The 72,089-nt window shown below is 49.9% G+C and overlaps 1 non-coding gene across 1 annotated transcript; it reads right to left on the bottom strand.

Annotated features, from left to right (window-relative positions):
- Window positions 1-25,487: 25,487 nt before the first annotated feature.
- On the bottom strand, window positions 25,488-25,638 carry LOC138448344 (5.8S ribosomal RNA). Its single transcript, XR_011260160.1, has one exon. It is a non-coding gene; the product is annotated as a 5.8S ribosomal RNA (ribosomal RNA).
- Between the last annotated feature and the right edge of the window lie 46,451 nt (window positions 25,639-72,089).

The following is a 72,089-nucleotide window of genomic DNA, read 5'->3' as shown; positions in this document are numbered from 1 at the left end:
TAATGGAAAATAGCTGCTTCAGTGTGAGTGGGCTAGTTCCCATTAAACGAGAGGACCTTTCTGCTTCGCCAGGTCAGAGGGCAGTTTCTCTAATGGGAAATAGCTGCTTCACTGTGAGTAGGCTCGTTCCCAATAGACAGAAGGACCTTTCTGCCGCTCCAGGTTGGAGTGCCGTTTCTCTAATGGGAAATATCTGCTTCAGAGGGAGTGGGCTAGTTCCCATTAGACGAGGGGACCTTTCTGCCTCTCCAGGTCCAAGGACTCTTTCTTTAATGGAAAATAGCTGCTTCAGTGTGAGTGGACTAGTTACTATTAGACGAGAGAACCTTTCTGCCTCTCCAGATCGGAGGGGCATTTCTCTAATGGGAAATAGCTGCTTCACTGTGAGTGGGCTAGTTCCCATTAGACAGGGGTACCTTTCTGCCTCTCTAGTTCAGAGTGCCGTTTCTCTAATGGGAAACAGCTGCTTCAGTGTGAGTGGGCTAGTTCCTATTAGACAAGGGCATCTTTTTGCCTCTCCAGGTCGGTGGGCCGTTTCTCTAATGGGAAACAGCTGCTTCAGTGTGAGTGTGCTAATTCCCATTAGACGATGGGACCTTTGTGCCTCTCCTGGTCGGAGGACAGTTTATCTAATGGGAAATAGCTGCTTCAGTGTGGGTGGGCTAGTTCCCATTAGATGAAAGGACCTTTCTGCCTTTCCACGTCGGAGGGTCGTTTCTCTAATGGGAAATAGCTGCTTCAGTGTGAGTGGGATAGTTCCCATTAGACGAGGGGGCCTTTATGACTCTCCAGGTCGGAGGGCCATTTCTCTAATGGGAAATAGCTGCTTCAGTGTGAGTGGGCTAGTTTCCATTAGACAAGGGGACCTTTCTGCCTCACCAGATCAGAGGGCCATTTCTCTAATGGGGAGTAGCTGGTTCAGTGTGAGTGGGCTAGTTCCCATTAGACGAAAAGACCCTACTGCCTCTCTAGGTCAGAGAGCTGTTTCTCTAATGGGAAATAGCTGCTTCAGTGTGAGTGGACTAGTTGCCATTAGATCAGAGGACCTTTCTGCCTCTCCATTCTGAAGGATGTTTCTCTAATGGGAAATAGCTGCTTCAGTGTGAGTGGGCTAGTTCCCATGAGACGAGAGGACCTTTCTGCCTCTCCAGGTCAGAAGTCCATTCCTTGAAAAGGAAATAGCTGCTTCAGTGTGAGTGGGCTTGTTTCCATTAGAGGAGGGGACCTATCTGCCTCTCCAGGTCGGAGATAGCTGTTTCAGTGTGAGTGGGCTACGTCCCATTAGACGAGAGGACCTTTCTGCCTCTCCAGGTCAAAGGGCCGATTCTCCAATGGGAAATAGATGCTTCAGTGTGAGTGGGCTAGTTCCCATTAGACAAAGGATCTTTCTGCCTCTCCGGTCGCAGGGCTGTTTCTCTAATGGGAAATAGCTACTTCCGTGTGAATGGGCTGGTTCCCATTAGACAAGGGGACATTTCTACCTCTCCATGTCGGAGGGACGTTTCTATAATGGGAAAAAGCTGATTCAGTGTGAGTGGGCTAGTTCCCATTAGATGAAAGGACCTTTCTGCCCTTCCAGGTCAGAGGGCTGTTTCTCTAATGGGAAATAGCTGCGTCAGTGTGAGTGGACTAGTTACCATTAGATCAGAGGACCTTTCTTCCTCTCCAGGTCGGAAGGCCGTTTCTCTCATGGGAAATAGCTGCGTCAGTGTGAATGGGCTAGTTCCCATGAGACGAGAGGACCTTTCTGCGTCTCCAGGTCGGAGGGCTGTTTCTCTAATGGGAAATAGCTGCTTCAGTGTGAGTGGGCTAGTTCCCATTAGCCAAAAGAACCTTTCTGCCTCTCCAGGTCGGAAGGCTGTTTCTCCAATGGGAAATAGGTGCTTCAGTGTGAGTGGGCTAGTTCCCATTAGATAAAAGGACCTTTCTGCCTCTCCGGTTGGAGGGCCATTTCTCTAATGGAAAAAAGCTGCTTCAGTGTGAATGGGCTAGTTCCCTTTAGATGAGGGCACCTATCATCCTCTCGAGGTCAGAGGGCAGTTTCTCTAATGGAAATAGCTGTTTCAGTGTGAGTGGGCTAGTACCCATTAGACGAGAGGACCTTTCTGCCTCTCCAGGTCGGATGGTCGTTTCTCTAATGGGAAATAGCTGCTTCAGTGTGAGTGGGCTTGTTCCCATTAGACGAAAGGACGTTTCTGCATTCTACAGGTCGGAGGGGCGTTTCTCTAATGGGAAATAGCTGCTTCAGTGTGAGTGGGCCACTTCCCATTAGACAAGAGGATCTTCCTGCCTCTCCAGGTCAGAGGGCCGTTTCTCTAATGGGAAGTAGCTGCTTCAGTGTGAGCGGGCCACTACCCATTAGACAAGAGGATCTTCCTACCTCTCCAGGTCGGAGGGCCGTTTCTCTAATGGGAAATAGCTACTTCAGTGTGAGTGGGCTAGTTCCCATAAAACGAGGGGACCTTTCTGCTTCTGTTGGTCGGAGGGCCATTTCTCTAATGGGAAAAAGCTTCTTCAGTGTGAGTAGGCTCGTTCCCAATAGACGGAAGGACCTTTCTGCCTCTCCAGGTCGGAGTGCCGTTTCTCTAATGGGAAAAAGCTTCTTCAGTGTGAGTGGGCTAGGTCCCATTAGACAAAAGAACCTTTCTGCCTCTCCAGGTCGGAAGGCTGTTTCTCCAATGGGAAATAGGTGCTTCAGTGTGAGTGGGCTAGTTCCCATTAGATAAAAGGACCTTTCTGCCTCTCCAATTGGAGGGCCATTTCTCTAATGGAAAAAAGCTGCTTCAGTCTGAATGGGCTAGTTCCCTTTAGACGAGGGCACCTATCAGCCTCTCGAGGTCAGAGGGCAGTTTCTCTAATGGAAATAGCTGTTTCAGTGTGAGTGGGCTAGTACCCATTAGACAAGGGGACCTTTCTGCCTCTCCAGGTCGGAGGGTCGTTTCTCTAATGGGAAATAGCTGCTTCAGTGTGAGTGGGCTTGTTCCCATTAGACGAAAGGACGTTTCTGCTTCTACAGGTCGGAGGGGCATTTCTCTAATTGGGAAATAGCTGCTTCAGTGTGAGTGGGCCACTTCCCATTAGACAAGAGGATCTTCCTGCCTCTCCAGGTCAGAGGGCCGTTTCTCTAATGGGAAGTAGCTGCTTCAGTGTGAGCGGGCCACTACCCATTAGACAAGAGGATCTTCCTACCTCTCCAGGTCAGAGGGCCGTTTCTCTAATGCAAAATAGCTGCTTCAGTCTGAGTGGGTTAGTTCCCATAAAACGAGGGACCTTTCAACCTCTCCTGGTCAAAGGGCCGATTCTCCAATGGGAAATAGATGCTTCAGTGTGAGTGGGCTAGTTCCCATTAGACAAAGGACCTTTCTGCCTCTCCGGTCGCAGGGCTGTTTCTCTAATGGGAAATAGCTACTTCCGTGTGAATGGGCTGGTTCCCATTAGACGAGGGGCCATTTCTGCCTCTCCATGTCGGAGGGACGTTTCTCTAATCGGAAAAAGCTTCTTCAGTGTGAGTAGGCTCGTTCCCAATAGACGGAAGGACCTTTCTGCCTCTCCAGGTCGGAGTGCCGTTTCTCTAATGGGAAAAAGATTCTTCAGTGTGAGTAGGCTCGTTCCCTATAGATGGAAGGACCTTTCTGCCTCTCCAGGTCGGAGTGCGGTTTCTCTAATGGGAAATAGCTGCTTCAGTGTGAGTGGGCTAGTTCCCATTAGACGAGAGCACCTTTCTGCCTCTCCAGGTCCAAGGGCTGTTTCTTTAATGGAAAATAGCTGCTTCAGTGTGAGTGGGCTAGTTCCCATTAAACGAGAGGACCTTTCTGCTTCCCCAGGTCAGAGGGCAGTTTCTCTGATGGGAAATAGCTGCTTCAGTGTGAGTGGGCTAGTTCCCATTAGACGAGGGGACATATCTGCCTCTCCAGGTCAGAGGGACGTTTCTATAATGAGAAATAGCTGCTTCAGTGGGGGTGGGCTAGTACCCATGAGACGAGAGAACCTTTCTGCCTCTCCAGGTCCAAGGACTCTTTCTTTAATGGAAAATAGCTGCTTCAGTGTGAGTGGACTAGTTACCATTAGACGAGAGAACCTTTCTGCCTCTCCAGATCGGAGGGCCATTTCTCTAATGGGAAATAGCTGCTTCACTGTGAGTGGGCTAGTTCCCATTAGACAGGGGTACCTTTCTGCCTCTCTAGTTCGGAGTGCCGTTTCTCTAATGGGAAACAGCTGCTTCAGTGTGAGTGGGCTAGTTCCTATTAGACGAGGGCATATTTTTGCCTCTCCAGGTCGGTGGGCCGTTTCTCTAATGGGAAACAGCTGCTTCAGTGTGAGTGTGCTAGTTCCCATTAGACGATGGGACCTTTTTGCCTCTCCTGGTCGGAGGACCGTTTCTCTAATGGGAAATAGCTGCTTCAGTGTGGGTGGGCTAGTTCCCATTAGATGAAAGGACCTTTCTGCCTTTCCACGTCGGAGGGTCGTTTCTCTAATGGGAAAAAGCTGCTTCAGTGTGAGTGGGATAGTTCCCATTAGACGAGGGGGCCTTTATGACTCTCCAGGTCGGAGGGCCATTTCTCTAATGGGAAATAGCTGCTTCAGTGTGAGTGGGCTAGTTCCCATTAGACAAGGGGACCTTTCTGCCTCACCAGGTCAGAGGGCCATTTCTCTAATGGGGAGTGGCTGGTTCAGTGTGAGTGGGCTAGTTCCCATTAGACGAAAAGACCTTACTGCCTCTCTAGGTCAGAGGGCTGTTTCTCTAATGGGAAATAGCTGCTTCAGTGTGAGTGGACTAGTTGCCATTAGATCAGAGGACCTTTCTGCCTCTCCATTCTGAAGGACGTTTCTCTAATGGGAAATAGCTGCTTCAGTGTGAGTGGGCTAGTTCCCATGAGACGAGAGGACCTTTCTGCCTCTCCAGGTCAGAAGTCCATTCCTTTAAACGGAAATAGCTGCTTCAGTGTGAGTGGGCTTGTTTCCATTAGAGGAGGGGACCTATCTGCCTCTCCAGGTCGGAGATAGCTGTTTCAGTGTGAGTGGGCTACGTCCCATTAGACAAGAGGACCTTTCTGCCTCTCCAGGTCAAAGGGCCGATTCTCCAATGGGAAATAGATGCTTCAGTGTGAGTGGGCTAGTTCCCATTAGACAAAGGACCTTTCTGCCTCTCCGGTCGCAGGGCTGTTTCTCTAATGGGAAATAGCTACTTCCGTGTGAATGGGCTGGTTCCCATTAGACGAGGGGACATTTCTGCCTCTCCATGTCGGAGGGACGTTTCTATAATGGGAAAAAGCTGATTCAGTGTGAGTGGGCTAGTTCCCATTAGATGAAAGGATCTTTCTTCCTCTCCAGGTCGGAAGGCCGTTACTCTCATGGGAAATAGCTGCGTCAGTGTGAATGGGCTAGTTCCCATGAGACGAGAGGACCTTTCTGCGTCTCCAGGTCGGAGGGCTGTTTCTCTAATGGGAAATAGCTGCTTCAGTGTGAGTGGGCTAGGTCCCATTAGACAAAAGAACCTTTCTGCCTCTCCAGGTCGGAAGGCTGTTTCTCCAATGGGAAATAGGTGCTTCAGTGTGAGTGGGCTAGTTCCCATTAGTTAAAAGGACCTTTCTGCCTCTCCGATTGGAGGGCCATTTCTCTAATGGAAAAAAGCTGCTTCAGTCTGAATGGGCTAGTTCCCTTTAGACGAGGGCACCTATCAGCCTCTCGAGGTCAGAGGGCAGTTTCTCTAATGGAAATAGCTGTTTCAGTGTGAGTGGGCTAGTACCCATTAGACAAGGGGACCTTTCTGCCTCTCCAGGTCGGAGGGTCGTTTCTCTAATGGGAAATAGCTGCTTCAGTGTGAGTGGGCTTGTTCCCATTAGACGAAAGGACGTTTCTGCTTCTACAGGCCGGAGGGGCATTTCTCTAATTGGGAAATAGCTGCTTCAGTGTGAGTGGGCCACTTCCCATTAGACAAGAGGATCTTCCTGCCTCTCCAGGTCAGAGGGCCGTTTCTCTAATGGGAAGTAGCTGCTTCAGTGTGAGCGGGCCACTACCCATTAGACAAGAGGATCTTCCTACGTCTCCAGGTCAGAGGGCCGTTTCTCTAATGCAAAATAGCTGCTTCAGTCTGAGTGGGTTAGTTCCCATAAGACGAGGGGACCTTTCAACCTCTCCTGGTCAAAGGGCCGATTCTCCAATGGGAAATAGATGCTTCAGTGTGAGTGGGCTAGTTCCCATTAGACAAAGGACCTTTCTGCCTCTCCGGTCGCAGGGCTGTTTCTCTAATGGGAAATAGCTACTTCCGTGTGAATGGGCTGGTTCCCATTAGACGAGGGGACATTTCTGCCTCTCCATGTCGGAGGGACGTTTCTCTAATGGGAAAAAGCTTCTTCAGTGTGAGTAGGCTCGTTCCCAATAGACGGAAGGACCTTTCTGCCTCTCCAGGTCGGAGTGCCGTTTCTCTAATGGGAAAAAGATTCTTCAGTGTGAGTAGGCTCGTTCCCTATAGATGGAAGGACCTTTCTGCCTCTCCAGGTCGGAGTGCGGTTTCTCTAATGGGAAATAGCTGCTTCAGTGTGAGTGGGCTAGTTCCCATTAGACGAGAGCACCTTTCTGCCTCTCCAGGTCCAAGGGCTGTTTCTTTAATGGAAAATAGCTGCTTCAGTGTGAGTGGGCTAGTTCCCATTAAACGAGAGGACCTTTCTGCTTCCCCAGGTCAGAGGGCAGTTTCTATGATGGGAAATAGCTGCTTCAGTGTGAGTGGGCTAGTTCCCATTAGATGAGGGGACATTTCTGCCTCTCCAGGTCAGAGGGGCGTTTCTATAATGGGAAATAGCTGCTTCAGTGGGGGTGGGCTAGTTCCCATGAGACGAGAGAACCTTTCTGCCTCTCCAGGTCCAAGGACTCTTTCTTTAATGGAAAATAGCTGCTTCAGTGTGAGTGGACTAGTTACCATTAGACGAGAGAACCTTTCTGCCTCTCCAGATCGGAGGGCCATTTCTCTAATGGGAAATAGCTGCTTCACTGTGAGTGGGCTAGTTCCCATTAGACAGGGGTACCTTTCTGCCTCTCTAGTTCGGAGTGCTGTTTCTCTAATGGGAAACAGCTGCTTCAGTGTGAGTGGGCTAGTTCCTATTAGACGAGGGCATCTTTTTGCCTCTCCAGGTCGGTGGGCCGTTTCTCTAATGGGAAACAGCTGCTTCAGTGTGAGTGTGCTAGTTCCCATTAGACGATGGGACCTTTTTGCCTCTCCTGGTCGGAGGACCGTTTCTCTAATGGGAAATAGCTGCTTCAGTGTGGGTGGGCTAGTTCCCATTAGATGAAAGGACCTTTCTGCCTTTCCACGTCGGAGTGTCGTTTCTCTAATGGGAAATAGCTGCTTCAGTGTGAGTGGGATAGTTTCCATTAGACGAGGGGGCCTTTATGACTCTCCAGGTCGGAGGGCCATTTCTCTAATGGGAAATAGCTGCTTCAGTGTGAGTGGGCTAGTTCCCATTAGACAAGGGGACCTTTCTGCCTCACCAGGTCAGAGGGCCATTTCTCTAATGGGGAGTAGCTGGTTCAGTGTGAGTGGGCTAGTTCCCATTAGATGAAAAGACCTTACTGCCTCTCTAGGTCAGAGGGCTGTTTCTCTAATGGGAAATAGCTGCTTCAGTGTGAGTGGACTAGTTGCCATTAGATCAGAGGACCTTTCTGCCTCTCCATTCTGAAGGACGTTTCTCTAATGGGAAATAGCTGCTTCAGTGTGAGTGGGCTAGTTCCCATGAGACGAGAGGACCTTTCTGCCTCTCCAGGTCAGAAGTCCATTCCTTTAAACGGAAATAGCTGCTTCAGTGTGAGTGGGCTTGTTTCCATTAGAGGAGGGGACCTATCTGCCTCTCCAGGTCGGAGATAGCTGTTTCAGTGTGAGTGGGCTACGTCCCATTAGACAAGAGGACCTTTCTGCCTCTCCAGGTCAAAGGGCCGATTCTCCAATGGGAAATAGATGCTTCAGTGTGATTGGGCTAGTTCCCATTAGACAAAGGACCTTTCTGCCTCTCCGGTCGCAGGGCTGTTTCTCTAATGGGAAATAGCTACTTCCGTGTGAATGGGCTGGTTCCCATTAGACGAGGGGACATTTCTGCCTCTCCATGTCGGAGGGACGTTTCTATAATGGGAAAAAGCTGATTCAGTGTGAGTGGGCTAGTTCCCATTAGATGAAAGGACCTTTCTTCCTCTCCAGGTCGGAGGGCTGTTTCTCTAATGGGAAATAGCTGCTTCAGTGTGAGTGGGCTAGGTCCCATTAGACAAAAGAACCTTTCTGCCTCTCCAGGTCGGAAGGCTGTTTCTCCAATGGGAAATAGGTGCTTCAGTGTGAGTGGGCTAGTTCCCATTAGATAAAAGGACCTTTCTGCCTCTCCGGTTGGAGGGCCATTTCTCTAATGGAAAAAAGCTGCTTCAGTGTGAATGGGCTAGTTCCCTTTAGACGAGGGCACCTATCAGCCTCTCGAGGTCAGAGGGCAGTTTCTCTAATGGAAATAGCTGTTTCAGTGTGAGTGGGCTTGTACCCATTAGACGAGGGGACCTTTCTGCCTCTCCAGGTCGGAGGGTCGTTTCTCTAATGGGAAATAGCTGCTTCAGTGTGAGTGGGCTTGTTCCCATTAGACGAAAGGACGTTTCTGCTTCTACAGGTCGGAGGGGCGTTTCTCTAATGGGAAATAGCTGCTTCAGTGTGAGTGGGCCACTTCCCATTAGACAAGAGGATCTTCCTGCCTCTCCAGGTCAGAGGGCCGTTTCTCTAATGGGAAGTAGCTGCTTCAGTGTGAGCGGGCCACTACCCATTAGACAAGAGGATCTTCCTACCTCTCCAGGTCAGAGGGCCGTTTCTCTAATGCAAAATAGCTGCTTCAGTCTGAGTGGGTTAGTTCCCATAAGACGAGGGGACCTTTCAACCTCTCCTGGTCGGAGGGCCGTTTCTCTAATGAGAAATAGCTGCTTCAGTGTGAGTAGGCTAGTTCCCATTAGACGAGAGGATGTTTCTGCCTCGCCAGGTCGGACGGCGGTTTCTCTAATGGGAAATAGCAACTTCAGTGTGAGTTTGCTAGTTCCCATTAGACGAAAAGGACATTTCTGCCTCTCCAGGTCAGAGAGTCATTTCTCTAATGGGAAATAGCTGCTTCAGTGTGAGTGGGCTAGTTCCCATTAGACGAGGGAACCTTTCTGCCTCTCTTGGTGGGGGGGGCATTTCTCTAATGGGAAAAAGCTTCTTCAGTGTGAGTAGGCTCGTTCCCAATAGACGAAGGACCTTTCTGCCTCTCCAGGTTGGAGTTTCTCTAATGGGAAATATCTGCTTCAGTGTGAGTGGGCTAGTTCACATTAGACGAGAGAACCTTTCTGCATCTCCAGTTCGGAGGGCCATTTCTCTAATGGGAAATAGCTGCTTCACTGTGAGTAGGCTCGTTCCCAATAGACAGAAGGACCTTTCTGCTTCTCCAGGTTGGAGTGCCGTTTCTCTAATGGGAAATATCTGCTTCAGTGTGAGTGGGCTAGTTCCCATAAAACGAGGGAAACTTTCTGTCTCTCCAGGTCCAAGGACTGTTTCTTTAATGGAAAATAGCTGCTTCAGTGTCAGTGGGCTAGTTCCCATTAGACAAGGGGACCTTTCTGCTTCCCCAGGTCAGAGGGCATTTTCTCTAATGGGGAATGGTTGCTTCAGTGTGAGTTGGCTAGTTCCCATTAGACGAGAGAACCTTTCTGCCTCTCCAGATCGAAGGGCCATTTCTCTAATGGGAAATAGCTGCTTCACTGTGAGTGGGCTAGTTCCCATTAGACGAGAGAACCTTTCTGCCTCTCCAGATCGGAGGGCCATTTCTCTAATGGGAAACAGCTGCTTCAGTGTGAGTGTGCTAGTTTCCATTAGACGATGGGACCTTTTTGCCTCTCCTGGTCGGAGGACCGTTTCTCTAATGGGAAATAGCTGCTTCAGTGTGGGTGGGCTAGTTCCCATTAGATGAAAGGACCTTTCTGCCTTTCCACATCGAAGGGTCGTTTCTCTAACGGGAAATAGCTGCACCAGTGTGAGTGGGATAGTTCCCATTAGATGATGGGGAACTTCCTGACTCTCCAGGTCAGAGGGCTATTTCTCTAATGGGAAAGAGCTGCTTCAGTGTGAGTGGGCTAGTTCCCATTAGACAAGGGGACCTTTCTGCCTCGCCAGGTCAGAGGGCCATTTTTCCAATGGGAAATAGCTGCTTCAGTGTGAGTAGGCTAGTTCCCATTAGACGAAGAGACCTTTCTTTCTCTCCAGGTCAGAGGGCTGTTTCTCTAATGGAAATAGCTGCTTCAGTGTGAGTTGACTAGTTACCATAAGATCAGAGGACCTTTCTGCCTCTCCGGGTCGGAAGGCCGTTTCTCTAATGGGAAATAGCTGCTTCAGTATGAGTGGGCTAGTTCCCATGAGACGGGAGGACCTTTCTGCCTCTCCAGGTCAGAGGGCCGTTCCTCTAAAGGGAAATAACTGCTTCAGTGTGAGTAGGCTTGTTCCCTTTAGATGAAGGAACCTTTCTACCTCTCCAGGTCGGAGATAGCTGCTTCAGTGTGAGTGGGCTACGTCCCATTAGACAAGAGGACCTTTCTTCCTCTCCAGGTCAGAGGGCCGTTTCTCCAATGGGAAATAGGTGCTTCAGTGTGAATGGGCTAGTTCCCATTAGACGAGGGGACATTTCTGCCTCTCCAAGTCGGAGGGACGTATCTATAATGGGAGATAGCTGATTCAGTGTGAGTGGGCTAGTTCCCATTAGATCAGAGGACCTTTCTTCCTCTCCAGGTCGGAAGGGCGTTTCTCTAAAGGGAATTAGCTGCTTTAGTGTGAGTGGGCTAGTTCCCATGAGACGAGAGGACCTTTCTGCCTTTCCAGGTCGGAGGGCTGTTTCTCTAATGAGAAATAGCTGCTTCAGTGTGAGTGGGCTAGGTCCCATTAGACAAAAGAACCTTTCTGCCTCTCCAGGTCGGAAGGCCGTTTCTCCAATGGGAAATAGGTGCTTCAGTGTGAGTGGGCTAGTTCCCATTAGACAAAAGGACCTTTCTGCCTCTCCGGTTGGAGGGCCATTTCTCTAATCGGAAATAGCTGCTTCAGTGTGAATGGGCTTGTTCCCATTAGACGAAGGGACCTATCTGCTTCTCGAAGTCAGAGGGCAGTTTCTCTAATGGGAAATAGCTGCTTCAGTGTGAGTGGGCTAGATCCCATTAGACGAGAGGGACCTTTCTGCCTCTCCAGGTCGGACGGTCGTCTCTCTAATGGGAAATAGCTGCTTCAGTGTGAGTGGGCTAGTTCCCATTAGACGAAAGGACCTTCTGCCTCTCCAGGTCGGAGGGCTGTTTCTCTAACGGAAATAGCTGCTTCAGTGTGAGTGGGTTAGGTCCCATTAGACGAGAGGACCTTTCTGCCTCCCCAGGTCAGAGGGCTGTTTCTCTAATGGGAAAAAGAAGGCTGCTTCAGTGTGAGTGGGCTAGGTCCCATTAGACAAAAGAACCTTTCTGCCTCTACAGGTCGGAAGGCCGTTTCTGCAATGGGAAATATGTGCTTCAGTGTGAGTGGGCTAGTTCCCATTAGACAAAAGGACTAGCACCACAGCCCCAGGGGACAACCAACCCAGGCTCTAAAGGGGAGCTAGAACCCTGCCGTGCACAGGACGGAGAGAGGAGTATCCCCTTCATACAGAACAACTGGCCAATACCCCGGGCTCAGGATGAACCTCAGAGGCCTGGGGAGAAGCCCCCCATAGTAAGGTGCAGGCAGGCACCCGGCAATGTCACGCAACAAGCCCAAGAAGGCCAAAGAGGCCCCCCCCCAGGGGCCAAGATCTCAAAAAACAGGAAAGGACCCTCCAAAAGCTATGGAGAAATGAGGCAGAAGCCCCGGAGGAAGAGGATCCAGCGGTGACCCAGAGGCAGGGGTCGGAGGAACCCACAACGCTGCCACAGGGGCAAGACGTCACGAGTGAGGTGCTGCAACAGTGCTTTAAGGCATGCAGTGACCAAATGACAGCTACCCTTCAGACACAATTAAGCCTAACACGCACAGAACTTGCACAATCCCTGCAGGAAATCAAAGGTGACATAGTTGAATTGGGTAACAGTGTTGATACAAATGAAAATGCCATTCAAGAACTCACTGAAGACACCCGGAAGATAGATGTCTTAGTGGAGCAGCTGGCGGTAGCGACACACACCCTGAAGCTCCAAGCAGAGGGCTTGGGGAACCGCTCTAGAAGGTCCAACATCAGGGTGAAGAGGCTGCCAGAAAGTGTGAGTGATGCCGACCTCAGGGAAACAATGCAGCATGTGTTCAAAGATTTTTCTGGACATAAAGGCTGGGGGAGAAATTCTCATAGATGGAATTCACTGTCGCTTACACCACCCCCAGGCAGCCTTTACCAATCAGTCAAAACTACTGGACAATATGCGGCAACCCAGATGCAACCGGAGCCACGCCAACTACGGAATACCTTACATTTGTACATCAGGAGTGAAGCCACACCCGCCCTAGGACTATCTTTTTTTTGGGTAATTACCCGCCGTAGGGCACCAAGGGACTTAGTCCCATGGAGCAGAAACGGGAATGTCAGAACGGGGGATACCCCGCTAGACGTGTTATGTTACGAGTTCAGTTCAAGGTTAGTGTTTATGAGAATGAAGAAGATCAAGACCAATGTATACACCGCAAACCACTAATAGATCCGACCAGACTCACTCGCCACACGGCTGACTACCGGATCAGGAGCCTGGCGCCGCTGTGCAGCCCACCTAGGAACTTTTACCCACACCACACTCATGGCTAATGTGATCAAGGTAATGACTTGGAATGTTAGAGGGTTGAAAAGTTATGTCAAGCAACACCGAGTCCACACCTTCCTTAAACGCCACAAGATCGGCATTGCCCTATTACAAGAGACCCATTTGAACGCACGAAAATTAGCAGCAATGGCTAGGGTGTGGAGAGGGACCTTGATAGGCACCACATACTCTAGCTATGCCAGAGGGGTGCTCATATGGATAGCCCCTACCATTCCCATTAAAGTGATACACACTGACGTTGATGACGAGGGTAGAATGGTCCAGATACGATGCACTATAGAGGGTAAGGAACTACGCCTGGTCAACACGTACGCCCCCAACCATGACGCTACAGTCTTTTTTCGATCATTGTACACCCGACTGAGCCCAAGCCGGAATGGTACTTTCATATGGGGAGGAGATCACAATTGTACTCTAGATCCATGCGTGGATAGATCAGACAGCAAAAACTCCCAGCCCTCCCCGCCCGCGAAAATATTAAAGGCCCTTACACAACAATATGCCCTATGCGACCTCTGGAGAGCACAACACCCTGAGAGTAGAGTATACTCCTTCTATTCACCACCACATGCAGTGCATACCAGAATAGATAGCATGCTAGTAAGCGACGACCACTTGAACTCGTTCGAAGACACTCAATACTTAGCTAGAGTGCTGTCGGACCACCACATGGTCCTTAACTGCACCCAGACCTCCTATACCCACATGGAGGCTCCGGAGTGAAGCCCTACTAGACAAGGCGTTTTGCGAACAAATAAGACAATGCACATCTGCCTACTGGCAGATAAATATTGACAGTGTCCAGCATATCAGCACTGCGTGGGAGGCGTCCAACTTAGTGGTCAGAGGGGATATGATAGCTGCTGCAGGGGGCGCCCAAAAATCCATCACTGCCCAGCTGACGAGGGCGGAAGACGAGCTACAACACTTGGAGGCTGCAGCCTCATCGGATCCCACCCATATAAGTAGAACTATCGAACTAAAGCGGGCCTGCATGGAGCACTGGGAGGCGCTTGGGAAGCTTAGTTATGCTAAACACATTGAAAGAAGCCATGCCCAAGGTGACAAACCCGGGAAGTTGCTGGCGTGGCTGTATAAACGTGAAGCCCCTAGACAACCCATCTGCCACATCCGAGATGCGGAAGGCCTAGATATATACTCACAGGTGGACATTAACCGCACTTTTGCAGAATACTACCAGGGTCTCTATACTGACTCCTCACCGCCCACCGACATGGCAATAGAGGACGTGTTAGATATCATAAGGCTACCATACCTCGAGGACCAAATGGCAGAGTCCCTGGAAGGCCCCGTCACCCCCGAGGAAGTGGCGACTGTCATCAGATCGCTGCACTCCGGGAAAGCACCGGGACCAGACGGACTCCCAGGAGAGTTTTATAAGACCTACGAAGATACACTTGCCCCGCTATTGTCCCAGGTGTTCAATGAGGCGTACGAGGTAGGCCACCTCCCAGACACCATGCGAGAAGCAACTATCATACCGTTGCTGAAGCCTAATAAGGACGCCACAGACTGTGGATCATACAGGCCCCTGTCCCTATTAAACACAGATAGCAAGATTCTGACGTCTATACTGGCCACGAGGTTGCGCAGGGCCATCCCGATCCTAATACACCAAGACCAAACAGGGTACGTACCAGGCAGAACTATCACCGAAAACTTACGCAAACTCCACCACGTCATCTACAGCACCGAAGGTAGACACGAGAAATGTGCAGTGGCGTCCCTAGACACCTCCAAAGTGTTCGACTCGGTCCGCTGGAGGTGGCTTCTGGCTACCTTATCCAAAATGGGAATAGGGCCTAGCTTTATCAAATGGGTTACACTCATTTACACCAACCCAACCGCCAGAGTGCGTACCAACAACATTTTTTTCGGATAAATGGAGGCTATCCCGAGGCATTAGGCAGGGCTGCCCCCTATCCCCCATGCTGTACATTATCGCCATTGAACCTGTCGCAGCATACCTGAGACAGGAATATGAAGACGTAGGCATCGAGATAGATGGGGTATCCCATTTGCTTTCTATGTATGCAGATGACATGCTCCTTTATCTGAAGAACCCTGAACATACACTGCCATACATCTTAGAGACTTTAGAGGGGTTCCATAGAGTCACTGGCATCCACATCAACCATAGCAAATCCTGCTTGTTCCCCCTGGCGACCCTGAGTGGGCTAGAAGCCAACAAGCTCCCCAAACTAGAATTGAAATGGGAACCCACCTCCTTCAAATACCTGGGCATCATGATCCATAGGGACCCCAAGACAGAGCACATCCTTAACACAGTCAGGGCAAAGGAAGGCCTAGCGAAATCTATGAACTTTTGGGGCAAGCTGCCACTTTCGGTGGCTGGCAGAGTGGGACTGCTCAAGATGGTAGCATTACCCAGGCTGCTTTATCATTTTACCAACGTGCCATACAACATTCCACATCAATTTTTCAATGACTTAAATAAGCTCTGCAGGAAATTCCTGTGGCAAGAAGGAGGGCACAGAGTAGCCCTGGACATGATGCAAAGACCCTATGATAGGGATGGCCTGAAGGTCCCGTACTTCGAACTTTACTATTTGGCTGGGCAGCTGAAACATGTGATACAGTGGATGGCGGATGGCGCTACCACAGACACCCGCCTGCTGCAACCAAGTATCGCCCAATCGCTGCTAAGGGACCTGCTGTGGACCGAATTACGCCATAAACAGCGATACCCATACTTAGTGCAACTCGGAACTCAGATTTGGAATAGAGCCAGCAAAGCCTTGGCCCTCAAAGACCCCTACTCCCCACAGATCCCGATAGCCGCAATCATGGCAAACAGACCGGGGAGTCGGAAAATAATAAGAGACACATGGGAGCTATGCGGCGTTGCCACCCTTGGGGATCTAGTGGATGTTCAAGGCATCTTGACCTTTGCTGAACTACAAGAAATCTCAGGAATACAAACAGGTCAATTCCTACCACATAATGCGATAGTAAAAAGAGTTGCTGCCCGCTGGCCATCTATGGAAAACTCGGATACCGGACACTAGCGGCGGCGGAAGGGGGCCATGAGACCTCCAGGGTTTACGAAACACTGCTAGACGGCACTACTCAGCACAGCCTCAAGTGCAGGGCAAAGTGGGAAACAGAACTTGGACAGCAATTTGAAGACGCTGAGTGGGAAACCATTGCTAGATACCATAAAAAAGTATCCAGAAACGCCAGGTTTCAGCTTATACAGTTCTACATTACGAACAGAGCATACCTCACCCCGGCAATTATTTCTAGATTCAACGGAGCCAACGTCACGGGATGCCCCAAGTGTGGCAAACCCAGCGCAGACATGACCCATATGTTCTGGGGGTGCCCTGCAATACAAACCTTCTGGACACAAATCGAAACCAAAGTAGCTGAGGCTGACGTCACCCTGGAGGTGCATACGCCCACAGCATACATTCTGGGAAGATACCCCAAGAATCGGAAAAATAAGCCACTGAACAGGCTGAAAGATCTAATGTACTTACTCGCAAAACGATGCATCGCCATGTGTTGGAAACGCCCTCAAGCCCGTGCTTAGCCACATGGTGGGAAGACCTCCGGAGAGGGACACAGGCTGAAACGGGGGCCTGGGAGAGCGCTCGAAACCAATAGAGACTGGACACCTCTGATGACCTACTCCAATGGGTGGAACTCACGGTGACGCTATTCACCCCCAAGATGATGGACTCCTCGAGTGACAACACGAAGACTTCAGAATGAAACAATATAAGGACCTTGCGGTGCAGCTTGTAACGGTCTTGATAGTTGGATGGGGGGGAGGGAGGTATTGACAGAAGGGGGGGCGTTCTAAAAGTTGTTGTATGAGACCAGTTCTCGGCTCTGCTGGTTGTAAACGTAAAAATTAATAAACAAATATTTTAAAAAAAAAAAAAAAAAGATGGAATTCACTGTGTGGGTCCGCAGCAAGAATAACCCAGGGCCAGGCCAAGAGAAGTTGTGATGGCTTTACAGCGATACGACCAAAAAGAATCGATCCTCTCGATCCTCCAAGCGGCGAGGAAAGCAACCCTGATTAAGGTGAAAGGCACAGTCATAGAAAGCCCAGATAAGATACAGCCGGACATTCCCCTTTGGAATGGTCTTCAAGTGGGAAGGGCGCCAACACTGCATCACCACATTGGATGAGGGACTCAAGATCCTGAACATTGAAGATGAAGGGGATGCAGGAGGATGACATAATAGGAGGCCAGAACATGAAGGCCACCAAGAGAAGCCATGTGAGTGGAGAAGAGTAGAGTGGTCAAAGACAAACGCAAACAATTGCGGGCCCAGCAACCAAAGCCCCCAGGCTGAATAAGCCGTCCACTTAACAGCAGCAGCGGGGATCACGAGACAAGCGTTAAGACCCGGTGGGGTTGTAAGGGGAATGTCAGCCTAAGGGTCGGCTCGGGCAGACAGGGGATGGGGGATGGAGATGGATCTTGGAAACAGGGGAGCAGAGGAATGGCTCTCCGCACACCGTTATTCTCGGGGATGGGAACGAGACCTGGCAACCTTGGATGACATTACGGCCTGGGAGAAGTTGAGCTGAGTCTAGCCGGAGGGGGCGAGAGGGAAGAGGGTGGGGGGAATCGAGGGTGAAGGGGAAAATCACTGCGACATGGTTACTCTCAGGGGATAACAGGGTATGGGAAGCAGAAAAGGGATCCAAATACTAACACTCAATGTTAGAGGACTTAACACCATGGCTAAGAGATGGAAACTGGAGAACCTCCTCCAGGATACCAAGCCCATCATTGGGACGCTCCAGGAGACCCATATTCGTAAGAAAGACATAAACAGAATGAAGTTGAGAGGGTACCCCCAGGTTCCGCAGGCCAACGACAAGAGCTAGGCAGGAGGGGTCCTCATAGCATTTAGACACCTACCTGATGTCCAAAAAATAGGCACAAAAGCCGACAAGGAAGGTAGATTCCTCTTCTTCCAACTAAAATGGGGGGAAAACCTCTCACAATCGCCACAGTGTATGCCCCCAACTCAGGGCAGGACGGATACTTGCGGGGGGGGTTTTGGAGAAGCTATGCCAGTTCACAGCGGGCCAGCTAATACTCACAGGGGATTTTAACTTGGCGTGTAGCCCATCCACGGACAGAAGCGCAGACAGGATGCCCACATCTAAAGGCCCATCTTGTAAACTACAGGCTAGCATAACCTTAATGTCATTAGCGGATACATGTCATGAACTAAAAGGGAACTCCAAGGAGTATACTTACTACTCACATGTGCACCGATCATTGTCAAGAATTGGTTACATATGGATTTCGGTGACACTGCTTGGCCAAGTATGGAACATAGAAAGGGGACCCATAGCCCTGTTCGACCACGCTCCCCTGCAGCAAGAGGGGCAGAAATGGGGGTGGGGGGGACTCTGGAAGTGGCAGTTCCCCTGCCATCTGCTGAGAGATGCAGTAATTTGGGACGAGATACGTGAGTCCACCCGCGACTTCTTTGGGGAAAATAAGACCCCAGAGGTGCAGGAACATGTAGTATGGGACGCCTTTAAGGCAACCGTGTGGGGGGTGCTCAAAGCAAAGCAGGCATCTCAAGCCAAACAGGAGTAGGCCCTACAGGTGAACTGCTTAAAAGGGGTAATGGAGACCGATAGGGGGAGTAAAGATCAGGAGGGAGTATAGGCATATCAAAGGGCAAATCAATATCCTTCTAGCTGAACAACAGTAAAATCGCTCCTGTTCTTGAGGCAGAAGTATTACCTCCAGGCAATCAAGACAGGCTGGCTCGTAGCCAGGCAGGCTAAGCAGAAGGAGGCGGCAGGTGCAATACGCTGCATTCAGATGGTGGGGGGACAGGAAACCACATGTACAGAGGAGATCCTGCAGGCGTTCACTGAGTTCAGTACGAGCCTCTACTCGAGGAATGCACCGGACAGTGACCTCCAAAAGGCCTTCTTAAAATCTTGCCGGCTAAAAAGATTAGAACAGAGCCAGCGTGATGCTTTAGAAGGTATGATTACTGAAGATGAGGTGCGTGTGGTGACCCAATCGCTACAACCAAATAAAGCCCTAGGCCTGAAATGGTACCCCGTCACATTCTAGAAAGCATTCCAGACCACATTAGTCCCATTAATGACATCCCTGTTCAACTCCTTCTCCGATACGGGCCGCAACTCCCAGTCCATGGAGGAGGCCAAGGTAATCTCTTCCCTAAACCAAACAAGAAACAAACCCTCTGTAGCTCCTACCGCCCTATTGCCCCCAATAAACCTAGACGGTAAAATCTTTACAAAAATTCTAACATCTCGAATGGATAAAGTAATCCCCGACCTGATCCACCCGTACCAAGCGGGCTTTGTCAAGGGGAGACAAACGTTTGACAACATTGGGCGAATGCCCACCTGATATAGAAGTCCAACTATATATGAGGGCGGGGGTGTTAGCGTTAGAATGGTCATTCTTGTTTGCTACCATGGAGGTTATGGGATTGGCCCAGGCTTAATCTGCCTGGTCAAAGCCAACTATTGATCACCACTTATAAGGCTAACTATCAATGGGCATGTCTCCCAGGCCATAAGGGTCACTAGGGGTACTAAGCAGGGCTGCCTCATGTTACCAGTCCTGTACGCGATCTTTCTTGAACCCTTTATAGCTAGAATTAGACAGGAGAGGATGTGCAAGAGCGGACAGGCACCCCAGCATGTACAGAAGCCGAATTGCAGCCCTGGTTGGGGATACATGGGATGCTATGGTTAAATAAGCAAAGATCATGCCCTACACATATCCGTTCACTCCCCTATTCCACAACCCACAGTTTACCCCAGGACTGGAGAAAGGAGCATATGCCACGTGGGAAGAGGCGGGCAGCATTCACGCAAGGGATATGATGGAGGTTAAGTCATTCCAGCTCTGCAAACAAACCATGGGTTTGCAGGAGGAAGATAGGTACTGCTATGCTCAACTATGGCACTGGCTCTCTTCTCAAGATATGAAACAATCCACCACCAGAGAATTCACTCTGCTAGAAAAGTACTTGCTAACAAATTCCGGTGATAGACAAATGATTAGTAAAATTTACGAATTATTCACCATGCCAGAGGCACAGGTCCGGTGGCCCTATATGAAACAATGGGCAGACACGCTGCCTCTCCCGATCTCTGAAGAACAGTGGTGGGAAGTGTTGCAGCGAATCCCCAAATTGATGAGAGGGATGCAGATCAGGGAAATGTGGACCAGGATACTGGTGCAGTGGCACCTAACACCGGAGAAGCTACATAAAATATACCCCTCCGTATCACAGATGTGTTGGCAGGGCTGCAAAGAAATAGCCACGTGACTCCATGTCTGGTGGTTCTGCCCCATCCTAAAAGCATTCTGGGAAGTGGTCAACAAAGAAATGAAAGCCATCTTTGGTCCCCAAATACGGAGAAGATATGGAGAAGCTATGCTGGGCCTGAGTGGCATGCTGGACACACTCCTGACTAAACCACAGAGGAAAGCATGTATGGGTTTAAGCGTGGGGGCATCCTCTCTCTGATTGTGCAAAAGTGGAAACAAACCACAATCCCCAGCGAACAGGAAAGGATAGCAAAAATATGGCATTGCACTTCACTGGAATGGGTAACATACACTATCCAGGGGGATTACACTAAATTCAAGAACGAGTGGGACGTCTTCCTGAACTTCCTGCACAAATACTACTGTGAACAAAGGTGTCCTCAGAGACAAAGACAATTGGATATACTATAGACTACGACCCGTTATATTCTGTACATTCGCCTCACAAGATATGCAGTGCAGTGATCCAGGGGGGAGGTCACTGGGGAAGGGGATTGTTAACGATCAAAACTTTAAAATGCCAATAAAAAAACGTTTAAAAAAAAAATTTCATAAGAAATTGAAGAAGCAAAATGGGATGATAATTAGCTAGGTCAGGAGGGTCTAAAGGTGTCGGCCCTAACCTGCTGGTGAAGGAGAGGCCAGGAGGAGGCAGCGCTGCATGTCCCGAACGCTGCAGCGAGACAGCCCAATGCCCCGTCTAGCTTCCCCACTTGCGAGTCGGCCGAGACTATCAGGTTTTAAATCAAAACAAAAAAGAAATCCAGGCAATCAGCCTGATAAGCCTGCCCGCCGCCTGCAGCAGACCGGCGGCAGGGCTTCCCACGGCAATGGAGGCAGGCCGCTCCGCTGCTGATGCCGCTCATCCTTCCCCGACCCTCTCCACGGCTCCCCTTTCGGGGGCCGTACAGAGAGGCGGGCCAGAGACAGCACTGGCAGGCGGGGGTCGGGTGGGATCGCTAGAGTCCTCAAACCCCAGCCAGGCCGCACAAGGAACCGAGCTCCAGGTACCTGGGCAAGAGGGAAGGTCGCCCGTTGCACCAGCAGGCCTGGCCTTCGCTTGCCCACGGATGTGGGCGGCCAGAACCTCGACGCCCGCCTGCACCATGGCTCAGGGCTCGCCTGGCGTGCCAGGCACCTGTCCGCCTGAAGAGGCGTCCCTCGAGAACGGCCAGGCTTCCCTCAGCTCCCGGCTCCTCCCACTCGGGACTTCCCTGCCGACCGAGGTGCGCTCACCAACGCCCGCCCGCTGGGTCAGGGTGGAGGAGCACACCACTGCCTGGCGGCTCAGGGGCCTGCTCGGTGAGGAGAGGATGGGGGCTGCTCAGGGCTCCCTCTCTCCGGTGGGGGGACGTCCCCGGCAGGTTAACCCAAACCGTATGACTTTTACTTCCTCTAGATAGTCAAGTTTGATCGTCTTCTCGCCGCTCCGCCAGGGCCATTGCCGACCCCGGCGGGGCCGATCCGAGGATCTCACTAAACCATCCAATCGGTAGTAGCGACGGGCAGTATGTACAAAGGGCAGGGACTTAATCAACGCAAGCTTATGACCCGCACTTACTGGGAATTCTTTGCTCATGGGAAATAATTGCAATCCCCAATCCCTATCACGAACAGGGTTCAGGGGGTTAGCCGCAGCTGTCGATGAATGGTAGACACACGCTGATCTGTTCAGTGTAGCGCGTGTGCAGCCCTGTACTTCTAAGGGCATCACAGACTTGTTATTGTTCGATCTCGTGTGACCACTTGTCCCTCTAAGAAGTTAAACGCTGACCCCTTGGGTTTTGGGAGGGATTGCATAACTAGTTAACATGGAGGAATCTTGTTCGTTATCGGACATTACCAGACAAATTGCTTCACCAACTAAGAACGGCCATGTACCACCACCAACAGAATCGAGAAAGAGCCATCAATCTGTCAATCCTTTCCGTGTCCTGGTGAGGTTTCCCGTGTGGAGTCAAATTAAGCCACAGGCTCCACTCCTGGTGGTGCCCTTCCGTCAATTCCTTTAAGTTTCAGCTTTGCAGCCATACTCCGCCGGAACCCAAAGAGTTTGGTTTCCTGGAAGCTGCTTGGCGGGTTATGGGAATAACGCTGCCAGATCTCTAGTCGGCATCCTTTATGGTTAGAACTATGACGGTATCGGATCATCTTCGAACCTCAGACTTTCGTTCTTGATTAATGAAGACATTCTTGGCTAATGCTTTCACCTATGGTTCGTCTTGCGCCGGTCCAAGAATTTCACCTCTAGCGGCCCAATACGAATGCCCCCGGTCGTCCCTCCTAATAATGGCCCAAGTTCCGAAAACCAACAAAATAGAAACAGAGTCCTATTCCATTATTCTTAGCTGAAGTATTCAGGCGACCGGCCTGCTTTGAACACTACTTTTTTCAAAGTAAACGCTTTGGACCCCCAGGACAATCAGTCAAGAGCATCAGGGGGAGCCGAGAGGCAGGGGCTGGGACAGGCGGTAGCTTGCATCACAACAAACCGCCAGCTCGATCTCAAGATCCAACTACAAGCTTTTTAACTGCAGCAACTTTAATATACGCTATTGGAGTTGGAATGACGGTGACTGCTGGCAAAAGTCTTGCCCTCCAATGGGTACTCGTTAAAGGATTTAAAGTGTACTCATTCCAGTGCCTCGAAAGAGTCCTGTATTGTTATTTTCCGTCACTACCTCCCGGAGTCCGGAGTGGGTAATTTGCGCGCCTGCTGCCTTCCTTGGATGTGGTAGGTGTTTCTCAGGCTCCCTTTCCGGAATCAAACCCTGATTCCCCATTACCCGTGGTCACCATGGTAGGCACAGAAAGTACCATTGAAAGTTGATAGGGCAGACATCCAAATGCATCGTTGCCGTCACGGGACGTGCGATCGGCCCGAGGTTATCTAGAGTCACCAAAGCGGCTGGGCGAGCCCAAATTTGTCTTGGTCTGATAAATGCACGCATTCCTGAGAGGTCCGCGCTCGTCGACATGTATTAGCTTTAGAATTACCACAGTTATCCAAGTAACAGATGGGGCAATCAAAGGAACCATAACTGATTTAATGAGCCATTTGCAGTTTCACTGTACCGGCCGTGTGTACTTACACGTGCATGGCTTAATCTTTGAGACAAGCATATGCTACTGGCAGGATCAACCAGGTAGCCGCACCTACTGGAGCCGTGCGGCCGCCTCAGAGCCGACCTTCACACCCTCTGGGGCTGTCTGCGGGACTGAGCATCAAAGAGCGTCCCCCTAACGGGGTGGGTGGGAGGTTTCGAGGCCAGGCCCAGGCACAACTTAAAGCAGTAGGGGGTTCGCCTGCATGCCACCACCAGTGTGGTGACAGAGGGAGTCAGCACCCCACGTAACGTGCATTCCAGGGTGCCCTGCTCTTCACAAAGAAAAGAAAACCCTCCCCGGGGCTCCTTAGCAGATTCCGACTTCCATGGCCACTGTCCTGCTGTCTATACCAACCAACACCTTTTCTGGGGTCTTATGAGCTTCAGCATAGGGCGCCTTAACACGGCATTTGGTTCCTCCCGCATTGCCAGTTCTGCTTAACAAAAGTTGCCCACCAGGCACTTGAAATTCAATGCCTGACTCCACACCAGTGAGCCAGGCTTCTTATCATTTAAAGGTTGAGAATAGGTTGAGATCATTTTGGCCCCAAGACATCTAATCATTCGCTTTACCAGACAAAACTGGTGTTTCAGTGCGCCAGCTATCCTGAGGAAAACTCCGGAGGGAACCAGCTACTAGATTGTTCGATTAGTCTTTTGCCCCTATATCCAGGTCGGATGAGCGATATACACATCAGGACTGCTACCGACCTCCACCAGGCCTAGTTCACCATCTTTCGGGTCCTATCACACACGCTAATGCTCCATCTCCCTGACAGAGCATGTGCGAGGGGTCGGTGGTGCGCCCACCGCAACAGAATCCCACCGCATTTGGCATGCACCGCCCGCCCCACCTTTGAAACGCAGGGTTTCATTCGGCCCTCTGACTCGTGCACGTCTCAAGACTCCTTGGCCCGTGTTTCAAGACAGGTCGGCTGGTTAACCGACATCCCCTCGACCCCTGGCGCCCAGCGGCACAAAGTGGTCGGGCGCACTGAGGGCAGTCCACCACAGTCACATCGGGAGCCCTGTCTCCTGTCGCCGCCCCGGCAACCCCCAAGAGGGCCAGGACCGTTGCCAGAGAAGGGCTAGGCAGCGGTCAATCTCCCTCAGCCCTGCATACACAGGAAAACTGCTGTCAGGGGGCTGTAACACTCTCTGCCGGAGCAGAGAGCCACCTGCCCCCTGGGGCCTTCCCAGCGATGCACCACCGAGGAAATGCACCCTTCGGGGGCCAGGTCTGCCCGGGCCGCACTCCCGCGAGGGCCTCCACCGTTCCAGGCGACTGACCTGCCGTCTGTGTTGAATGCTGCGGGCAGACTGCACGGGCCCCACCAGTTTACCTCTCAACGGTTTCATGCCCTCTTGAGCTCTCTCTCCCAAGTTCTTTTCAACTTTCCCTTACGGTACTTGTTAGCCATCCGTCTGCACCCGTATTTATCCTTAGATAGAGTATACCACATGGTTTGGGATGCATTCCCAAGCAACCTGACTCCAAGAAGACCTGATCCCGGCGTGCCAGAGGCTGCTACCGGCCTAACACCGTCCGCGGGGTGAGACTTGATCAGAAGGATTAGAGACCCCTGAGCGATGCCAGGGAGTCGGTCTTCTGTACGCCACATTTCCCACACCTGCAGCTGAACGGGGATTCGGCGCTGGGCTCTTCCCTCTTCACTGGCCGTTACTGAGGGAATCCTGGTTAGTTTATTTTCATCCGCTTAGTAATATGCTTAAATTCAGGGGGTCGCTGCATCTGATCTGAGGCTGTAGTCGGGGGAGCACAAAGCTTGGGCTGCTTGCCTCAGGCCCGTACGGGGGGTTGCCCCAGCCCTGTGCCTCTGGCGCAGCTGAGTGTGCGATGTCCCGATCTGCGGATGAAGCCCACATGGTTGTGCGGCCAGCACTCCATGGCCATCCTGCGCTGGCAGCCACGGGACACCGCAGATAGACACACACAGCATGGCCAGCTGCCTCGGGTTAGGGTGAAGGTGCGCCAGGCTTTTTTAAGGCCTGCTGCCGCCACCACATCTGGGGAGCGCCGGCCACCCAGCCCTCCCGAAACCCGCAGGAGGCGGGGAAACTGGGGAGGCCAGGTTGCGGCGGCCATGAGCCTCCGCGCCAGATCCAGGGATCCTGCGACGGTGCTGATCAGGGCCTGACCTTAGGGGGACGAAGGGAACAGGGTCCCTGCAACAGCCCCAGCGAGGGAACCCCAGGGCGATTGATGTACAAGCAACCCTCAGACAGGCATAGCCCCGGGTGAAACCCGGGGCAGCATGATGCGTTCGAAGTGTTGATCAATGTGTCCTGCAATTCACACTAATTCTCGCAGCTAGCTGCGTTCTTTATCGACGCACGAGCCGAGTGATCCACTGCCAAGAGTCACAGACAACTTTTTTTTGTTCCAGGTGTCAGCCTGACCCTGCTGGTGCAGGAGAGGCCAGAGGGAGGCAGCGCCACCTGTGGTGACACAGCCCAGCGCCCTGTCTAGCTCGGCCAAGACCACTGTGGTTTAAAAAAAGAAAATGCAGGCGCTCAGCCCGGGAAACCTGCCAGCCACTGCAGCAGCACAGCGCTTCCCAGAGGGATGGAGGCAGGCCACTTTGCCACCGGCCCACCTGGCCTGATCCCTTCATCCTTCCCTGACACCCTATGCTTTTACGGGGTGACGGATGGCGAGGCGGGTCAGAGACAGCACAGACAGAGGGTTGGGTGGGACCGCTAGAGTCTTCAAAGCCCAGCCTGGCCGCACAGGGCCGGGCTCCAGGTACCTGGGCAAGAGGGAAGGTGCCCCCCGGTGCCAGCGGACCGGGCCATTGCTCGCCCACAGATGTGGCCGGCTGGAACCTCAACACCCGCCCGTCCAGTAAGCCTGCTGCACCATGGCTCAGGGCTTGTGCCTGGCGTGCCGGGCCCCTGTCTGCCTGGAGAGGTGCCCCTCGAGAGCAGTCAGGTTTCCCTCGGCTCCCTCCTGCCCCTACTCAGGGCTCCCCTGCTGACCAGGGTGCACCCAGCAATGCCTACCCACTGCCGGATCAGAGAGAGGAGAGCATGCCCTTGGCCAGCGCAGCGGCCGGCTCGGTGAGGAGAGGGGGCCGCACAGGGCTCCCTTTCCAGTGCGTGGTTGGGGATATCCCCAGCAGGTCAACCCAACCCTACCAGGCACCCCATCCATCTGCTGGGCCGCGGATCTCTCTATGGTGGAAGAGAATCCACGGCTCCTGGTTGCCCACACACCCCGGACTGCTCTGCGAGAGGTGCCCCGAGATGTTTGTGTGCACATCTGTGATGCAACCGACGTCAGGGCTGCGACTCTTCCTCTGGCTGCTCCGCTGTTAATGATCAATGGTCCCTCCATACCTACACCAAGAATCTCCACCTCTCAGAGCCACACCCATATGCTTCACCTCTACCTCCAGACTCACACTGAGATAGCGCCATCCGCCCTCTCTCTGTACCCACACCTGATTACCTGATCCCTTCAACACACACAAGCTCCCACCCCTCCCATAAACCAACATCCTTCTCTCTAGACATACATACCCCATCCCTCCATTCACACCCAGATGCCCCCTTCCTTCCCAACAGAGTGCTCCAGCCCTCACTCAGACCCACATGCTCCATCATTCCCTGACATGCCCCCATCATATGCCCTTTCCATCCATTCCAGATCAACGATGCCGCCCTCCGATCCAGACGCCACCAAGATGCCCAAGCCCTTCCCCAAGACCCATACCATGATGCCTCATCCTCCCTCGACACAGCAAGATGCCTCTATCTTTCCCCCAACCAATGAGCACCCATCCCTCCCTCCAGACCCACAATGTGTCCTATGCCTCCCTTCACACCCACAACAATGTCCCCATCCCTCCCGACCCACACCCATGTGCCCCATCCCTCCCTCTCAGACCCACACCAATATGCCCCATCCCTCCCTCAAGAGCCACACCAAGATGCCTTATCCCACCCTCCAGGTGCACACAGATGTCCCCATCCCACCCACACCAGGATGCCCCAATCCACCCTACAGACCAACAGATGCCCCATACCTGTACCAGACCTACACCAATGTGCCACCATCCATTGCAGACCCCACCAAGATCCCACCATCCCTCTATCCACACAGCAAGATGCCCCCATCCCGCATTCCAGACCCACACCTATATGAACCATCCCTCCCCAGACACAGACCAATGCCGCATCCCTCCCATCAAACCTACACCATTGTGCCCCCATCCCCTCCCTCCAGACCCACACCAATATGCCCCATGCCACCCTCCAGACCAACAGATGCCCCATACCTGTTTCAGACCGACACCAATGTGCCCCCATCCATTGCAGACCCCACCAAGATGCCCCTCCAGACCCACACCAATATGCCCCCATCCCTCCCTCCAGGCACACACCAAAATGCCCCCATCCCTCCCAGACCAATGTGCCTGTCCCTCCCATCAAACCCACACCAATGTGCCACGATCCATTGCAGACCCCACCAAGATCCAACAATCCCTCCACTCACACAGAAAGATGCCCCCATCCCGCACTCCAAACCCACACCTAGATGAACCATCCCTCCCCAGACACAGACCAATGCCCCATCCCTCCTATCAAACCTACAGCATTTTGCCCCATCCCCTCCCTCCAGACCCACACCAATATGCACCATGCCACCCTCCAGACCAACAGATGCCCCATACCTGTTTCAGACCAACACCAATGTGCCCCCGTCCATTGCAGACCCCACCAAGATGCCCCTCCAGATCCACACCAATATGCCCCCATCCCTCCCTCCAGACACACACCAAAATGCCCCATCCCACCCCAGACCAATGTGCCTGTCCCTCCAATCAAACCCATACCAATGTGCCCCCATACCCTCACTCCAGACCCACACTGATGTCCCCATCCAACCCAAACCAGTATGCCCCATCCCTCCCTGCAGACCAACACCAATGTGACCCCATCCATTGCAGACCCCACCAAGATGCCACGATCACTCCATCAATAAAGCAAGATGCCCCCATCCTGCCCTCCCGAACCACATCAGGATGAACCATCCCTCCCCCAGACACAGACCAATGTCCCCCATCCCTCCCATCAAACCCGCACCAATGTGCCCCATCCCTCCCTCCAGACCCACACCAATATGCCCTCATCCCTCCCCAGACCAATGTCCACCATCCCTCCCATCAAACCCATACCAATGTGCCCCCATCCCTCCCATCAAACCCATACCAATGTGCCTACATCCACTCCCTCCAGAGCCATACCAAGATGTCCCCATCCCACCCTCCAGATGTACACAGAGGTCCCCATCCCACCCACACAGGATGCCCCATCCCAGCCCCAGAACAACAGATGCCCCATACCTGTTCCAGACTGACACCAATGTGCCCCCATCCATTCCAGACCCCACCATCCAAACAACAAGATGCCCTCTTCCTGCCCTCCAGACCCACACCTAGATGAACCACCTCTCCCCCAGACACAGACCAATGCCCCCATCTCTCCCATGAAACCCGCACCAATGTGCCCCCATCCCCTCCACTCCACACTCACACCAATGTGCCCCATCCCTGTGCCCAGACCTGCACCAATGTGCCCCAACCCTCCCTGTCCCCAGACCCGCACCAATGGGCCCCAACCCTCCCGCATGTGTCCCTATCTCTTCCTCCAGAAGGGAACCCTTCTCCCTCCCCCAGACACAGACCAATGTCCCCATCCCTCCCATGAAACCCACACCAATGTACCCCATCCCTGTCCCCAGACCCACACCAATGTGACCCACCCCTGTCCCCAGTCCTGCACTAATGTTCCCAAACCCTCTATGTCCCCAGACCCGCACCAATGTGCCCCAACCCTTCCGCCTGTGTCCCTATCCCTTCCTCCAGACCAACACCACTGTGCCCCAACCCTCCCTCCAGACCCACACCACTCTGTCCCTATCCCTCCCTCCAGATGCACACCACTGTGTCCCTATCCCTCCCTCCAGACGCACACCACTGTGTCCCTATACCTCTCTCCAGACCCACACCACTGTGTCCCTAGCCCTCCCTCCAGACCCACACCACTATGTCCCAATTCCTCCCACCAGACCCACACCACTATGTCCCTATCCCCCCTCCAGACGCACACCACTGTACCCCAACCCTCCCTCCAGACCCACACCACTGTGTCTCTATCCCTCCCTCCAGACCCACATCACAGTGTCCCTATCCCTCCCTCCAATCCCACACCACTGTGCCCCATCCCTGTGCCCAGACCTGCACCAATGTGCCCCAACCCTCCCTGTCCCCAGACCCGCACCAATGGGCCCCAACCCTCCTGCAAGTGTCCCTTTCCCTTCCTCCAGAAGGGAATCCTTCTCCCTCCCCCAGACACAGACCAATGTCCCCATCCATCCCATGAAACCCACACCAATGTGCCCCATCCCTGACCCCAGACCCACACCAATGTGCCCCACCCCTGTCCCCAGACCTGCACCAATGTACCCCAACCCTCCCACCTGTGGTCCTATCCCTTCCTCCAGACCCACACCACTGTGCACCAACCCTCCCTCCAGACCCACACCACTCTGTCCCTAACCCTCCCTCCAGAGGCACACCACTGTGTCCCTATCCCTCCCTCGAGACGCACACCACTGTGTCCCTACACCTCTCTCCAGACCCACACCACTGTGTCCCTATCCCTCCCTCCAGACCCACACCACTATGTCCCAATTCCTCCCTCCAGACCCACACCACTATGTCCCTATCCCCCCTCCTTACCCACACCACTATTTCCCTATTCCTCCCTCCAGACCACACCAATGTCCCTATCCCTCCCTCGCGGCCTACATCAATGTGCCCCAACCCTCCCTCCAGACCCACACCACTGTACTCCAACCCTCCCTCCAGACCCACACCAATGTGCCGTAACCTCCCTCCAAACCCACACCAATATGTCCCTATCCCTCCCTCCAGACCCACACTACTAGGTCCCTATACCTCCCTCCAGACCCACACCACTATGTCCCTATCCGTCCCTCCAGACCCACACCAATGTGCCCCAACCCTCCCTCTAGACCCACACCAATCTGCCCCATCCCTGTCCCCAGACCATGCCAATGTGCCCCAACCCTTCCTGTCCCCAGACCTGCACCAATGTGCCCCAACACTCCCTCCAGACCTTCACCACTGTGCTCCTATCTCTTCTTCCAGACCACATCACTGTGTTCCTACCACTCCCTCCAGACCCACACCACTGTGTCCCTATGCCTCCCTTCAGACCCACACCACTGTGTCCCTATCCTTCCCTCCAGACCCACACCACTGTGTCCCTATCCCTCCCTCCAGACCCACACCAATGTGCCCCAACCCTCCCTCCAGACACACACCACTGTGTCCCTATGGATCCCTCCAGACCCACACGACTTTGCCCCTATTCCTCCCTCCAGACCCACACCACTGTGTCCCCACCCCTACCTCCAGACCCAAACCACTGTGTCCCTATCCCTCCCTCCAGACCCACACCACTGTGTCCCTATTCCTCCTTCCAGACCCACCCCACTGTGTCCCCATCCCTCTCTCCAGACACACACCAAAATGCCCCATCCCCCCAGACCAAATGTGCCTGTCCCTCCCATCAACCCACACCAATGTGCCCCCATGCCCTAACTCCAGACCCACACCGATGTCCCCATCCAACCCAAACCAGGATGCCCCATCCCTCCCTGCAGACCAACACCAATGTGCCCCCATCCATTGCAGACCCCACCAAGATGCCATGATCCCTCCATCCATAAAGCAAGATGCCCCCATGCCCCCACTGTGACCCTATCCCTCCCTCCAGACCCACACCAATGTGCCCCAACCCCCGCTCCCGACCCACACCACTGTGTCCCAACCCTCCCTCCAGACCCACACCACTGTGTCTCTATCCCACCCTCCAGACACACACCACTGTGTCCCTATCCCACCCTCCAGACCCACACCATTATGTCCCTATCACTCCTGTCGTGTAGATCTCTGTTCCAGATCAGAAGCAGCACAAACTCCTACCTCCCCTTAATGGTTTTGGTGGCTGGAACCAAAAGTGAACAGACCTCCGAAACCACCACAGGGAAAGAGGGTTGGGGTCCACGGATTGGATGGGTAGAGGGTTGAAGGAACACCGGAAAGAGGGTTAGGACGAGGTTATGGGCAGGTAAGGGAAAATCAGGGAAACATGCTCCTTGGCTCTTGCTGCGTTGTCCTTGGAGCTTCTTAACACACCTTTGCTTTCAGACTGATCCCCTTGAGATAGGGGCTTAAAACCTTCTATTCAGTTACACTATCACTGAATGACACTGTATCACTAGTTACACTTATGCACTATAAATGCATCACCTGGAGGTCTCTCCACTCAGTTAACATGCATTGAGTTGCTTCCAGACAAGTTTGGATTGCTCAAGCCCACTGACACTGATTCAGAAGCTAGAGCTCTTATCAAGTAGGCATCTTACCAGGTGAATAGGAGGGGGCTGGATTACCAGCTAAGCACATCACATAATCATATATCTACACAAGAACCCAGCAGGGTGACACTCGGAATAACAAGCACATACAGAAGAATGGGGCTGGCTCTCCAGCTACTGTGCACACACTTTTGCCCTTCAACAGAGCCCCTTTTTGTGATTCCCACACCATGAAATGCACTTGCGTGCTAAATAAACAAGCAACACTTAGCTCTGGCTGTTACTTTGAAGTCCGGTGCCCAAATCCGGTTTCAGCAGTGTCCGAGGGAAAGAAGGCATACAGCGTCTGTCAGGAGAAAATACAATTAGTACGTGTACAAAGCGTAACGTGTTCTGAAGGGTTAATAAACTGGAATTAGTCTATCATGCATCCACCGCTGCCATGCGTTATTAGTCTCCCACACAAGGTTAATGTCAATGCGTTTCTGCGCGAGAGTTTACGTTCCAGAGCGCTTTCACAACAATGCCCCCCGTGGTATCTCACGGCTCAGCTGCGGGCATACTGTTTAGTTAAAACACGCCCCTGTGCATCAGATCAGCTTTCACACAAGAATCATTCACTTATCTCTTAGGTTGCGGGTCCTAAGAAGGTGGTTTTAGGCGAGGAGCAGCCCCGCGTAGGTTAATCAGCCCAACCGGAGCCTTGGGAAGTGCGTCTGCCCGGAGGAACATCTGAGTGCGAACAAACATCCTGTGTTCGCGCAAGCGCAGACGCTGGGGTGTTGGCTGGGGCGTTCCTAAGCAGGTTTACAGGCCCTGTGTGCCTGATCCTCTCGATTTGGGACTGCTGGAGACACTCAGGATGCTGGGCAATGTAGTTTCTGTCCTTCAGCTGTTTGAATGCAGGTTCTCTTCCAGCAGATGCCAACTTCCCCCACCTGGTGATCCTACAGGAGGGACAGAGGTGGCATCTGCTGGATAAATATGCCCCCATAACGGTACTGGCAACAGTTTGTCCCCTTTTGGGTCTAGTATGCTGGGCTTTACGACAGTACAACCCCTCCCCGCAGAAGGGCCAGGTTTGGCTGGATAATTACGATGGAATAAACGTAAGAGCCGAGGAGCATGTATATTGCTGGCGGGTTCCCAGGAGCGTTCTTCAGGGCCGTAACCTACCCAATCAACCAGATAATACAGCATCCCTGCTTCCTTTCGGGAATTGAGAATGGCCCGAACCTCATACTTGGGATACCCTTCTATGAGAACAGGAGAGGGTCTTTCCATGCGTGTGTGTGGGGCCGCCGGCTTCAACAAGCGAACATGAAACACCGGGTGCACTTTCATATGCATTGGTAGTTGCAAGCGCATGGCCACTGGATTGATTACGCGAGCTATACGAAATGGGCCAAGAAAGCGGGGTTTGAACTTAGGTGACCCCGGGAGTTTCAGATGCCGTGTCGATAGTCACACTTTGTCGCCCACCTTATATTGCAGGCTTTCCCGACGTTTGGTATCTGCATAACGCTGTCATGATTCCTGTCTTTCATGTCTCCAGCCCTCCAAGATGTCAGGCTGGAGCCAGGCCACAATCACCTACATGGCCCTCAAGGGCCTCTCCATCCCTCCAAAGACCCACTTGGAGTCAGACTTGGCGCTTGTGGCACCAGACTCACTCACTCCCATAGGATAACATTGGGGATTGGACTTGTAGTGCATTGATGGGGACAAGATGGATGCCCCCACATATTTCGGTTCCCAGAACTGCATGTGCAGTCTAGTCTTTTGGGTGTGGTTCAGCCCAGAGACACCTGGGATACCCAGAGACTATTTAAGCCACGCCCAGGCTGAGAAACATGCTTTGTGTTTTCTGCACCTGCAGCGTGACACTCACCGTGTTCGGATCGGTCTCCAGTAGGCCTGCATCTTTCTTCTGCGCTCAGCTCCTGCAAGAACAAAAACACTGTTAGGAACAGCCTTACCTTGCGGCGCTTCTGCCCATCATTCATCGCTTCTTCTGTTCTGCGGGCATCTTCGGCGGTGTCATTCCCATCCCGGCACGCCGCTTCCTAAGGAAAAGGGAAAAGAACAGAAAAAAGGCATTAGTAAGCATTCAGCAAATCTTCGCTTATTTTTTAAAGACTGTACGAGCTTCAAACGCTTACCTGAATCCCTGCCTCTCTGGGGGAACTCTGTCTCCGGAACTTCTCATCCATCTGCAAGAGGGAAAAGACACTCCAGGTTAGCGTGGAAACATCTAGAGGCGCTGCATACCGTGCTTACTCACCGCATTTCTTCTTCATAACCGGCATACACGCTGAAAACGTCGCAGCACCTAAAAGACACAGAAAAAGAACTCAGTTCAATACAAATATGAAAGGGTTGCATCGCGCATCGCCTTCTCACTCACCTTCAGCGCTACTCATCTCAGCAGCACGTCGCCATCCCCGGACGCCGGTCATCATCTAAGGAAGGAAAGGAACGAAGTTAGAGAACTGTTCAAAAGACTCATTATACTTACCTGTCAGACTCTTGCCAGTGAAGTAACTAGGCAGCAACGAGCCCACATCAATCAACGTGCCGTACGGAGAGCACACTTTCCAAGAAAACAAGGCCAGTCTCCAGTCGAGTAGACTCCAGGGAAGGGTTCGAGGTCGTAAGAGGACAGAACAGGCTGAGTGACGTCCCTGTGGATACCAGGTGAGCGTTACAGAACACAAAGCCTCATATCAAAATCCACCTGGGCATCATGGAAACATCAGAAACTGACCAGTTAGCCCACATGTTGGGGCAGCTACGTTCCGAAGTACATGCAGCCAGGCAGGAGACCAACACCCTGAGGAGAGAGCTGATAGTAGCCAAAGAACGCATTGATGATTTAAGCCGGCAACTTCTCCAGTCACAAGCAGGGCATGCACCATTGCCGGGAAGCGTGCCCTCGACGCCAGCACCATCAGCCAATCCCGTTCAGATAACCCGTCCTGGGGCAGTTCCCTTGGCTCCGCCCGAACGATTTACGGGGGATCCCAAGAGGTTTGCAACGTTCATGAACCAGTGCCACCTGCACTTCCTTTGTAGACCTGGCTCCTTTCCAAATGACCAATAACGGGTCGCTTTTGTGCTATCCTACCCGAGTGGTAGCGCCGCGGACTGGTCTGTACCCTTTGTGGCCCAAGACGATCCTTTGCTGCATGACTTCAGGGGCTTTCAGCAGGAGATGGAAAAGCTGTTTGCCCGTCGTACTCATGGGCAGGCATTAGACAACGAACTTCTGTCCCTAAGCCATGGGAAACAAGACCTATTAACATACATAGCCACGTTCAATAGACTCGTAGTTGAAGCAGAATGCCAGTGGAGAAGAGAACCACGTTATTTCATCGGGGGTTGCGGGGGGAGCTCAAGGATGTTCTTGCACAAGTAGTGAACCCTCTGAAAGATTGCTCAGAATTCATTGACCTTGTTGTTCAACTGGAACCAGACCGGACCCTCGACCTATGTATGTGCGTTCAAAGGACAATATTGCCCGCACAACGGAAGGTTCAGGAGAACCAATGCAAATCGGGGGGGGTCAGATCCCCCTTGACTAAAGCGGAAAGGGATAAAAGGAGACAGCAGCAGTAATGTCTGTACTGTGGAAGGTCAGGTCATTTCCTTAAAGAGTGCCCTGTGAAGCCACCGAGGAGGAGGGTAGGAGCCACGGACAAGGAAGATACCATCAAGGAATCGGAAAACACCCCAGCCCGGCACGTGTAGGGGTCCACTTGTCGAGCGAAGAAAGTGAATTACAGACCTCCCATTTTGCACTACAATAACCAACAACCATCTCGGATGCACGCAGTAAGATCGTACATTGACAGTGGAGCCATTGGGAATTACATCGACTGGGATCTTGCGGCAAAGATGGGGCTTCCGTTGCGCCCTAAATCAACCACCGACACTGTTACCACCGTCGACGGTACGGAAATAGCTTCTGGTCCAGTATCCCAATGCACTGCAGCTTTAACCCTTCTGTGCCAGGATGGACATCAAGAATCTATCGTTTTCGACCTCATTAAGGCACCACATTTCCGGGAAGGATTTTGGGAATGCCATGGATGGTAACTCACAATCCTCGAAACTGCGGGGGAAGTTGTTCCTGGCAGTGGTTGAAGTTCGTGGTTCCGACCAGGGGAAGAGAAGATCTCGTCGAGGAGGGGATGTGGAGTCCTTGCACTGCACAGGGATGAAACCAGCTGCGGAGTTCCCGATTAAAAGGTGCGGTCCTTTTATTCGCTGTCAAAAGTGGTGAGCTTGGCTATCCGGCCGCCGGGGTGCTTGGCACGGGCGATTCGACCAAGTGACGTCTTTGGAAGCGAAAAAGGGCAAACTGGTTGGTTCTACCAGCTCAAAGGGAGAAGACTCTCCAGCAGAAGATCTTCTCCTGTCGTTGGAAAAGTGGTGAGTTTGTTGCAGCAGGGCTTCACCAGTGGTGTCGTCAGTTGCAGGTGGCTCCGCTTCTTCCCTCTTCGGATTCTTAGGTCCTGTGGCAACGTCTGAAGTTCCAGTCCCAAAGGCCCTGCTTTTATGCAGAAAAACTCCCATTCATCAGCCTAGCTGTCAATCACACATGCTAAGTGGTGAGCCGGGCAGTTCACCACTGGGCCAATCAGAGTAGAGTGTGACTTGGGTTGCTAAGGCAACGCAGTCCAGGGTTCCAATTCCCCCCTCCACCCTTCCTGTGGAACCCAGACAGAGTGGCACCATTTGGAGGGCTTCTGTGGAGAAGCCTGCCAAAATAGTGGAACAAAGGGCTCGACCTTGGTCAGAGTTACAGAGACGGACACAAACGCCATTTTATAATCGAGTTCTGGAAAAAAAGACCCAACCGGTGATTTAATATTATATAAATAAACCGGCGCTATCTTTAACATTGCACCAAAAAGTGGTGCGTTTAAAATTAATGGGAAAAACCCATAGAGAATATTCCTGTGGAATATTTCGCATGGTAACCACTGCCACCAGCCAGAAACTCGACAATGGGGGACGGGACAGTGCCCCCTCAAAAACAGACCCAGGGGCAATCGAATTACCCCTTAGCAGTACTTCCACAACATGATGGTTTGTACTGGTTCTGTTCTCAATTTTGGACTAGTAAAGTCAATGGTGACTTTACATGCCCTGGGAGACAGTAGTCAGTCCCAGGGTATGGAGTCTATGTTTGGGGATCACTGTGACACCCCTGGGGTACTGCACTGAGGGTGCTGTGTACCACACATACAGAAAAACAGATGATACCCTATGGAGTAAAAAGAAACCCCATAGCCCATAAGCACATAACAAGTCAAAGACATACCTCAAATCATGTCTAAGAGTGGGAATAAAAGAGTCTCATTTAGTTGCCATGAGTCTCGTCAGCTGTGTGACGGTTGGTCAGCAGAGCTCAGAGCAGCTCTGCGCTTCAGTGAGACTGATGACATCAGCGCTGCTGGTGTGGGAGCTAGCAATCGTTTGGAACTTTCTGATTGTGTGGCTTTGCGGCATTCTGCGCGAGCTGGCCTTACCATGGAGTGTTGGGCGCTTACCCGGCGATCGCTTCCGAAACCATTTGAGCTGCCGTGTTTCGGCATTGATTATCAGAATAAAGCACCCATATGCGTCCCTACGTGACCAGGAAGCAAGCAGTGGACCAATCATAGCGTCCATGGGCGTGTTCAGGAAGCAATCCTGTTGTCGTCCATTCTTAGCTACAGACGGTGACGTGTCTGTGGTTAGCGGCGCAATTAATCTGCAATGGACAACAGCTGGAGTTGTATGTGCCTCGAGGCTGTGTTCCCAGGATACAACTGAATTCAGAGTGGTACAGTTGTTGAGCGGCTGTTAAAGTTGCCAACCGCTCCGTGATCAAGTGAGAGTGGCCATGTGAGATAGTTGAAATGCACATGGTTTTTCAGTCGCTATGCAGTTAGCTCGGATCGGAAGTGTTTGTTTACCTTTCAGGAATTCCAATGTAACGTTACTTATGGAATGCAAGGATGTTATTAGAGTTGCCTGGTGTGCATGACTGAAGTGGATGCCTTTTAAGTTTTACAGCTCTGTAGTCTAACGTGGAATGAGTTTAACAGTTTCTGAGGCTTTGCAGCTAGGATTCGTGGCAAAGGTGGCAACGTGAACTTTTAATATGTCACCAGGAATTTTTCAGAAAAGGTTGCATTAAAACTGTTTAGTTTTAGGCATGGAGAGTTAGTTTGACATATCTCACTAACATTCATAATAATGTTGAGAATTTTGCAGTATGCAGTATGTGAGTAATGAGTTATGTTGCAATTCATGTCTGTTAATCCTATGTTTCATGATCTCTCTAGTTTTTAACCATTTTGAGGATTTTGCAGCTTGTAGCGTTGTTTCCTGCAATGGACAACATGGACTTATAGATTTTGACACCATAGATATAACTTCTGAGTAATGTCATATTCATGTGTTTAGTTTTGCCAAAAATATTTTAAGGACATGTTCTTTGATGTGGAGTGTGGGTAGGGCCCTGCCCACACCCCACTATTTCCACCTGTTAGTATCAACATGTCTTTTCTTAAGTGTTGAGTGGTTATGTTGCAAAACTGTTTGAAGATGCATGGCATGCATGTAACCAGTGTGACGTGTGGACTGGTTGTGGCTAGTCAAGAGGCTCTGCGGAGTCAAGGTAGTGAATTTGTATGACTAGTGGTAGTCTGGTCAAGCGGCTCTGCGGAGTCATGGTAGTGAATTGTATGACTAGTGGTAGTCTGGTCAAGCGGCTCTGCGGAGTCAAGGTAGTGAATTGTGTGACCAGTGGCAGTCTGGTCAAGCGGCTCAGAGGAGTCATGGTAGTGAATTGTATGACTAGTGGTAGTCTGGTCAAGCGGCTCTGCGGAGTCAAGGTAGTGAATTGTGTGACCAGTGGTAGTCTGGTCAAGCGGCTCAGAGGAGTCATGGTAGTGAATTGTATGACTAGTGGTAGTCTGGTCAAGCGGCTCTGCGGAGTTGTCATGGTGAATTGTGTGACTAGTGGTAGTCTGGTCAAGCGGATCTGCGGCTCTGCGGAGTCATGGTAGTGAATTGTGTGACCAGTGGTAGTCTGGTCAAGCGGCTCAGAGGAGTCTTGATAGTGATTGGTGTGGCTTTGCGGAGTCATGATAGTAATTTGCGTGGCTCAGAGGAGTCAGGGTAGTGATTTGTGTGGCTCAGAGGAGTCAGGATAGTGTTTTGGTGCTGAGCCATGATGGTGAGTGAGTCATTATTATTGTTTTTACTTGAAGTGTTGCTTCTGGAGTCATCCTGGATTTTGTTCTGGGTGGTTCTGGGAGCATGGCAACAGAACATCTTGGTAGTGGGGTTACCTGGTTGTTTTCAGTAGCTATGAGGGCTCGAGGTGTCTGGCCAACACCTCAAGGAAGTATGGTGGTATGGTTGACTGGTTCTCCACTGGTTGCCTCTGTTCTCCGTGTTGCTATGAATGTTGAGTGGTTGAGGATGAGTCAAGTGAGTGTGTTTTGGTTGATTGGAGGCGCCTGTCTCTTTAGTTGCCATGAGTCTATGGTCTGGTGTAGTAGGTTAGACATGTTCCTTGTAGGTGTGTAGCGGACTTCGTGCCAGCCCGTATAGGTGGCCGTTTGTGCTCAGGTGTGGCAGTCCTGAGGTCTACCAGTGGCAGTGGTGGACGGGAGGTGTTTTGTTTCCTCAGGTTGCATATGGCATGCTGGTTAGTAGCCCAGAGGGGCAGGTCTGTGCTCCAGCGTGGCAGGCTGGTGACCCGTTGGTGGCGGCGACGGGTGGAAGGTGATGCGTGATTTTTTGAAGGACAGAAGTTGGTGTTGTTTAGATGGTGGGGTGTCATTACCGGATTGTTAGTTACGCCTGGTTGTCCAGCTGTTATATTCTTGGTCTTTTAGAGTGACTGGCAGAGTATTTGTACTTGAGGCCTTTTGATGGTTAGGTGTGATGACGGATTCAGGTCATGGTGTGTTTGAGGTGTGACACTGTACTGGTTGGGATTGTAGGGGAAGGAGGTGTTAGGAATAGCCTTCCCTTCTATGGTTTATAAGGGAAGGAGGTGTTAGGATCAGCCTTCCTTTTTATGGTTTCACCTTCTGAATGCGTGTTAGGATCAGCCTTCCTTTTTATGGTTTCACCTTCTGAATGCTGTATGTATGTGGTGATGTCATTTGTGGAATGTAGGAGGTATCTTGGAGTGTTTGTGTATGAAAGGGTTCTAACCCAGGCAGTTGATCTAAGGAAGCCTGGGTGGTGGGAGCCAGTGGGTTTTCCCTCATGATTTCCTCCTATCTCCTTATGGACTTGATGAGACCTGATTTGTACCTGTAACTGAAGAACCTGAATAAAGCAACCATTAAGCATACCTGCATCTGTATCCTGATTATATCACTATGACCCAGACCGGGTCATAACACACTCTTAGCAGGAGAAAGAAACAAACCCCAAAAATCCAGCAAAGCTGCTGGGGGACTCACTAGGTTTGGGAAATTAGCCTTATAAGAGAATTCTCCCTAACAGTACCGAAAAAGGAGGGGGACTTGAGAACGTGCATTGACTATCGCGCACTGAACGAGATTACTGTAAAAAATCGCTACCCCCTGCCACTGATCCCTGAATTGCTTGATCAAGTCAAAGATGCCCAAATCTACACAAAACTAGACCTGAGGGGGGGCATATCACCTTGTTCGCGTACAACAGGAGGACAAATGGAAAACCGCTTTTCGCACCAAATACGGCTTGTACGAATATCAAGTAATGCCCTTTGGCCTTTGCAACGCACCTGCAGCATTTCAATACTTCATGAACGATGTCCTACGGGAATTGATTGATGTCTGTGCTCTAGTGTACATCAACGATATTCTAGTATATTCCGCATCAAAGCAGGACCACGTTAAACACGTCCGCTCCGTATTGGAGAAACTCCGTCAACACCAGCTCTACGCCAAGCTCGAAAAGTGCTCATTACATGTCTCCGAGGTGGAATTCCTGGGCTTTATTCTCAGCCTGAATGGAATCCGAATGGATGTACACAAGGTAGATGCTATCCTGAACTGACCATCCCCAAATTCATTCAAGGGGGTTCAAAGTATGCTGGGTTTTGCAAACTTCTACCGCCGGTTCATCCCAGGATTTTCGCAAATCGTGCATCCCATCACGTCATTGCTAAGGAAAAACAACAAAAAGTTCCAGTGGACAACAGAAGCCGAGGAAGCTTTCCAGGAACTCAAAGCAAGATTCACATCTGCCCCAATCTTACGCCACCCTCACCCTGATCTCCCATACCTGGTGGAAACGGACGCCTCAAGCATGGCTATGGGAGCCGTCCTCTCACAAAAGGACCCCGAAATGGGCCAGTTACACCCTGTTGCCTTCTGGTCGCGTAAATTCACACCCCCTGAACTCAATTACGCTATCACAGACAAAGAACTCCTGGCCATTAAGTCAGCCTTTAAGGCATGGCGGCACTACCTCTTGGGCACCAGACACACAATCACCGTAATAACTGACCACCGGAACCTCCGGTACCTAAAAACGGCAAAGGCCCAATCCTCACGACAACTATGTGGGGCTTTTTTTTTGCTGAATATGACTATGTGATTACATTTCGACCAGGGGTGAAAAACGGGAAGGCCGATGCCCTTTCCCGTATGGGGTGGAAGAGCAAGGGTATCAGACCCCTGACCCAATAGCAATCATCCCAAGTGACAAGCTCCTAGGAATTACAGCAACCATAACTCAGAAAGAATTACATGAAGAAATCCAAAACCTGATGAGCCTGGAGCAATTACAAGCATGGAGTGCACAAGGAGAACATTACATGATAAAAGATCAGTTGCCCTACTTCAGGAATCGTTTATTCTTACCAAACCAAGAACTACGAGAACAAGTCATGTCCGGTTATCATGATTCCTTGATCGAGGGCCACCCCAGAATCGCTAAAACCCTAGCCAAGGTAAAACGAAATTATTGGTGGCCCACATGGCGTAAAGACATTATCCAATTCTCCTATCTGTGCTCAAAACAAGTAATCCTAGCAGAAACCGGCTGGGCTATTACAACCATTGGAAATCCCACCAGCACCCTGGCGCACGTTGTCCCTCGATTCTATTACTGACTTACCACCCATTCAAGGGTTTAACACTATTCGTGTGGTCGTGGACCTATTTTCAAAAATGGCATATTTCATTCCTCTTAAGGAGCTCCCAAATGCTTCCACTCTGGCAAAGGTATTTCTTGAAGGCATCGTACGGCTCCATGGGTTTCCTTCAGTTTTAGTCTCAGACCGAGGTACTCAATTCATATCTAACTTCTGGAGAAAATGCTGCTCTATGGCCCAGATCGACATCTGGCTATCCACCAGTCACCATCCCCAAACGGATGGTCAAACTGTGAGGACAAATCAGACGCTCGAGCAGTATCTGCGTTGCATGTTACACCAAGCTGAAGGAAGCTGGTTCGACCTATTATGGATAGCTGAATATGCTTATAATAATTCCATACACACCAGCACTGAGCAGACACCCTTTTATACCATGTATGGCAGGCACCCACGTACTTCTGAGTTGGATGTTCCTACAACCCTGGAAATGCCAGCAGTCAAAACTTTGCACACAACCATTTCTCAAACCTTTAAAAAGGCAGCTGAACACCTACTTCAAGCTAAGAATCACCAAAAGAAGTTTGCTGATCAACACCGAGCAAAGGCCCCCAATTACCAAGTGGGAGACAAAGTCTGGCTGGCGTCTAAACACCTGTCCATTAAAGGAACCCAAACTTTCCGTCCAAGATACCTGGGTCCACTCACCGTCACCTTCGTGATAAATCCTGTGGCGGTCAGACTAGCTTTGCCGTCAAACATGCAGATTCATCTTGTGTTCCACGTGCCTCTCCTTAAACCTGTTCAACCTGGGACCCGGGTAGCAACGCCACCGCAGCCAGTAGTAGTCGCCGGGGAGCCAGAATTCGAAGTCAAGGACATCCTGGATTCAAAGTACGTCAGATCCAAATTATACTACTTAGTAGACTGGAAGGGGCATAGTCCACAAGACAGGACATGGGAGCCTTGTGAGTACATCCATGCACCTCACTTGCTTAGACGATTTCATCAAAACCATCCAAACAAACCAGGACCAGACAAAAGAGCCACCTTGAGAGGGGTTTGGGGGGGGGGAGTGCTGTCATAATTCCTGCCCCTCATGTCCCCAGCCCTCCAAGATGTGAGGCTGGAGCCAGGCCACGATCACCTACATGGCCCTCAAGGGCCTCTCCATCCCTCCAAAGACCCACCTGGAGTCAGACTTGGCGCTTGTGGCACCAGACTCACTCCCATAGGATAACATTGGGGATTGGACTTGTAGTGCATTGATGGGGACAAGATGGATGCCCCCACATATTTTGGTTCCCAGAACTGCATGTGCAGTCTAGTCCTTTGGGTGTGGTTCAACCCAGAGACACCTGGGATACCCAGAGACTATTTAAGCCACGCCCAGGCTGAGAAACATGCTTTGTGTTTTCTGCACCTGCAGCGTGACACTGACTGTGTTCGAATCGGTCTCCAGTAGGCCTGCATCTTTCTTCTGCGCTCAGCTCCTGCAAGAACAATAACACCGTTAGGAACAGCCTTACCTTGCGGCGCTTCTGCCCATCATTCATTGCTTCTTCTGTTTTGCGGCCATCTTCAGCGGTGTCATTCCCATCCCAGCACGCCGCTTCCTAATGAAAAGAGAAAACAACAGAAAAAAGGCATTAGTAAGCATTCAGCAAATCTTCGCTTATTTTTAAAGACTGTACGAGCTTCAAACGCTTGCCTGAATCCCAGCGCTTTGGGGGAACTCTGTCTCCGGAACTTCTCATCCATCTGCAAGAGGGAAAAGACACTCCAGGTTAGCGTGGAAACATCTAGAGGCGCCGCATACCGCACTTACTCAACGCATTTCTTCTTCATAACCGGCATCCACGCTGAAAACGTTGCGGCACCTAAAAGACACAGAAAAATAACTCAGTTCAATACAAATAAAAAAGGGTTGAATCGCGCATCGCCCTCTCACTCACCTTCAGCGCTACTCATCTCAGCAGCACGTCGCCATCCCCAGACGCCGGCCATCATCTAAGGAAGGAAAGGAATGAAGTTAGGGAACTGTTCAAAAGACTCATTATACTTACCTGTCAGACTCTTGCCAGTGAAGTAACTAGGGAGCAACGAGCTCACATCAATCAACACGCCCCTGTGCGGAAAGCAGTATGGAGAGCACACTTTCCAAGAAAACAAGGCCCATTCTCCAGTCGAGTAGACTCCAGGGAAGGGTTTGAGGTCGTAAGAGGTCAGAACAGGCTGAGTGACGTCCCCGTGGATACCAGGTGAGCGTTACAACGCTTGGTTGAGTCTTTAGCTGCAACTAGATTCTGATGTGTCTTGGTCCATGTTTGCGACAAGACAGTCATTCGTGCCTGCACTGATGGTAAGGGATCCTGCACTGGAGCAAGTGAAGGTTGCACATGAGGATTATAAACATAGGTGGTGTAAAATGGAGAGTATCCGGTGGAGGAGTGCCGGGAATTGTTGCAGGCCATTTCTGCTAACCAAAGGGTATCTACCCAAATCCCTTCTGCACTATGTGTGTAGCACCTTAGGTACTGTTCTAACGTTTGATTCAGATGTTCCATTTGCCCGTCAGTTTCTGGGTGATCGCTGCTGGATATCTTTAGCTTGATTCCCAACTTGAGCGCCAAATTCTAGAGGTAAATTGTGCACCTCGATCGGAAACTATGTGTCGGGGTATCCCATGTAAGCGGACTATATGTTGTAGAAAGAGATCCACTAGTTCATGAGCAATTGGCACTCCCTTAAAAGGGATGAAATGTCCAAGTTTGGAAAAAGAATCCACTACCACTAATATCGGAAGGTAGCTCCACAATGAAATCCAAGGATATAGTATTCCATGGTACTGTCAGTATAGGTAGGGGTCGGAGTAACCCCATGGGTTTCTGAGGATTGGTCTTGTTTCGTGCGCACACTTCACGGTGCTGTACATATGTTTGGACCTCTTTATGGAGATGCGGCCACCAGTAATGACGCTGAACCAATTCCTGCGCTTTGTTTATCCTCGGATGACCAGCTAGTGGAGAATCGTGGCACCATTTCAGCGCTTGTATTCTTAGAGCAGGGGTAGGCAGACAGCTTTATCTTGATAGGGTATTCCATCTAACAGATAACGTTCCCTTTTAGGATCTTCCCATTGGAGTAATTCCTGTGCAGATATTCCTTTGCTTATTTGTTTGTAGAGGTCATTAGTGGTTCCCCCGATAAACTTTGTTGGTGCGATGATGGGTTTAGCTGTTTCTTTCTGTCGAAAGAGAAAGCATATCGTGCCTCCTATTGTAATAAATATATTAATATTGGACTACGCCAAGCTGCTCGAAAGTCGCTTGCGAAAAAAATTTGTTCGCAAGGTCCTGACCTTAAATCAATGTAAGCTGCCATTTTAGGTCAATTCGCCATTTTAGGATTCGCTTTGTAAAAGTCACCCTGTGAGTTAAAATGGTGGACAATGTCATTTCAGAATACAACATGGCCGTCTTGTCCTCTTTACATAGCTAATATGTAACTTGCTTGCAGGCCACTTGTTGAGGTCGTGAACTGAGACCTTGTCCTTCGTTGGCTTGTGTGTAGAAGGATTACTCGTGTAATGAAACTAATCCACAAGCATATGTTGAAACAATGTATTCAAATACTGAACGTAGAACATCTGTTTAACTGCATTATATTAATGTTTGAGAAGGCCTGCATGGAAAAAACTTAGAATACACAGTTATTGCATAGGCTTGTTGATACATGTATTAAAGGCAAACCAGTTATATGCGGTTGTTCGAGACTTGACACGAACCCTAGATCGGTGATGTATTAAATGGAATATTAACCCGAAGTGGGGCTGGACATCGCGCCCACCAAGTGCATAAAAAGCGAATGCATTCTAATGTACAACATCTCTCACTGAACACACTGAAGCACGCTGGAGTTCGTTGTGTTGTACTGAGGGCCGATAGCTATCTGATTTTGCTCTGTTTTTATAACTGGATTCAGTATAAAATAAAGTACTTTGTATGTTCCTTTGTAACCCGTGTTCGGTGTATTTCCTTTTGGGGTACTCAGCCTCGATATTTTGATTTTGTTTTCACAGTTGGCGCCCGAATAGGGACCCTCAAGATTGATGCCGGATTGTTGAAGGTTGACGCACGCTATCGGACTGGGATCGGACGGTGTGACATAAGGGGCCCCACTGAAAGAGGCGCGACACCTCAGCAGCACTGCACGACCCGATCCTTGGACGATAAGCATGTGGTCCGAGACGGCATCTTGACGAGGGTCCACTTATCGAGGCGGGCAGATTTGCAGACATCACCATACACGAGGTAAGATTAGTTAGTTAAGATTCTTAGAAATCCGATCGGACCTCCTTAGGTTTGGTCAGGTGAGTCGTGACCTGATTCTTAATTTAATCCTGACAATTTGAATTTTGGCGCATTGTATCTGCAGACACAATTATTGACCAGGTAACACCAAGAATTTGAGATATGCCTGGGAAATTGTCTACCTGCTTTAGGGCATTATTCCGCAGTGATAGACAATCTTTGGAATTTAGCTGTCCGGCACCACAGGAGGGGTCACCGGCATGTACTATGTACTGTAAGCATGGCATTGGAAGTATAGTATTTAATGACATTTGGCACAGACAAACCAGACCTGCCTCCGAACTTCAGTGGCCAATCAATGGTAGTTTTGAAATCCCTCGTATTGAGTATTTAGAGTCAATTCTATTAAAGAAAAATGCTAGACCTGCAGCATTTTTTGTTTTGCAGAATTGGAAAAAAGAAGCGTTGCAACAACTTAAAAGTAGAGAGAAACATGCGCGCCGTCATAAAACGAACGCTGAAAAAGCATTGTTATATGATCAGGACAAACAGTCTGAGGCGACTAAAAATATGGATAGGGCTTTCTCACTTGGTATTCAGAAAATCTATCCTTCTAAAGATCTTCATATTTCATTTTTTTTTCAATAAGTTTTTATTAACAAATTTTCAAAGAAACAAGAGCAGCAAGACCAACAGCCTACCCCCTAAGCCTCCCCCCAACTCCCCTCCACCCCTCACCCCCTCTCCTCCCTCCCGACCCCTCCCAGATCGCAGAGGTTCAAAGATAACACAAAGTCAACAAATGAACTAGCAACATAAACAACAGTCACGGTCAAGACAAGTCTGATTCGTCTTGAGGGCGAATTATGCCCAAGAGTTCCATCGCCTTGGGGCACCAGGCCCGGCGTGCACCTTCCCTTAGAAATGATAGAAGACTCGCCCAGTCCGCGTAAAAGCGCATATGACAACCCCGGATCGAGTAAGTTAACCATTCCATAGCAACCAATGACCAAAGCTTCGCAACCCACTTCTACTCCTGAGGTGGGACCTTCGAATTCCACCTTCTAGCTAAGACCAGAGCAGCAGACAGCATCATTATCACATATAATTTACGATCTCCTTTAGAGGACAGATTAGAGAAGACTGCGTTCAAGCCCAACAAGCTTCTACCCCTGTCGCCGGATCCCCGAAGCCCCAGCACCTGGGCCTTAGCCGGTTGAACCTGTGACTAGAACACATCGAGTTTCGGGCACTCCCACCATATGGGAGACCATGAACCCACCTCCCCACATTCCCTCCAGCATTTCTCTTAAACCGTGGGGAACATTTTATGAAGCCTAAGGGGGGATGTGGTGCCATCTTAGTAGGAGCTTCACCCAGATCTCACGAATTTGAATAGACTTTGCAAGTTTCGGGATTTGGGACCATAGCCTAAGCCATTCCTGTTCCTCAATGCCTGACCCAAGATCTTGCGCCCATTTATTCATACAGTTCCTAGAGTGTATCGGTTCCTCATGCTTTATTAGTCTGTAAATGGAGGAAATTAACCCCTTATCACCCGACTCAGTATCTAGGAACTTTTCAAAAGGGGTAAGGGAGCGAGAACCTGCCTGCTTTATTGATGGATGGGAGAGCCAGTGCCTAATCTGGAGATACGAGAATCTCTGCTTTTCCCCCACTCCAAAGTCCCTCTTACACTGCTCAAACTGCTTCACTTCCCCCCCCCTTTAGCATATCACGCAGCATCCTACAACCACCCGAAAACCAAGGGTCAAAGCTCGGGTCACATGTAGCCGCAGGGGAGAACTGCGGGTTACCATGCAGGGGTGAGAACGGGGATGGGAAGGAGGTGATCTGAGCTCTCATTACAGCCTGATCCCAGGCCTCCCCTATTGTTGAGATTATTGTACTACAGTACATTCTGGTTGGCCTGTCTTGCTTTGGGAGCCACAAAAACCCCTCCAGGTCCCTCCCCACCACTGCCCCGTCCATCCACCTCCACACCTTGCCTCTACCGTCCCTTTGCCAGTCTCTAATGACCCTCAATTGTGCTGCTAGATAGTTTACTCGGAAGTCAGGTTCCCCCAATCCCCCTCTTTCCGGCAATGCCTTCATCGTGGAGGCTCCTACCCTTGGGCGCTTATGGTTCCATACAAACCTACGCGTTAATTTCTGCAGGGCTCTAAAGAAAGAAGCAGGGACACGGACCGGAAGGGCCGCAAAGTGATATAGGAAGAGCGGAAGAATTGCCATCTTTAAAGTATTGACTCTTCCCAACCAAGAGATCTCCAGGGGACCCCAATCCACCAACTTGGACTTCACCTTCTGCAAAAGCGGGGGATAATTTGCTGTATAGAGGTGCTCAACCACTTTGGTCAACTGGATCCCCAAGTACCTGAAAGAGGAGTCCACCCACCTATAATCGTAGACCCTCCTGAGGTCTTGAATGGCGGGCGAAGACAAGGTAAGGGGAAGCAGCTCAGACTTATGGGTATTAATTTTTAAACCCGCTACCTTAGAAATGATAGAAGACTCGCCCAGTCCGCGTAAAAGCGCATATGACAACCCTGGATCGAGTAAATTAACCATTCCATAGCAACCAATGACCAAAGCTTCGCAACCCACTTCTGCTCCTGAGGTGGGACCTTCGAATTCCACCTTCTAGCTAAGACCAGAGCAGCAGACAGCATCATTATCACATATAATTTACGATCTCCTTTAGAGGACAGACTAGAGAAGACCGCGTTCAAGCCCAACAAGCTTCTACCCCTGTCGCCGGATCCCCGAAGCCCCAGTACCTAGGCCGTAGCCGGTTGAACCTGTGACTAGAACACATCGAGTTTCGGGCACTCCCACCATATGTGAGACCATGAACCCACCTCCCCACATTCCCTCCAGCATTTCTCTGAAACCGTGGGGAACATTTTATGAAGCCTAAGGGGGGGGTGCGGTGCCATCTTAGTAGGAGCTTCACCCAGATCTCACGAATTTGAATAGACATTGCAGGTTTCGGGATTTGGGACCATAGCCTAAGCCATTCCTGTTCCTCAATGCCTGACCCAAGATCTTGAGCCCATTTATTCATACAGTTCCTAGAGTGTATCGGATCCTCATGCTTTATTAGTCTGTAAATGGAGGAAATTAACCCCTTATCACCCGACTCAGTATCTAGGAACTTTTCAAAAGGGGTAAGGGAGCGAGAACCTGCCTGCTTTATTGATGGATGGGAGAGCCAGTGCCTAATCTGGAGATACGAGAATCTCTGCTTTTCCCCCATTCCAAAGTCCCTCTTACACTGCTCAAACTGCTTCACCTCCCCCCCCTTTAGCATATCACGCAGCATCCTACAACCACCCGAAAACCAAGGGTCAAAGCTTGGGTCATATGGAGCCGCAGGGGAGAACTGCGGGTTACCATGCAGGGGTGAGAACGGGGATGGGAAGGAGGTGATGTGAGCTCTCATTACAGCCTGATCCCAGGCCTCCCCTATTGTTGAGATTATTGTACTACAGTACATTCTGGTTGGCCTGTCTTGCTTTGGGAGCCACAAAACCCCCTCCAGGTCCCTCCCCACCACTGCCCCGTCCATCCACCTCCACACCTTGCCTCCATCGTTCCTTTGCCAGTCTCCAATGACCCTCAATTGTGCTGCTAGATAGTTTACTCGGAAGTCAGGTTCCCCCAATCCCCCTCTTTCCGGCAATGCCTTCATCGTGGAGGCTCCTACCCTTGGGCGCTTATGTTCCCATACGAACCTACTCGTTAATTTCTGCAGGGCTCTAAAGAAAGAAGCAGGGACACGGACCGGAAGGGCCGCAAAGTGATATAGGAAGAGCGGAAGAATTGCCATCTTTAAAGTATTGACTCTTCCCAACCAAGAGATCACCAGGGGACCCCAATCCACCAACTTGGATTTCACCTTCTGCAAAAGCGGGGGATAATTTGCTGTATAGAGGTGCTCAACCACTTTGGTCAACTGGATCCCCAAGTACCTGAAAGAGGAGTCCACCCACCTATAATCGTAGACCCTCCTGAGGTCTTGAATGGCGGGCGAAGACAAGGTAAGGGGAAGCAGCTCAGACTTATGGGTATTCATTTTTAAACCCGCTACCTGCCCGAATCTGTTAAGTTCTCTTCCCACCGCCGGCAATGAGGTGCTCGGGTGGGTCAACGAAAAGATCATGTCATCGGCGAAGGCCGCAATCTTATGAATCTCTCCCTTAAACGGAATTCCCTTGATGTCCTCCGCCCCTCTGACCATCTCTAAGAATGGTTTGAGGTGGAGAGCATAAAGGAGCAGAGACATCGGACAGCCCTGCTTGGTACCTCTTCCCACCAGTATCGGGGCAGAAACTTGGCCATTAATAGCCAGACGTATGACCGGGCTTCGGTAGTTCGCCCTTATCCGAGTTATAAAACCCGGGCCAAACCCCATTCGACCCAAGACCGCAAACAAGAAGCCCCACTCAACCTGATCGAAAGCCTTTTCGGCGTCGATAGCTAAAAGAAGGATCGGTATGCTCTTCTTTTGAGACTTTTCAATCAGGTGTGCCAACCGTATCACATTATCTGAGGTTTGTCTGCCCTTTATAAACCCCGACTGGTCACGGTGGATCAACTTGAGAAGGATGGATTCCAGGCGGTTAGCTAAAATCTTAGCATGGATCTTGGCATCCACGTTAATTAGAGCATTGGGACGGTAAGACGCGCAGACCGTCGGGTCGTTGCCCGGTTTATGTATTAAAATTACCTTGGCCTCATTAATAGAATTGGGAAGAAAGCCCGTCGTCCCCATATAATTAAAAAATAAAAAAGTTTGGTAAGAACTGGAATCAGAAATTCCCTATGGGTCCTGTAAAACTCAACGACAAACCCATCAGGGCCCGGGGCTTTGCCGGACGGGAGGCTAGAAATAGCTCTCCTCACCTCATCTGCCGTGATCTCGGCCTCCAACCCGTCCCTATCCTCCTGTGACAACCGTCGGACGTTAACCTTCTGCATGTAGGCCTCCTGGTCTACGCAATCAGGGTACTTTGAGCTATAGAGGGCAGTGTAGAATTTAGTAAATTGAGCTTCAATGTCGGGGTTTGACTTAAGCAAGACTCCATCCTCACCCTTTATTTTTGTTATTGTCTTATCGCCTGCTTCCTTACGTAACCTTCTGGCCAGCAAACGGTCAGCTTTGTTGCCTTTGACGTAATGTCTTTGTCTCTGACAAAGGAGGCCACGTTCAGCCGCCCTTGTTTGAATGAGTTTAACTGACCCCGCACGGCTCTGTATTCTTTTTTGATGGCTGCCGACATCCCCGTGCCCATTCGAGCCATAATCTCCTTCAGCCTCCCCTCCAACCGTCTTTCCTCCAACCTCAGTTCCCGTTCCCTTCTAGCTTTAATTGCAATGTTCCTACCCCTAATTGTGGCCTTAAGAGCATCCCACCAGTTCTGAGGGGTAGTGTCTTCCCACTTGTTGTTGTGAGAGTAATCGCCCAGTTCCTTCTCCACCTCTCCAACCAAGAGCGGATCCCTAAACAGCAAGACTGGATACCTCCATTTCCAGATGGACAGGGGACCCTTGGGGGCTGCCATAACCAGAGTGAGCGGAGCGTGATCGCCCAATGTGAACGCTCCAATCTCCAATGCCGTAACCCTCCCTGGCAGTGATTTCGAGACCCAGGCATAATCTATCCGGGAATGAGACCGGTGTGTGCATGTGAGTAGAAAGTAAACCCCTGCATTTGACCATAAAGCTCCCGCCAAGTGTCCACTAGGGCCAAATCCCTCAGTTTCCTTGCCAGATCCCCTGATGGGCCACTCTGAGTCCCCCACGATACGGAGCTCCTGTCTACGGCAGAGTCCCATGCCAGATTGAAGTCCCCCATAAGGGCTATGTTACTCACAGCGAAATTCCCCAGTCTCATAAGGGATTTTTGTAGAAATGCGTCTTGGGCCTGATTTGGGGCATATAGAGTCGCCACCGTGAAGATCTCGTCCCTGCCCTCCACCACCACAGCCAAATAGCGTCCCTGACCATCCTTCTGCATGTCCCTAATAGAAAGACCAGACCCGTCTCGTATTGCAATTAAGACCCCCCCTTTCTTGCTAGATTGCGTGGCCTGTACCAATTTGGAATATCCCCAAAATCTAATTCTATGAGAATCCTTGGTGTGCACATGAGTCTCTTGCAAGGCCACTACCTGGGGCTGCTCTCTCTTGAGAAACCTCTCGACTCTTAGGGAAAGGAATTTTACCACCTTGGGACTAGTCATTAGCTCGATTTATGAGGGCTAAATTGACACTGGAAAACCCTGCATGCAGCTCCTCAAGAGTTACCTTTTTTGTATACATCGTGCGCTCCTGTCAAGGGCGCCATAGCTAGGGTCCTTACCCTGAACCCTGGATCTCCCACCCCCCTTACAGACCTCCCCTCCCTCACCCAATCCCCCTCCAGGCGGGAACGACTGGCCCTCAGCCCCCCTCGTGATGTACCACAAGAGCGGAACCCATTAACCAACCCGGAAACTTCCAACGCAGGGAAACCCTTCCCCATTCCAAGAGTCCCGACCATCCCCTGCCCCCAACCCGCCTCCCTCACAACTCATTCAAATAACCCATCTACCACTCGTGAACAGCTAACAATAACGCCCTGCCCGGGCTCCAATCATTAACCTAGCTCCACCGAGGAAAGTCTCAAGATACTGACGGAGAACCACCCTGCCCCGTCAACCGGTCGGTGGTCCCGCCCGCTGAAGTCTTTGCACTCTCCAAATCTGTAGGTCTCTTTCGACCTCTCCTACGCCTGGCTGTAGAACATTCCCATGGCTTTCGAGAAGCTGGAGGATCCTCGGCGCCCTCTAGTGGGGGCGGGGCCTGCTCTTCTAGGCCCAACAAATACATCCCTTGGTCACACGACATGATCTGATGGGAACCTTGCCACGTGAAGGACAGACCAAATGGGTGGGTTCATCTGTACCGGATATGCTACGATCTTAAGAAGGACAGGACCGGACCCATCCGTCTCCTTTTGATTAGAGTGCTCCTCGCCAGGTCGTGATACAGCAAATATCTTGGCCATTGTAGGAGATACAGGTAGCCTTTCTCGCTCTTTCCATGATCTTCTCCTTCATAGCTTAGCTATGAAAGGCAACCAGAACGTCTTGCGGTCTGAATCATGGCTCAGCTACTACCACGCGGTCCTACCCTGTGGACTCTGTCAAACTGCATTTCAGGGTCTGGATTGGCTTCCAGCAAGTCAACAAATATAGCTTTCAAGACCGGGCCTAGCTGCTGGTCCTGAACATCTTCCGGCAAGGATTTTACTCTAATATTAGCCCTACGAGACCTGGTCTCTAAATCTTCTGCCAGCAATTCCAGATTTTGCGTGGCCATAGCCAGAGACTCCAGCAAATTGTCCACTTTTCTGGCATCCTCCGACAGTTCCTGTATGGCACGCTCGTTAATGTCCACACGCTCCTCGATATTATTAATGTCTCTTTTAAGGTCCCTTAGATTTTCAGCTGGTTTCTCGTGCAACTTGTCCATCTGCTGCTGTCCCGCAGCCGTAATTTTCTCCACAAGCTCCCCCATAAACTGGGAGGTAATTGGTCTATCTTGACCCTCACGAGAACTCGCAGGGGCACTACCCGAGGAATCCTGGGTGACCTGTGTGTCCTCGGCCGCATCTGCTTCCCTGGACCAGACTTTTGTGAGGGGGCCCTCCGGTGTCTTTTTGGGGGTCTTCCCTTCGGGCGGACCGTCTCTACTCTTGATTCGTGACATCATTCGTGGCGCTGACACCCCCCCACCTCCAGAGATCCACCTGAGAGCTCTACAACAACTTCTGGACAGCAGGTCAAAGGGCGGCAGGAGTGGGCTCACCTCGAGCCAGGCAAGGCCCCAAGCAAGTGCATCCCCACCAGGCAAGGATCCGTCAGAGCCCCCGCAGGCCAAGACCCTCTGAATCTCCCTGGCGACGCACCAGACTTATGATGGGGGGGCCCCGCCTCAGCGCCTGCCACGCAAGACTCTCTGTGATGGTTAACTAGGGGAGCCGCTGGCCGCTCCGGACCCCAAGGGCCACACACCACCGCCCCACAGGAAGCCCGTCCTCCTCAATGAGCACTGACCTGGAGCAACATCGGTCCACCTGACGCCCTCCTCGCAGTCAGTGATACGTCCCCGTGAGGGGGAGCTGAAAAGTTTCATTTGGCCAGCCCCCTGCGGATCAAAGCGGTCCTCTTAAGGGGGGCAGGGGCCGCTCCAGCCTCTCCAGGTCCAAAACGAAGGCCCCAGATCCGGGCCACGGGCCGCCCTCGCACCCTCCAACGCCAGCCGACCCAACAGCCAAGGCGCGCCAGTCAGGGGGAGCTCCCGGGACCAGGGGAAAGGGGCTCTCAGCCCGCCAACAGCCGCCCTCTGAAGACCCCCGCTCAGGCCACCGGGATCTGTGGGGGGGAGGGGAGAACACCAACCGCAGGATGGGCGCCCCGCACCGCGGCCCGGGCCCCCACTTCAACAGGACACTCCGGATCCCTGCCGTGGGAGGGCCTCACACCACGGGCACGCAGACCTCAGTCCGCTCCGGGGGCGTCTGCAAATTCGATGAGCCGAGGTAGACGAGGTCTTCCTGGGAGCACCGGCGACCCGTCCAGACGCCGGGGAGGGCTGCTGAGACTGTGGACGGGTCCGACTCACAATGCAGGTCGGGAGCGTGGGGTGACGCGTCCTGCTCCCTAGGCGGTCATCTTGGATCCCAGATCTTCATATTTCTGATGAGTTTATTGACAAACTATTAAATGAACCGAGGCCTGGTGCCTCTGCGCCACCTCCGTATGTTACTCTTTCTGCTGCTTTGCCTCTTCCACCTGTTATTCATGCTCTACCTGTTGTTGTTCCCGTTGTTCTTGCCCCGCCTAATGTTCCCCTTCCTCCAGCTCCCCACCTCTTTTTATCGCACCAGTTATAGTACCTCCATCAAATTTGCCTGCTCCCTCTCTTCCAAGTGGTCCTGAGCCGCTTGTAACCGATCGAGGTGCAGGGTCAAAGGTTGTCCCTCGCAATACTGTACCACCGGAGAAGAAACGTGAGTTAATTGCATGGGCTACGCATTGTATGGGGAAGGATGATGAAGCTAGTATTTTTGCCACACTTTGTAATATGGATAATTTTCCTGAGAAAAATGTTTTTATTGAAGGTTTAGGGATTCAGTTATGTATAATGTGGGGAAGATTAAATAATGCGGATCTTCCGCAAGGGTTAATCGATCTAAATACTCAAGCGCTTTCTAGAGACACTGTGGAGAAGGTAAATGAGCATGTCGAGAGGTTATTTGAGTATAGAAAGGAGTTAGAAAAGTTACAGAACGAGGATGACGAGGAGGAAAATATGTATGTACAGAAACGGCTCCTTCCGTGTCGTAAATCAATATCTGAGGAAACGCGAATTTGTAAGAAAGACGCGATTAGATGGATTTCAGACATATCGATAACTCCAGTTGAGGTATATGACACATACAGTCAATATACGCTAGAAATGCAGAGGAAAGTGATACAGGTAATGGTAGAGTACCTGCAGGATGAGTGTGTAAAAAGGAAGATTAGTTGTCCCACAGAGTTATTGAGTATTTACAAGAGAGCTTTTTCACTTGACACTTCTTCGACTGCTTTAGCGCTCGATTTAGCTCTGTTGCTTAGTAAGCGTTCGGAGTCACCTACTTCTCAGTTGACTATGAGAGAGGTCCCTCCGACATTTGTCCCAAAGGTCGAGGTTGTGGCCGATGCTGCACGGGGTATAGTTGCTGTGGACATTCCCGCACATTATGTATCACAGTTTGTTCACATCCCGTTTTCACGGCAGGAAGTGAACACCATTAAACAGTCTATTCCTGACATTAGGAAAAATCCGACAGGGTTCTATAAAGAGATAGGCCCTCATTACGACCCTGGCGGTAATTGAAAAACGATGCCGGTAAAGATTTATAGACACTTGAAGTTCACCATGACCATTGATCATAACAACATGAACTTTCTAGATCTAACCATTTTCCATCAGGAAGGAGTATTATTAGCTAAACTGTATCATAAAAGTACGGACAGAAACTCACTCCTCCATTATAATAGTCACCAAGTTAAGCATCTAAAAGATAACCTTCCGTATGGTCAATTTTTAAGACTAAAACAGAATAGTAGCCAAAAAGAATCATACGAGACAGAATTGAATATACTCTCAGATAAACTCAAAGGTAGAGAATATCCCAAGAAGCTAATACACAAAGCAGCCAAACGAGCATTTAACAACAATCGAGAATCACTTTTGGAAGATAAAGTTAAAAAACCTCCCGAGGACCGGATAGTTAGTGTGAATACTTTCACTAATTTGAGTCTAACTATTACGAATATAGTTAGGAAACAGTGGAAAATCTTTGAAAGAGCTACAGTGCAAATCCCCGCCCTCTTTTCGCCTACAGGAAATCCACTACCATAGGGAACCATATTAGTAGCAGTAAACTCAAAACTTCCCAGAAACAAAACACTACTCTCACAGAAAATTGGGGTCTAGGTCCAGTTAAAGGACATTATCCATGCGGTCATTGTCGTGTTTGTAAATACACCAATAAGTCCAAAGAAATCGACATAGGGCTAGAAAAGAAATGGCAACAGACTAAGTTTTCAAACTGTAACACAGAATTCGTGATTTACATGACTACCTGTCCATGTGGAAAAAGATACATAGGCAAGACCAACAGAAAAATTAAAACTAGAATTATAGAACATCGTAGTTATATTAACAACAAAGTTCTAACAGCGCCTATGGTTAAGCATTTTATGGATAACCAACATACATCAGAAGACATCACATGGACTATTCTATTTACCATGACCGGCACAGACACTACGAAAAAGAAAAAAACTCTAATTGAAAAAGAACAGAGATTAATCATTCTTACAAAAAGTGATCAACTCTGGCTCAATGAGGCTGTCGAATGGCATAAAGTTTAGCCCCGATTAGAATTTCTCTATCCAATCCCTTTGTCACTGGAATTTAAAACCCAGATGTAGCTACTATTAACAAGCTGAAATGGGTTACTTATGAACATAATAATCGTTCGTAGTTAATCCCATATAAAAGTTGTTGACCTCTCAGTCTTTCAGACTTAGATTTTTTAATTACGCGCAAGTTTTAGCGTTTACAATACTTTTGGCGGTCATACAGAGCGCCTCTATTTCCCGTTAGTCATGAAAGAACTCTCAGCTAAGATAGACACTAAAATAGGACTTTTGTTACCTATAAATAGTCCACTCAAGATGGCGACCGCGACTCAGTAAGCACTTGATAGCGAACTGTTAGGCGGAGTACTAGTAGCGTCCCCACCAACGGATCTAGTCCAACGGATAGTAACATTAGAGGTAAGAATCTCTTTAAGACTTAACGAAATGCTACCTTAATGTTATAGACGTATTTGCATATATTCTCTAGGTCGGGAGACCTATGCTACTAGAAACAGTAAAATAATAGCCTCTGCATGTTCTGTTTCTATTTAGAATGGAAGCAGACTGAATGTTCAGAAGTAAAGGACCATTTCCATCTTGCTGACACGGCTACCATCGCTCACTAATAGAGAGATGTACTACGTGTAGGTAATACTACTTCTATGCTTTTACATAACAGACACAACAACAAACCTTTTTATAATAACGTAGGACAAGCCGTTTACCATTTCTCTACCTCCTCTTCCACCCATAAACAGGAGGAGAATTAGAAAGTAAATACCAGCGTGCAAGATAGACGCCCTGAAGTCCCTGACCACTAATTAATTCAGCGACAACAACATAGGAATTTTGAGAACCCCATTACCTACTCAAGGTATTTACATCCTTTATACCTTGTGCTATATATAGATGACATTTCATTTCTCTCTATATATTTTTTAACTCTTTTAAGTATTTGGAAATTAGGAAAATCGAGCATGTGTACCCCTTATGTCGGCCCCACCAGGGTCTATAACACTCAGGATCTGATTAGCATAAAATTTGCTTTACAGGTGAACGATCTCTACACATAGACAGATTTTCTACCTAGGAGAAGATTCTTCTTGCTACATTCAAGGCTCCTTCTCTAATATTCTCCACAGGACAGACCAGGTATGATGACCATTAGGCCTGTTCCAGACTATCGAATGTCTGTTAGAGATTCTACTTAGCATTTATAGCTGATGTCCTTTCTCTTTGCTGTTTTTCAACAGTTACAACGGTTACTGTACGAAGAAAACTACAGCCACACTGTTTTACAAGAAGCTATAGAAGCCTTACAGCTATTTACATTTAGAGTAGATCTTGTAACTATTTTTTAATAGAATTACCAGTGACACTACTCCTGACGAAGGTCCCTTTAATTATTACAGAGGACTGAAACATGTCGAGCATATGAAAATGGTGGATGTTTTTTCCATTTAGAACAGTTATATGTCAATTAATTGATGTGTGTGTTGAAGAGAAGCTAATTTGAACCTCTCTAACTATATTGATCCCTGATCAATTAGGATCGAAGCCAAGTTGAAAAGGCAGTGTTTGTCACTATTTAGAATTTGTATTTTTTTACAGTGTTTTATAAATGTTGAAGTTTTTATAACTTGTATTTTTTATGATTTAATAAATTACGAATTGATTATTTCAAAAACAGTTATGTGTTTAATGTTGTTAACTGTTGAATAAGAGCTATCTATCTCCTGTTTACTTAAAGTTTTCACTACCCATCTTAAGGTAGAGCTTCCACTCAGGTGGTATTGATGGGATTCCCTCCAAATTTTAGTGGTAATGGATTACCGGCATCGCTTACCGCTAGGTCCAATTATGACCCGAGAAAGTGCAATTAGCAGCACCGTAGTTAACGGTGCCGCTAACAGCCCCAAGCGCGCGGGCACGCGACCTCCCATGCCTTAAATACCGGCATGGCGCAAAGTGGGGAATATCACGAGTCAAGCGGACATGCTCTTAACGCCCTTGCGAAGGCTGTAAAGTACCTTACCGGCATGGTGCTAATACCGCCATCGCGGACCAACCGTAAATGGCCATGGGCAGTGTTCCCAGCTGCCACAGGTGCACACAATCAGCACAGGTGGAAGCAGTAAAGACTGGCCAAGTACAAAAGGAGCACACCCCTCCCCTTCCCACACCCAGTCACACTCCACAATGATTCCAATATGACTAGCAATGTTGGGGCTGGGGGACCTGATTGCAATGGAAGTGCTACAGCAACAACAACAACAACAACTACAACAACAGGTAGCACAGAGGAGACGCAGGAGGAGAAGGAGGGCAAGGCAGGGCCAGCAAGCCCCACCAGCACAGCCAGTGCCACCACGCAGGCAGCCCCCAATCCCACGCATGAGAGCCAGTCCATTCAACCTCACCGCTGAGCAGATCCACACCCTGTACCGTTTGGACCGGGTCACCATCACCACCATCGTGGACATGATGCACAATGACATCGTCAGCATAATTGAAACACCCACCGCCATCTCCCCCCTACTGAAGGTAGTGTCCGTGCTCCACTTCCTGGCCACAGGCACCTACCAGCACACAGTGGGGCACTTGCATGGCATTTCACAACCATTATTCTCACGTACGCTGAAACAAGTGCTCAATGCCCTCCTCAAGCACACAGACGACCACATTTCATTACCACGGTATGCCCAGGAGATCGCAAACACCAAAGTGGGTTTCCATGCACTGGCCGGCATACCTGGTTGCATTGGTGCCATCGACTGCACCCATGTGAAATTGGTGGTCCCACATGCCATGGAGGTAGCGTACCGCAACCGTAAGCTATTCCACTCAATCAACGTACAAATGGTATGTGACTCGAACATGATCACCACACAGTGTTGTGCCCGATTCCCCGGATCAACCCATGATTCAATGGTCCTGCGTAACTCCACAATACCACGCTACATGGAGCGACATGCAGGGCCGAGATCCTGGCTACTCGGTGAGTCTCATGTCATGGCCATGGAAATGTGAAGTGGGTAGGTGATTGACGTACCAATGCATACTTTACCTGGCTGACATGGGGCGGGAGAGATGCATACTTCACCTGGCTGACATGGGGGGGGGGAGATGCACACTTCACCTGGCTGACATGGGGGGGGGAAGAGATGCATACTTCACCTGGCTGACATGGGGGGGGAGATGCATACTTTACCTGGCTGACATCGGGGGGGTGCGAGTACCAGAGGTAATAGAGCCAGCTCATACCCTAAAGCAGCCCAGACTTTAGCTGACATCTGACCACATAATGCCAGATGTAGGCAGCCCTACCATGTGAATGAAGATGTATCCCAGCCATGACACAACCATCTGCATGTGCACTGTACCAAATCAGACCGCATCCACCTCAACGAAATGGACCTACAAGCAATGACTTCAGCCAATACATGGCACCAAACACCATCAACTGAAATGCCAGTCCCCCATAACTGCGCACAAAGGAGTCACATGACGGACATAAACATCAATACACCACTACACTGACACAGAGGCCCAAATAAATTGCATAACAACATTTGTAGTGCTCAGTGAGGTCATCATGAGGCTGACAGCAATGGTGCCATGATGAGAGCATTGAAATCACATGGACATCGGCCAGACCACCTAAACAACCGCCATGTACTAACACAGTGGATGGGCACACATAAGGTACTGGACCTCCCTGCATACACTGGTTGATGGCATGCAAAACAGTCCATAAGAGGAATACACATATAGCGGTCACATCGTGTGACTACATTCGTGCATGGAAATGGGGTTCAAAGTAAGAGATGAACGCATGGTGTCACGTCATGATTTGAAATCTGATGTCATGACTGACACATACATTGTTGCCCACATACAGGTGATGCAGGCTATCCCTTGAAGAGGTGGCTCCTTACCCCAGTCCGGAACCCACAGAACCGGCACTTTAATCGGAGGACTTTATAGAGGACTTTAATCGTGCACATACACAAACACGTGTGGTGATTGAGCAGACATTTGGCCTCTTGAAGGCACGGTTTCGCTGCCTCAGCAGGTCTGGTGGGGCACTCCTGTACCACCATGAGAAGGTGGCAAAGATCGTCATGGCATGTGTAATGCTACACAATATGTGCATCAGACGGAATGTGCCCCTGCCCCCTGACGCTGAACTGCAACCACCTGACGATGAGGATGAGGAGGGTGGGGATGGGGCAGCACCTCAGGGAGGAAGCGATGCACAGGAGGGACATGCCATGCATCAGACTCTCATTAACCAATGCTTCTAGCACACATGGACGGTGGGTGTCACATGGAGATGGCACTTGGGGCACTGTGTGTGTCTGGGACATGCACACTGTGGACTGTTCACCAATAAAGCACACGTACACAATGAGCAATGTCCACACATGTGATTTGTGCATAACCGAAAAGTGTATTGATTTTGTGATTTGAATGAACACACCCCATCCCCCCTCCCCCCCAACTCCCCAACACACCCCATCCCCCCTCCCCCTCAACTCCCCAACACACCCCATCCTCCCTCCCCCCTCAACTCCCCAACACACCCCATGCCCCCTCCCCCCTCAACGCCCCATCACACCCCATCCCCCCTCCCCCCTCAACTCCCCACAAAAGTGTGTGGATGCCTGTGGTCAAGTGCATCATGTGGAATTGTTCCACTGGGCGGACTCTATTGGCACCCCCCTCTCCCTGCACCCGGGGCACCCCTGCCTGTACTCCGCAGGTTCCTGGCCGATCTGCGGACGGGGCTGGATGGGGCAGAACTGGCAGCCGAGGAGGTACTTGGCTGCTCGCAAGGACGCATGTCCCTCAAGGTCTGAACAAGGTCCGAGAGCACGTGCCGCACAGCGGCTAATTCTGCACAGATATCCTTGGAGGTGGATACTATTGCTGCCTTCACAGTTTCTGCACATTGTTGTATTTCCGCCCTTGCACTTCCACATTCGGCCACATGCTGATTCATGAGTGAGGACAGTTGTTGTTGGCGCGTGATGATTTGTTCCATCGACTCCTGGTTTTTCTAGACTAAGGATAATGCCAGTGGCTTGTCGAATGTGCTGCCCCCCTCCTGCAAATCTTCCACTGGGCATGGAGTGGCTGGCCAAGAGTCATCAGGGGATTGCCCCTGTATGCCTTCATCGTGCTGGCTGCATGGGGAAAGGTAGGGGGAATGAAGGTGGGCAGTGGGGGGACCCACAACAACATCAGCATCCCCTGCATCATCGTCCGAGCCAGCTGCGGTGGCAGCAGTCTCGCCTATTGTGCTGCTTCCGGCAGACCCAGTGCCTTCGGTGGGCACCACTTGCTGGATGTTTGTTGCTGGTGGTAACATAGTGCTTGGCTTGGTGCACATCTGTGCCCTGGCCTGTGTCGTGGTTGTAGATTTCGGCTGCGGAGGGATTTTGCTTTTTCCAGCAGAGGTGGAGGGTTGGTGTGTGGGGAAATCGGTCCTGGCCTTCTTGGCAGGTGTGGTGGCAGTGTCTTCCTCGTCACTGTCCGAATGAGAGCCTGTGGTGGAACAAAGGGGGGAAAGGGTTATTGATGGGTCTGCAGACATTGAGCAGGCATTGTGATGACTGCATTCATATTGATTGCTAGATGTTGCACATTGGAGGCAGTGACATACAGGTTGTCTCACTTTTAGGTGGTAGAAGCATGGAGGCATGTGGGTGCCTACAGAAAGGGTGTACATACTGCATGTGTACAAGGTGGAGGTCAGAACTGCCTGTAGGCAGCCTTCTGCTGATGTGTTGTGTTAACCCTGTCAGGCATCATTGCACTTCCCATGAATCTGGACTTCAGTGAGTTTGGCATGGCTGGATTTAAAGCACCTACCTGCGTCACATGATGTCGGGGCTCCTCTCTCCATGTCTCCGACCCCCTCTATGCTCTCTGTGCCAATGAGTGCAGCACATATCTCCTCCCACTGCTGCATTTTGATTGGTGACTCTGCTCCTCCACCAGTTGCCATGGCCAGGTTTCTGTATGCAGAAAGTATACTCCTTACGCGGAGGCGTAGGTCATCCCACCGTTTCCTGCACTGTTTTCCATTGCGGGGTGTAGTACCAACTGCACTGACCCTCTGTGCGACCATGGCCCATATGGCCTTCTTACGTGCTTTTGCCGGTCTGGTCATCTCGGTCAAGAACACTACGTCGGCATGTTCTTGTAGTGTTTCTGCCAACATGTTAAGCTCCTCCTTAGAGAAGCGCTCCTGCCGCAGTCGATCGGCACTTTTTTTCACAACTTTAGGCATTGTGAGGATTGATGGATGTAGGTGAAGGTTAGTAGTGGTTGTGGGGGTCAGGTGACCACTGGTTGGGGAGGATGGCAATGGATTGTGTTTTTGAAGATGGCCGCCGTGCTTTTTCCCGTTCCTGTGCGGTGACGCAACTTCCGGATCCGCTTATTTGCGGTCACCGCTAATAGCGGTTTCCGTTATTTGCGGTCACCGCTATTAGCGGTGATCGTTGACATCGATGGCTAGGGTTGCGGACGTGCTATTTGCACGGCATACGATGCCGGTAAGTGGCGTTTTTTGGATGTTACCGCCATGGCGGTAATTACATTACCGGCATGGCACAATGCTCATGCCCGAGAGGTCGTAATGTGCCGCTTTTAGCGGTATCTGGCCAGCACAGACACGTTACTTGCGCCATGCCGGTAATGTCCGCTACTTACCGCCAGGGTCGTAATGAGGGCCATAGAGTCCGTTTTGCAGTCCTGAGTGTTCAGCTTAGGCGACATTGATTTGTTGTTTCCTGTACTCCTTCCCGTAGATTTGTGGAAACAGGTTAGAACTAAAGACGATGTACCTGGGTTGGGAGATACGTCGGTTAACATAGCTAGGCTTGACGGAGAAAGGCCAGCGGGAGAGAGACCGCCTCAGGTGATTCTAACTTTGCCTGACAGAATCGCTGCTAAATTAAAAACCATAATTCCTGAAAAGAGAATTATTTGGGACAAACTTACGGCCTATGTCCAAGGAAAGTCTGAGGGTGCTACCGAGTTTTTTAATCGGTTCGAATAGGTATTCTCGGATTTCAGTGGACAAGACCTAGGCACAGAGTCTGGGAAAAGGTTGTTCGTGGACAAATTTGTGCGTGGATTGCTGCCTGACATCCAGTCGCAAATTATGTCTTCTGAGAGCGCTTGGCAGGCAAAATCACAATCAGAAGTACTGCACATGGCTCAGTACTACGAGAACCGTGTCAATGATGAAAAAGATAGGGTTGAAAAACGAAAAGGAGATTTGAAAACTAAAGTGCTATTGCAGCAAATTGACCAGCCTATGTTTGTAAGAGTTGCCGTGCCAATTCATCAGTACGGTCCCTATTAACCACCAACTCCCTGCGCAATGCACTAGTTTCAGAACGGGCGGCATGAACTTCTGCTCTTAACTCCCCCAATAACTGGGCCAACTGATCCACCTCAGGAGTCTCCATGGCGCCCAGGCAGAGATTTTCAAAATGGCGTCTTTGCGCTCTGTAACGCTCACCTGTAACTCTGCGGGGACGCCCTTGAAGAACTCCCTCGAACTTCAGAGAATAACTATTCCTGTGGAAAAGATGACAAGGAAACAACCCTCCTTAATTAGTGTTCCCTAAATAAATCTAACTCTAATAAAAACAAGAAGGGAATTAGTTAAACCAACACCAGAAAAAGCTCACATTAAATTCTTTTTTAGTGAGCTCTCCATCCTGCATTCATACCGGGGCGCATGTCCTGAAGAGATGGTGTCGTGTGGATACAAGGTAATAATCTTTATAGAATGACAAAGGGCAACTAATGGCAGAGGGGAAAAAGACACCCTTAATAGCAATGCCTAATATGAAATTTAGCTGTGGAAGAAAAGAAAATCAATTCAGATGGTTCCTAATGAGGAAGCAACTAAAAAGTAAGTAACCGTTAATATCAGGCAGGTGAGGCAAATAAACGGTCACAAGAAACCACTCTGGTCTGAGAGAAATCCTCAATACACTAACCTAATAGAAAACAAACTAAAAATGATTACCAGCTGTGTGTATAAGTACAGTGTGAAATAAATGGCCTGCCTCAGCAATGAGAGTAATCACAGGGGGGAATGGAGCGCTAAACTCTGAGGCAATGAAATTGCAGAGTGACACGAAACTACCTCAGTCAATGAATGTAACACAGAAGCGTGGTGCGCTATAACTCGCACTGCTGAGGCAAATGGAAATGCAGTGTGACACAAAACTACCCCAGTCAATGAATCTAACACAGGAGCGCGGTGTGCTAACTCGCACAGCTGAGGCAATGGGTAAATGCACAATAAAAGGAAAATGAAAACAAGTCTGTGGCTAATGATTCACTCGCAACGAAGTTCCAACTAAACAATCTGATTAAACATGAGAAAACCCCGAAAATGTACTTGCGTGAAGAAAAGCAGAACTTCTTACGGACTTCTGAGGAGGGGAACACTGGAAATTAAAACTTGGAGATGGGAAGTGGAAAAGGGAACAGAAACTAACAGGCTATAATCAGACTATGGACAGAGGAGAAATAAACAAGGACAGGACTGAAAAAACTATGGAAAAAGGGGCAGGCTGAAGACTCTGACTAGAATTCTGTGGAGACTGCGGTGAGCATCCTTACTGCAAGGCAGTCAGCAATGCGAAGCACGAGTCTCCTCAGGGAATGAGTACTTGTAACAAAGGTTGCTCAAAGACTAGACCTGCAAGATTAGTTCCTGGTTGGCACCACTAGGCGGCCATTAAGGAAACACGAATTTCACATGTCTTCCTATATGGATCTAATAGGAAACTAGACCCCCTCCCAATAACAGAGCGATATTAACCCTTAAGGAACCATTGGCTTAATCAGAGAACTGGCTGGGAATCATGACAGTAGTTCTCAGGTTAGAGGTCAGTATGTCCCCCAGGGGAATGTGCCCTTGGGTCCTGTGAACATTAACCAGTGCGCTTATTGTCGTCGAGAGGGTCATTTGCGAGCACAATGCCCCGTCCTTCAACAAAGGTCAAATAATACATTTGGTAATATGGGTAGGCGATCCAGAGGTCGCCCGGGTGTAGGGGGCCCTGGTAGAGGTCACTTTACACAGGACCCTCAACAACCTTTCTCGCAGGACAATCAGACTCAGAGGGTGTGCACCAGGAACATATTTGATCATCCTTCCACTGCATATTTATCTGAAGAGCTTCCTTTGGATGATATTCTGTTTCGTTAGGATTGCCCAAAGCAGGGTTTCGAACCTACACCTATTCCCGTCAATCAGAAAGGTCCCTACGTTGAAATGGTGGTGGGAAATAGGAAACATCAGTTTTTGATAGACACTGGAGCACAGAAGTGTTCCATTGATCATTCACGGGTTACAAACATTCCACTGTCAGGACAAACCAATGTTTCTTTAGGGTTTTCTGGTACACCAGTCGTTTGTCCGGTTTCTATGCCGGTACCTATTTCTTTGGGTCCCTTTACGGACCATTGTCCATTTCTGTTGACTTCGGATTGCGGAGAGAACTTGCTGGGGTTGAATCTGTTAAAAGAATTAAATGCAGTGATTTATTGTTCTTCTGATGGAGTGCACTTGACGATTTCACCACAGCAAATTTCTGCCTCGGAATTCTTTGCCTCCAGAATTCATTAATGTACCAGAGAGCTTGTGAGCTGTCGACGACAATGATGTCGGTGTTTTACAGATTGAACCTGTCTAGATAGTTTTGAAACATGGAATTGAGCTGCCACGCATTCCCCAGTATAAGATTTCAGTTGAGGGCGAGTGAGCTTTGAAATGTAGTGTTTCCGATTTTGTGCATCGTGGGGGGATTGAAGAAATTTCAGGAAGTTTGTGCAACAGTCCGATTTTACCCGTGTACAAGAAAGGCAATAATGCAATTCCATTCCGTTTCATAATTGATTTACGTGCCATTAATAAAGTTGTGGAACCACAATTTCCAATTGTGCCTGATGTAACAACAATCCTAACCATGATTCCAGCTACAGCTACTTACTTTAGTGTTGTGGACCTGAAGAATGCTTTCTTTAGTATTCCTATACACAAGGATAGTAGATATTTGTTTGCGTTCACCTTAGGGGGACGCTCGTTCACATTTACTCGTGCACCTCAAGGGTACACAGAGAGTCCTAGCATTTATAGTAGGGCTTTGAAACAACAACCTGATACCCTTGAATTGCCCTCTACCTGTACTTTGCTTCAGTACGTTGATGATTTGCTTCTAGCTGCTGACTCTGAGAGTGCCTATAATGAGGGCACTGTGTTATTACTTATCCATCTAGCTAAGCATGGTCACAAAGCTTCGGCTATCTCCTGTGAAAGGGGGGAAGAAGATTGACACCTGAAAGAATAAAACACATTTCTGGCATGTCTGTCCCAAACACACAGAAGGAAGTTAGAGCCTTGATAGGTATGGCTTCTTACTGTAGGTTGTGGATCCCAAATGTTTAACTAGTGATTAAACCGATGTTGGCTTTGACAAAGAAGGGCATTTCTTCGTCATTGCCATGGAACGCGGTACACCAGCAGTCGTTTGACTTGCTTAAGACTGCATTATGCTCTGCACCAGTTTTGGGCACACCAAACTATGAAAAGGCCTTTGTGTTGTTTGTGCATGTATGTGATGGATGTGCTTTGGCTGTATTAACGCAGGAACATGGAGGGAAGAATAGGCTGTGCGGTTACTTTTCTTCCGCCCTTGATCCTGTAGCATGAGCTTTGCCAAGATGTTTGCAAACTGTCGCTGCTGCTGCCGCATCTGTAAAACAAAGTGAGGGAATGGTCCTAGGCAATGATCTAACCCTGATGGTGCCTCGCTCTGTAGATGTTCTACTGAACCGAGCTCAAACGCAACAGCTCACTTCTGCACGGTTGACAAGATATGAATTGATCTTGTTTGCTCCTCACATTCAAATTAAGAGGTGTTGTATTCTTAATCCGGCTGAACTCCTACCTTTCCCGCAAGATATTACTTACGGCGATGAAGTGCAGCATAATTGTTTGTATACGACCGAACAAGAGACAAAGGGTAGAATTGATTTGAAAGATACTCCCTTGGATAATCCGCAAGGAGAGCTGTTTTGTGACGGCTCCTGCTTCAAACTTCCGGATGGTACATCCACAGCTGCTTATGCGATCACTACATTGAGCACGGTTGTGGAAACTAAGAGAATCACGCATAATTCTGCGCAGGCCGAAGAGATTATAGCATTGACCCGAGCTTGTGAACTTTCCGAAGGGCTTGCAGTAAATATATATACTGATAGTCAGTACGCCTTTGGGGTGGTTCACAACTTTGGGGGACTTTGGTCAGAGAGAGGGTTCCTAACTTCGCATGGCACCAAAATTCAACATGGCTCCCTAATAGTACAGCTACTCTCAGCGCTTGCGCTCCCTACTCAGTTAGCAGTTATGAAATGTGCAGCAAATCGAAAGATTACAGATGATATAGGGAAAGGGAATGCTTTTGCTGATCAGACAGCTAGGCAAACTGCTACCGATCTCCTTACGGAGATGTATGTTTCAAGGGAATCTGTAGATGTTTATGCAATAGATGCGGGTGTTGGGTCTGTACGGGATATCCAAGCTGATCCCACGTTAGAAGAATCCAAAAGGTGGGCTGAGGGCTTGGGGAAACTTGATGATGACGGGTGTTGGGTGGACATAGTAGAAGGGAAATGACTACTCCCTGACGCTTATGTCATGATGATGGTCATCATGGCCCACGGTCCTACACATGTATGTGCCCAGAAGATGACAAAAATGTTAGAGAAAGTTTGGGTAAATGACAACATTTCGAAAATTGCCCAGCGCTACGTCCGGGAATGCATGATTTGCCTGCAACACAATGTGGGAAAGGGGACAGTAACTCCAAGGGGTAGTTTTGGGCCACCCTCTGTCCCCTTTGAAGTGATCCACTTTGATGTTATTGAAATGGAACAATGCGATAATAAACAGGAAATTTTCCCGGGAAAAGTAAGATACAATCTACGACCACCAAGATAGACTTATGGCACGGTTTTGCTGTGCTGATAGACTTACGGCACGGTTTGGGTGTGCATTTGGAGAATGAAAAGAGTCATCGAGGGCTTGCTTTTTGCCAAATTTGAGAAAGGGGATTCTGTTGGCTAGGGTTGTGGAAGGACTAAGAAGTCGCTCGACCGGGAGGTCGCCAGCAACAAACTTTGGAGTATCCGTTTGAAGACTACAATGCCTGCTACCGCTACCGCTCGTATGAGACTTGTAAATAAGGGGGTGACCAACCGGGACAATGGACAAGATGCCTGGGCCCCGAAAATGTATTGGTGTATTTTTATAATGATATTTGGGTTTTTAATAGTCACTGCCTTAGGATTGTGGTGCCTCGAGGAAACTCACTCTCTAGAACTTTTGTTGCCTACCGAAGGTGCACCTATTGTTCCTACTCCCTTTGTACATTTGCTTACTCTATCCCCTAGGGATTCTCAGCACAGACAAAGGTACCACAATAACACTTTACTGCTTATCATGAATGCTACGCATGCCATTTTTAATAAATCTAACTGTTGGGTCTGCTCACATTTACCGCAACACGGGGATAAGGGGCTAGGTTGGTATATTCATCCTTTACCGTTGACAACTGCTTGCTATGCTTCTCTTAGAGCACTGTTCTTTGGCCAATGGAATGATAGCATCTCAGGGAACTTTGATGGTACCAATTTGAATAGTTTTGAGAAACGTGTTTTGACTCCCCTGGGATGCTCGCTTTTTGCAAATAGGAGTAGACCGAATGTTGCTTCTATTAGGCCTTCTGATAAACTGTCTCGTCCTTTCCAATCTTTGATTTCCTTTAAGATGGCTCCAATAGGCAATAAGGATGCCATGTTTCCGTCTTACACTGTTAACCATAGCCCTGATTCAGTTTCTTTTTGCATACAGAGGAATGGAACTCAGTCAATGGGAAATGTTCTAGGTTGTGCCAACGTTGCAAATTTGACTGAGGAAAACAGACCTTTGTATGTAGGCGAACCTGTCTACTTTGTCTGCGGTAATGTAGCATTCCCATGGTTGCCCAGGGATTGGCAGGGAACCTGTTATTTAGGGATCCTGTTACCTGGCGTGTTTATAGCTAGTACAAGAGAAGTTTCGAAGGCTTGTCCACGACAGGATAAGAATGGTGACACCCCAGCACAAATCTTGGGAGATATAGCTAAATCAGTTGTGCCATTTTGGGGGCAGATAGCGAATTCAGAAGATATCAGAAAACTAACGAGAGTACTAGAGAGAACCATCAACCGGACCACGGACATACTCTATAATATGACGTTAGAACAAAAGGCGATAAGATTAGTAGCACTTCAAAACCGAATGGCATTAGATGTCATTCTGGCTGATCGTGGTGGAATGTGTAAATTAGTGGGGTCCGCTTGCTGTGTTTTCGTACCAGATTCCTCCCCAACTATCTTTAAGGCAATAAAGAATCTGCACGTCCTTAGTTCAGAAGTGCATGTTCCCGAGGGAAACTGGGATCTAAGCGCTTGGTTCTGGGACTTCTTGTGATCTTGGTGTTGGAAGGTACTCTCGGTCTTACTAGTTATTTTGGGAATCCTGTTGTTTCTTTGTTGCTGTATTCAGTGTCTACCTGGTATGTGTTCGATGCTAGGGGGATGTTGCGCACAAGCGATAGGTTCGATAGGACATAAAGTGTATGCCTTGGATAAAACTTCCAAAGAATATGTGTTGAAAGATATTTTAGCAAATGACCTAATGGCAATAGATATTTCCGATAGTGATTCAGGGTGCATGGACGATGATGCATGGAGTTATTTGCAAAGAGATCCAAACTAGTTTTTAGCACTTGACATAGGCCAAAAGGAGGGTTTGTCGAAAGAGAAAGCATATCGTGCCTCCTATCGTAATAAATATATTAATATTGGCCTACGCCAAGCTGCTCGAAATTTGTGTCGCAAGGTCCTGACCTTAAATCAATGCAAGCCGCCATTTTAGGTCAAACCGCCATTTTAGGATTCGCTTTGTAAAAGTCACCCTGTGAGTTAAAATGGTGGACGATGTCATTTCAGAATACAACATGGCCGTCTTGACCTCTGTACATAGCTAATATGTAACTTGCCTGCAGGCCACTTGTTGAGGTCATGAACTGAGACCTTGTCCTTCGTTGACCTGTGTGTAGAAGGATTACTCGTGTAATGAAACTAATCCACAAGCATATGTTGAAACAATGTATTCAAATACTGAACTTAGAACATCTGTTTAACTACATTGTATTAATGTTTGAGAAAGCCTGCATGGAAAAAACTTAGAATACACAGTTATTGCATAGGCTTGTTGATACATGTATTAAAGGCAAACCAGTTATATGCGGTTGTTCGAGACTTGGCACGAACCCTAGATCGGTGATGTATTAAATGGAATATTAACCCGAAGTGGGGCTGGACATTGCGCCCACCAAGTGTATAAAAAGCGAATGCATTCTAATGTACAACGTCTCTCACTGAACACACTGAAGCACGCTGGAGTTCATTGTGTTGTACTGAGGGCCGATAGCTATCTGATTTTGCTCTGTTTTTGTAACTGGATTCAGTATAAATTAAAGTACTTTGTATGTTCCTTTGTAACCCGTGTTCGGTGTATTTCCTTTTGGTGTACTCAGCCTCGATATTTTGATTTTGTTTTCAAATTCCGGCATTGTAAGTGTAGGAGCCTTGGGTATCTGGAGAGGATGTCAGCCTTTTTGTTCTCTAATCCTGCTTTATACGTGACTACGAAATCATCATCCGCAAAGTACATGGCCCATCTCAGTTGACGTGGGGTGAGCGTGCGTGCAGACTTCAGAAATTGAAGATTACGGTGGTCCGTGAGCACTGTTATAGTATGCCTTGCTCCCATTAAATAGTGTTGCCATTCAGCAAACACCACCCTAATGGCTAGGAGTTCCCGATCTGCTATTGTATAGTTCTGTTCTGCC

This window comes from Ambystoma mexicanum, chromosome 3q (assembly GCF_040938575.1).
Source record: "Ambystoma mexicanum isolate Mex_15411 chromosome 3q, UKY_AmexF1_1, whole genome shotgun sequence".
In the NCBI taxonomy this organism is placed as follows: domain Eukaryota; kingdom Metazoa; phylum Chordata; class Amphibia; order Caudata; family Ambystomatidae; genus Ambystoma; species Ambystoma mexicanum.
This window is presented reverse-complemented; position numbering and strand designations above follow the sequence as displayed.